The sequence below is a fragment of the Tubulanus polymorphus genome, chromosome 7, assembly GCF_964204645.1.
Source record: "Tubulanus polymorphus chromosome 7, tnTubPoly1.2, whole genome shotgun sequence".
NCBI lineage: Eukaryota > Metazoa > Nemertea > Palaeonemertea > Tubulaniformes > Tubulanidae > Tubulanus > Tubulanus polymorphus.
The window spans coordinates 3,175,448-3,236,395 of record NC_134031.1 but is presented as its reverse complement, the minus strand read 5'-3'; the positions used below and the strand labels follow the sequence as shown (position 1 = coordinate 3,236,395).

General features: G+C 39.9%; 4 protein-coding genes across 5 annotated transcripts in view; 2 read left to right on the top strand and 2 right to left on the bottom strand.

Moving 5' to 3' along the window:
• Window positions 1-476: 476 nt before the first annotated feature.
• LOC141909065 (protocadherin-like wing polarity protein stan) lies at window positions 477-8,815 on the bottom strand. The gene is made up of 12 exons (XM_074799403.1): window positions 8,642-8,815; window positions 7,862-8,035; window positions 7,015-7,250; window positions 6,265-6,394; window positions 5,647-5,870; window positions 5,063-5,285; window positions 3,978-4,535; window positions 3,484-3,646; window positions 2,872-3,057; window positions 2,326-2,503; window positions 1,623-1,834; window positions 477-1,532 (listed from the first exon to the last, which is right to left on the bottom strand). Exons 1-12 carry the CDS (start codon window positions 8,721-8,723, stop codon window positions 1,412-1,414), a joined length of 2,487 nt encoding a protein of 828 aa, XP_074655504.1. The 5' UTR covers window positions 8,724-8,815; the 3' UTR covers window positions 477-1,411.
• A 9,301-nt stretch (window positions 8,816-18,116) lies between these two features.
• LOC141908366 (FMRFamide receptor-like) lies at window positions 18,117-45,852 on the top strand. Of its 2 annotated transcripts, none has more exons than XR_012619605.1 (3): window positions 18,117-18,335; window positions 39,386-44,584; window positions 45,666-45,694. XR_012619605.1 is itself a non-coding variant. In XM_074798391.1 (3 exons), the coding sequence occupies exons 2-3, from the start codon at window positions 39,729-39,731 to the stop codon at window positions 45,785-45,787; spliced, it is 1,110 nt and encodes a 369-aa protein (XP_074654492.1). In that variant the 5' UTR covers window positions 18,117-18,335; window positions 39,386-39,728; the 3' UTR covers window positions 45,788-45,852. The 2 variants fall into 2 exon arrangements, 1 of the variants encoding a protein (XP_074654492.1); XM_074798391.1 differs by having other exon boundaries at window positions 39,386-40,716; window positions 45,666-45,852.
• Window positions 35,043-36,128, bottom strand: LOC141908499 (galanin receptor type 1-like). The gene has a single exon (XM_074798585.1). It carries the CDS (start codon window positions 36,126-36,128, stop codon window positions 35,043-35,045), a length of 1,086 nt encoding a protein of 361 aa, XP_074654686.1.
• Window positions 45,853-57,845: 11,993 nt separating the features above from the next.
• LOC141908211 (glutamate receptor ionotropic, kainate 2-like) overlaps window positions 57,846-60,948 on the top strand; it is an 11,989-nt gene continuing 8,886 nt past the window's right edge. The window contains exon 1 of the mRNA XM_074798129.1: window positions 57,846-58,113. Coding sequence (XP_074654230.1) covers window positions 58,050-58,113 — 64 coding nt within the window. The 5' untranslated portion in view covers window positions 57,846-58,049. The remainder of the gene's footprint in view (window positions 58,114-60,948) is intronic.

The following is a 60,948-nucleotide window of genomic DNA, read 5'->3' as shown; positions in this document are numbered from 1 at the left end:
AAAACAGCGCTCTGCCACGCCGGCAATAATACAATATTCATATCATCCAGAACAGACCTAGGTTAATATACTGCATTTATCTGCCTTTGTGTCGACGGTTAATGGCTTGCGACGGTATGCGTATTGATTGTTCTACCGGCGAGAGACCGTACAAAGTTGTCAGTGTCTTTACGTTTGATGTCATCTATCGTCGATTCGAAAACGCAACAAGCTTCCGAAACGATTTCTCACGTTTCACCTGAGATATTTTAATTTTCATTTCAATATAGCTCTATCGTACGGGTCATCCGTTTAGTACGTGACTATTTACGAGTATCAACTTAAGAAATTTGATACATTCTTTGAAGATATCGTCGTATAGGATCTTTGTCGTGTATTCTATCTCTTCAACGGCCAATATCTGTACGAAGCAACCATTCGTCATTATAATATGCAGCCAAGACAGTGCTGAAAGGATTTTTAAAGATTTTATTCGCAAATTAAATGGTTTTATTCGTATAAATAGAACATTGCAGAATCCTCAGACGGATTTAAAAATCTATTTTGTCGATTGCAACATTTTCAGGTTTTCACGTGATCATATTGAAAAACATACGTGCACGTGAATCAAAACGGTAGCTCATTTTTGTCGAGGAAAAATCCAAGTGTATATTTTACTCTCGCTTTTTACGCGGTTGGTTGATTACGGCTTTACAGAAGTTTACGTAGATTGCGCCGTTTACTTTACGGTTGTCAGCGCGCCTTTCTCCTGCGGACACGTTCTATTGTCATATTTCATGGCGAATTTCCCACAGACCCGGACAAATTTATGACGCACGTGGGAATCAATTAGATGTATCATTATGCGAGTGTAGCATTCTGACGTACTAAACGTCCATCATAAAATACATACTGCGTAGACCGAATTATCGTCGCACAAAACAGTTTATTCTAAAGGGCCTTTTGCAGATTTACGGAATTTGAAAATAAATTTATTTATTTCTATAACGGTCGGAAGTCGACCTATATTGTAAACACCGTATGCATTTACAAGGAAAGCCTAAATATAATCCTTATTCTAGCATTCTTCGTCAGGTGAATGGTGTTGAAAATTGAACCTAAAAATTTATACAAACATCTATAATGAAGGTGGTAATCGTTCATCAAGCCAGTCCATACTTTCTAGACATTCTGTAGTACTGTAAGAGCCGATGTTACAAGTCATAGTTTAACACATCATATGTACATTTATCATTTACAAAAAAGAAAGACACTACTTTTCACATATTTTTCAAAGGTTTAATATCAATTTTCTTCTTGGGTCCCTCCGCAAATTGAAGCTTCGTTTGGTATATATTCTATTAGCAATAAGCGGTTTTTTTCGATCGAATTATTCAACACCAAAGTTTTCACGGCTCTCTGATTTTATAAATCACGCCGTAGTCGGTTTGAGCACGGTAGGTGGCACTAGTGGCGCGTCTTTATAGCGGAAGTCCATTACGTTGACGTCCCCGTCTGGATGCGCGATCTTTTTCGGAGGTGGTGAAGCAGGTCTGAAAAAGACGAAATGTCGAATGCACTGATTACTTTTCTAATGGTCTTCACCGCCGAGCGAAAACATCTAAGAAACACGAATGACTGACCTTTTGCAACAATCACAATTTAGTTTCGGGCAATTGCATTTGGCGCAGTTGATTTCCTTGCACAGTGGTATTAACCACTTCAGCAGGTAGACCAGAGCAGTAAGTAATAAGGCCAGGGCGATCAGACTCAACAGCGTGATTATGAATCTACCGCCGTGCGTGTTCAGTAACCATTCCGAAGCGGTCATATCTGGTCCGGCTTGCGGTTTCACCTGTGTGGGTAAATAATGTACACTTTTAGATTAGGGCTTTTAGAAATAAAAAAAGTTTCCAATTTACCAGGCGCAATTTTGAGGCGGTCCCGCGGTTCCCGCATTGTTGGACAGATTTTAACATTTTTTAAACTAAAACCTCTAGAGCGATTAAATATCGTCCATCCCTCTTTTGGCACAAAATTTACACCTATGAATCTTTAGAAAGGTGGCGATTTCTTTTATCATTAGACTCAAGAGGAGATTCGTAGAGTAGCCGAGTTAACCGGGTTTAGGATTTCTATATTGATTAACTATTTATTTGACGCACGAGCTTTTGCTACATGTACGGTAGGTACGTATATAGTACTACTCGTCTCGTTATTGACTCCAGAGTTATCTCATTGAAAATGAACTTATTCATATAATTCATATTATTCGTAGTTAATAGTGAGCAACTGGATACTGAATTGTAGACCGAGATAGTTTTTGCACAGTCTATCGATACTAACCGAAATCACGGGGAATTTATGGAACGTCGTCAGGGCGACTGCAGTTGAAGGTTGACCTTCGGAATTGACGCTGAATATTTCGAGCATTTCCGGTCGACTGAGATAGTATTTCGGCTGATCGATGTTGGCGTACGATTCGGTCGTGGCGTCTTTCAGAGCGTAAACCGACACGACCGTCCTGCAAAACATGTAAGGATAGATAAAATGATACCTGGTCTTTCTTAATCGGCCTGGTCATTTTGTAAACCACGATATAATTTGTTGTAATCAGTTCACTTGCATAGGTGCCGGATCTCTTATGGCTAGCTTGATTGAAAAAAAGTAATGAGCAGGGTAGACAGGCCGCCGGCCGGGTCAGCTTTCAAGTTCAGCAGAAAGGAGGAACAAGGTATCAATTTTTTTTAACCCCTGTGAAGCTGGCTCCCGGAACCTGGAGCCAGCTTCCAATAGAAATACGCTTTAAGCTGTGTCTGACAGGTAAATCCTAATACGGCCCTTTGGCAATGATGAAATTTTTCTAGAACACTAGTTCAGTACTATACTCACGCCGAAGGATCGCTGGCGTCTACTCGCGTGCTGGAAACACGCCCGACGCATGGAGGACACGCCGATGTGATAGCGGCTTCAAATTCTTCGATGATCGTCTCGTTGAAATAACTCAACGGCTGTGCCACAACGAAGTCCACCATATACGGCGCAGGGTTAAACGTGTCTATACGAATACCTATATGCCTGGAAATATACACGCGAATAATTCGAAAATGAATTTGAAAACGAAATTCTAAATTAAGATGTCTAGTTTTGTAGACTATAGTATCTAAGGCCTTTCAATTACTTGGAGCTTGGATTTAAGTAAAATGGGAGGGCGAAGGGATAAGTTTTCTTGAAATAAGTTTTTTTTAACCAAATAAAACCTAGGATAAACTGCAGAAAAAAAACATTTGAAAAGGGGATGAATTTTTTGATGTGTTTGATTTTGAATGATGGAAGAAATGAAAGAATAACTTTTTTGCAAATCACTAAATGAACATAACTTTTACAAGTTATTAGAATGAAAATCAAGACGGGCAAAACAAAAAAATCATGATTGGTAGAAAAGATTTCTATAAAAAGATTTGCACGAAACCGATTCAAATGCATTAATTAAACAGTCTTTACTCGCTGTATTTCGCTGGAAAGTCGTTATCCTTGGCGTGCGCGTGATAAATGTACGTTTTCGAGGTTTCCAGTTTTTTCAAAGTGAAAATGATACCTTCGTGGGCGGCCATCTTGAATAACGTATTCTTCGAAACCCAGTGATAACTGAGTAACGCCGCAGTACCTAAAAACGTAACGTAGAAATCAACTTTTATATCCTTACCATCTGAATATTGCTTCGTTTTCGTGACATTTCGCCCCAAACCAAGTCAGTATGCAAGCATGCCCAATCGATGCTCAAATTTTCTTTGAGTCGGATCAGGGCGGACCTTCGGCGATGAGGGGGATACAGAAGCCCTCCCAAATATTAGCTTGATAAAATGTTTTAATGTTAGCTCTAAGACTTTAAGTTAAACTTAAGCTAATAGCCAAGTTCCGTCAGTCCTTGCGAAAAAATGAATCTATTTCACTTTTGAGATCTGATTTCAATTCGTCTTATTCATTTTCGATCCTACCTGTATCATCGTCACTTGCCGACACGCGACCGACTGATGTCCCCACATCAGCGTCATATCGAATCTCGAAATTGTAAAATTGTTTCTTGAAAACTGGCTTCTTGTCGTTAATCGGAGTTATGTGTATCCGAACCGTGACGTTGGTCCACGTTCGATTCGGGTACAGCCCCTGGTAAGCGTACACGTAAAACAACACCGACCTAGCCTTCTCATAATCTGCCGGGCCTTTCGTCTTGAGGATACCCTCCGGGTTCTGGCTGTCCACCCAGAAGTATTTCACAGCCAATTCGCTACCGTTGACGGTGTAGGCAATTTGTTTATCGTAGTCGATATCTGTACAAGAGATGGTCAGAATACTGGTATCGACGGGCGTGTTCTCGGCGATGGTCGCTTCGTAATAGGTCGGCGCACATTCGGGAAGGTTATCGTTTATGTCGTATACCTGAACTTTAACCTCTAACCAACTCGCTTTGTCTACATCATTGTTCTGATAACCAGGAGTGCCATCTTTATCCGTGTCCAGTGTCCGGAATAGTCGCTTATCGTAAGCTGATACGACTGGAAATATTTTCAGAAATTCACTTTATCTACTTTTATGGAAATTATGATGAATCAGTAAACAGACGAATAGAAGTACATGAAGATTATCTGCATTTTATCAAAAGTAAGAGCTTTCGCTACTAGAGTATGGTAGCTTTATCAGTTCATCCAATGAAGCTACCATACAACAGTATTGAAAGCTCGTACTTCTAATAAAATCAAGTTAACCATCTAAGTACTATTTTTCTTTACACTGATTCAACGCCAGGTTAACGTGGCTGATCCACTAGTATCCTCTTATCTCAAAATCATTACAAAACGGTTGTTGTTTCCTGATTGAAAATTGCATTCATTATTTACCTGCAATCAATGCAAGTATTTGGGTACGCTTTTTATTAAGTAGGTTATAGAGATTTATCCCAGTATATCTGTTTTAGAAAATGATTAAAACCACGGTTTTTAAGGGGAATGAGCGTGCGGATCAATCGATCGCACCGAACTATATATTTTTGAACTAGAAACTCGTGTTTTAGTAATCGACTTACTTAGTGTTATTGTCCACGAAGATGTCTGAACGAATGGAGTGGTAAGGCGTGGATCCCGAGATTCAAAATCAATACGCTTCTTCACGAAAATGTGCGCACTCCCGTTTATCGATCTGACCTCGAAGAACCAGTGATCCCGACCTTCGAGTTGATAGGTCAACACGTCGTTGAAGTCCTCGTCGTAGGCTGTGATTGGTGGAATGGGAAGCTGCATGCCTATAGGCTAGAAATATCGAATGAAAACATTTCGAATTAACGGTCGGGTCGAGAGTCCTTTCGTAATCTTTCGACATTTACTGTTTGCATCGATTAAGCAATCGTTTTGGCGATCCAAATTTTTTTCAGTGGCGACAAATACGATTCTACGATTCAGATGGTTCGTTTAGCACCAAAAAAGAGTTTCAATATCTTATTCAACGTGACTGTTAGACTAACGTGACGTACTCTACTTTTCGAAACTGATTTTCTTTTCTCTGATGGTGAGATTTTCTACACGTTCGAACATTGAATTCGCTGCAGGTTTGTTTATCATTTTGATATTTTTCAGCTTTTCTTTTTTGTAAATACCGTTATGGATCACGTACCGATTCTTCGAATATCTCGCACGAGTAAGTTTCGGCGCCGTGGTACATGCTAAAGTAAGGCGCCGAGGACACGTTGAACCACGGCGATTCGTTAACGTTAGCTATGTCTAGATTCAATCCGTGTCGACTGCTCGACAAACCTGCACCGTCCGTGCACCAGAATATGAAATGGTATCGGTCGTAGACCTCGTGGTTCGGCGATTTTTTCATCCGCAATATTCCAGCTTTGAAAATATAATAATTTCTTAACAGGGATTTTTTTATTTTTTAGATTTTGAGGTGTTTGGTGGATACTGCTGGTAAATAATTCACTTTTCTAAATCTTTGCATTATTGTGTAATAAAAAAAAAAAAAAAAAAAAAATAATGTATTTGGAACTTCATCAAGTTATAGATATACATAAGCAAAATAAAAAGGGTGTCTTCACTCCCTGTGGGGGCGGACATGCTCGATTCACTCTTGTTGGCCAGTTCAAAAAGTCATAAGTCATAAGTTGTTCGTTAAAAGTCCATAACCGTTTTAACTATGGGACCGGCTAAAAGTTTATGCCACGTACTGCTAGATATATTAGATTACGGTGATAGGTTTCGGGTCAAAATTCAAATTGAATATACTCACTCGCCGGTTCTAACAGGAATACGTCATCGTAAGGATTACTGCGACGTTTAGGTATAACCGTGTCCATGTGATAAGTAAAAGTCTTCCATGTGTTGTCAGTTGCTGTCGTGTCCGGATCCGAACATTTCACCTGTTTGTATTTTGGACGAAAATGATTCCTTCACTCATTCAATGTTTATTAAAGAAAAACATCCTTTATGTTCATTGAACGTAAAATTTTTCGTTCTCTTAAATTTGGACGCCGTAAAAACCGTTACAATAATGTCTATATACATTGATACCTAGCATGCGTTATTTATGGGTTCTGTGTGAGACGATGTGCACTACGTCATCAATATAGGTGTTTCAAAATAACAAATGAATAATGTAACATAAATAATGTGAATTTTGGCGTTTATTTTGTAATTAGATACATTTCATAGCTTTCCTTTCATCAATATATCGGGTCTAGACTGGTTGTCGGTCAATTCATTCAATGATAGATGTTCAAATCCAAAATAACTTTATTGATCTTTAATATTGTATTATTTATCTTATATTATTTATTGTCGACAGTAATAAGCAATATGTGTGTTATTTTTCAAGGTATCAATAAACTTTCAAGTTAATTTTCTTGTTATTTCAGCTAGCCGCTTGCATGGCGACCTATGTGACGTACTGAAATCATGTAAATAAATAACCTTAGGCTACAATGATGTCATTCGCTAAACCGAAGACTCAAGAATAGATTTAATGATAAAAAATTCCTACCGTATAAATGATTCTGAACTCAGGGCCATTATCGATGGGGAAGTTTTCATAGAACATGATCGTAGCGGGAACATTGTCCAATGTCGGAGGTTCATTGACGTCATTGATAGAGACGGTTACTGTTGTGGAACCGCTATTGTCTTTCAACCCGTCGGCGCCGTAAACGATTATTTCATATTCAGTCGTTCTCTCGTAGTTGAAATCGTCGTTCGCTCCGACGGTCGATAGAATCCCGTCTGAAAATAAAGCGGGGGCAGATCGTAGAAGTTTCTAAATCCCGTTGATACGGACGATCTCTGGGGTTTCTACATCCCCACATAATCCCGCCCGAGAGCTTGTTCATGTAAAGCATGCGATTTTTTAGACATACGTAACGAAGCAAAGAAGATAAGTGATTTACAAGATGGGTCCCATTTTACTTCTCAAACCCGATCATTAGTTATGTTTGATTACACGACGATCCCAGCAGTTTCTAATTCCCCTTGATACAAAACACTCGAACGTTTCTACATCCCCATATCTAGGCTATTCAAATATTCAAATGATAGGTTCCACTAGTTTCTATATTCCTATGTGCAAATATTGAGATGATTTACCCATAAGTTTTTACATCCCTATGTTTATAGTAATTTTGGGCGACCGAACCATGTCGTTTACTTAGCGCATTGAAAATATAGCTCTAATTGTATTAAAGAATAAGATTTAAAATCTAGTAGTCGATCTAGAAATGGCTTGATGGTTTTTGCTGTTATCATGTCCCGTAATTGCCCAACAATGGCGCCACGTGTATGCCCCTTAAATGGACGACGTTCTCGTATTTGAAAATAGCGAGAAATGAATAACTTACCCTCAAATGTGAATTGGAAGTTGCCATCTGCCGGATTCACTGTGCAGTAGTACATCAAAGGTTCACCGGCGGTAACCGCGGTGCTGAAGTTGTAAAGTTCCACTACGGCTTTACTGTTTTCGTCGATTTTAGCCAACCCGGGTGTGATCGTATTACCGGTTGTGAACTCAATTTCTTCCCAAAAAAAAAAAACAAAACATCAATGAATAAAAACGAGAAAGGCCAATAATTTAGTATCATATGTCAATAACTGATTAATTATCTAACTTAATTCGAAATACATGACCATTTTCCACCCAATTTATTTCCTAATTCCAAAGATCTGTCTACGTTTTCAAATCCAAATGGGCAAAATTTCTTTTTATCAAAACCTTTGGTTATAAAAATTTATGTATATTGATTTACGTGTATTATTTCACGGGTTCTGTGTGAGTCGAAGTCATCAATATTGGTGTTTCAATATTGTTATCAATATTGGGGTTAGACTGATCAATTGTCGATATATCCAAAATCAAAATAATTTGAGTATATATTATTCATATATATTCATAGACAATGTCTAGAAATACATTCGTGTTACTTTTCAAGCCGTCAACAAACTTTTAAACGAGTTTTTTGTTACAATATGGTTTTTAGTTTAAAGGGTTAAGCTTTTGTAACCACGGTATATTAGAAACTGTATTATTTAGTAGCAATGTTATCGATAAATGCTACTTTATGGTAACTATTGTTAAAGAATTAATCTTTGCTTTCGATCCGATTCGATCGATTAAATCTTACTTGGTCTCTTATACTGTGTAAGTACGGATGGGAAAATCCCGCAAAACAATAGTAAGATTATTCCAAACTCGGCCGAATACATCTGGACACGAGACTTTTTCCTGACACGAAAACTTCAAAGTTTCCCAAGTCCGAGAACGCGTCGGTATCATAGAACGGTAGCTTCTTATATACTTCGACGATCGAAAACAAGTTATGAGCTTTCTCGAGGCGGCCTCATAACTATTCAACCCTTAATAAAAATATTCCCTTTATCTCTCGTCGTGGAAAACGATAAATTATTCAAACATTTCACACGAATATATATTTCAAAGCCCGATACTTAATGTTATTGCGGGGACAGAATTTTGATATACTGCCTAGACTAGAGATTTAATTCAATTGAAATTTTCTAGATTTATATTTTCGAGATCGCTGCAATGAGGTTGATAATTCTGCTAGATTTATATAAATCGACTTTCGGATGATGATTTCACCGCTGCACTCGAGGTCCGTACTAAAAGTAGTTTTAACTGAATATGGGATGATAAAGAATAATATACGCGTTGGATATAAGTTTTGGTTTAGATTTACGAGTATGTCTGCGGGGCAGGATATTAAAAGCCAAATGGATTAGATTTTTCCGCTGTCGATTACCGCTCAGAAGAGTAGATAGGTAGCGCATACGGCGAGATAACCTTCTGTTATGTCTGAAATTGAACGAGGGAAATTTCTAAAAGAAATAACATCGAAAATCGAAAAATTCTTTTGATACATCAATTAATATTATCAATTAACTTCATTTTACTGTACTAGGTGTTTTTATAAATTATATATATATATATATATATATATATATATATATATATATATATATATATATATATATATATATATATATATATATATATATATATATATATATATATATATATATATATATATATATATATATATATATATATATATATATATATATATATCATTCATACAATGTTAAAGCTTATTCTCTTTCTTTGTGCAAATATAGCGCTTAAAATATCACATCTATTTCATAAAGGCTGCTACAATCATTTCGGCGTTTAGGCCCCTTGAAAAAAAGGTTTATGATAGATGATAATAACAATAAGTGGCAATAATAATGATGATGATTATTAATGATAAAAATAATAATGATTATAATGAGATATGAGGAAAAATGTTTGAAACTACCACTGTAAAAAGTAAGAAAATATTTTGAACACTCCTTAGAACATTTTCATTTGAGTAGACTTTTGGAATTCTTAAATCATAGAACGCATGTGGGAACATTGAAAGAACACCTTTTGGGAACATACTTCTGGAACTCCGGAACAATATGTCGGAACATTGCCAGAACACCTTTGGGGAACATCGAACTTTGGGGAACTACTGGCGTCAACTATGGTATAAAGGACTTGTTTTAACGTTGATAATCAAATCGATGTATGTTTATTTCTCTCGATAATTTCGTTTCGGCAGACGAATATTACACAGGAAACGATCCCCGCGAGTCCAGATTTGAATTACGTATCTCGGTAATGACTTCAGACAGATTACTGCACGCATCGCCGCATAGAACTTTTTAGAAATGTGTCGCGAACCAGTCGGAGGATTAGTTACATCGAAAACAATCTCACGTGTATATATAACATACGTGTCTGGTTTAGGATCGACGGGGTACAATGAGCGCGAGAAGGAAAACCAGACGAATCCGCGCGCCGCCCAATGACTTAAAAGGATCGATTATGAAATGCGAAATGACATGAAATTCGTGTGTGACAGCTTAGCTGTTTTATATATATTTACACGGGGAGATGGAATGGAAGACACCGAATGCAATTAGACGGGGAAGTCAGACGGTCCTAGATTGTGTTAGAGATTATTCAATCCGTATAAGGAATTCGTTTTTTGCAGACTGGTCACGGCGTGTAGATCTCATCTCTTGCAGATTCGGACGTGCAATCGCAGAACGACGCAGGGATTCAGAAAAGATGTTTTAGTTCAAGAGATAAAACCTCGTTTTTTTGGCTGAACCTCGTTTTTTAAAAATCTAGTCAGTTTTTTGCTGTTTCTAATAGATTTTGGGGTGCTGGATCCAAATCTGATGAGCACCAAACTGGCACACTTGGGCGTTTTCATCAAAACCCCAAAATCCGAGATAACCGCAGCCCTTGTGGGAAAATATTGAAAAATATATTGATGTCCGATTTTCACGATTTTGGTATCGAGTCACTTGTTCTTTGGTATTCTAAAACTGATTATGACGTTTAAAGTTTCGAAATTTCGAATAGAATGCAAATGCTTTAATAATCGATAATGATAGGCGTATTGGTTAAAAGCACTTTTTACTATACTGTTCCACACGGGTGTTATTTCGTTGCTGTTTGTTATGCTTGTTACTAAATGAAAGAAATAAAGAAAAAAAATTGTTATTCGTTAACGAAGGCTATGCGTCGGGGCGTGACTTGTGCGACAACAACCAGGCCGACATAACATCCGGGGTATTCTATCACTTCCAGATTCCGGAACAAGAGGTTTGCTTTAAACAAAATACAACCGACCATCAAAAAGGAGATGAGAAAAGGCGGCGGCGTCCGGTCATCAAAGAAAAATCGCGAAATCTAGTGTTAAAAACCGTCTCGTTTACCAAAAAACATAATATCATCTTTAGTTTATCGATTCACCTCCAGAGGGCGATGCGAGGCACCTACGTCATTTGCTGACGTCACTATCAGAGCCGCAGCGCAGTAAACAATCCGGTAAAAATCAGGTATATTTTCCGTGAAATAAGCCATTAATTTACGAGACGCATACCCATTAGGCAGAGTTTTTGTGTGCGTGCAGTGACTATGCAGTTATTCGCGTATCATTTTTTCCCTAATGTTCATAATCGGAAAGAATCTATCTGCCAATTTCAGAAGCCCAGCAGCCTACTATCGTGCAAAATGAAATGCAATTGCGCGGAAACCATTATGACAGCTTAGAAAACAGCCTTCTGCATCTACAAAATATTATCTATTAGTCTAACACCTCCGCTTTACACGCGGCGATAAATAGCTGGCTTGGTTGCTAGTTTACACCATTGATTTAAGGCTTAGCTTGTCCGATGCGACGGTCTCGTAACGTGCTATAGACTATTATCGCTCCGTAGGGTCTACTTCGGCGTAATATGATTTGGTTAAGACGGTGTTAGGGTCACAGATTTCAATTCCCAGACGACCGGTGTTTTTAAGATGAACTCGTTAATCCCATCGTGAGCGAGAAAGCGCGATAAGGCCGTAAAATAGGGAAGTAATAGCGAGAGGGATACTAGCTTTCTGACCCGTTCATGGTATTTACTGAAATCTAAAGAAGGCAGCGTTGTCTGTTATTGAACTACGAAGTGCTATTCGCGGTGAAGCAACGATTTGCTTATTTTTGTCCAACGTGTTTTAAAAAGCTTTTACGAAGTATTCCAGACGAATTACACCCGCAATGGCTAAGCTGCAGGCAGCAGTGGAACCCCCGCCGATCCAAGGTATCAATTCTAATTAGTCTTGTAACACGTTTCTTAGTTGCTGAAATTTCAAGCTATTGCTATAAACGAGGTTTTTGTATATGCGTTTTTCACGAAAGGTGAACGTTATTACGTAGGACGCCGAGAATCGTCTCCGATAGATTTTCCATGAATTCTGACATGTGAGAAAACAAGAATTAATGTTCCTCGTCGAGGGGACGAACAAAAATGAATCATCCGGTTGACAGTTGGGTTTCAGTTCCATTGAGAATACATATAGCAACAAAAGCGACCGAAGCGAAATGCGAATATGGGGACCTATTAGCTGAAACGAAGTGATTGAGTCCGTGGGATTGGACAGGTGGCGACTTTCAACCGCGCTGTACCACTAAGAAAATAACGCGCTTCTCGTCTTCGTGTATAAGGTCAGTATACTCTAAACGCTAGCGGTTTATCGTAAGGTATGCGGCGCTGATTATGAATTCGAGATGAAAGCAACTCGCTGAAAGTTTATATCGATATGCAATTATATTTCAAACACCAGCTGTTTGAACGCGGTGCGGGCGTACGAACAACTTCAAAGCCGTATAGGAAATCCCCCCGGCCGTGTATTACATAAACCAACTAACACTCTTGTAGAGTGTTGTTACCGTGAAAGAAGTTGTTCGGCCAATAAAACAACGAGCGTTTTCCCGTTTTTCCCCCCGAGTGCCGTGTAAAAATTCGAACGGGAAAAAATCTAGAAAAATAGGTCGAACCTTGAGATCTGAGAAGTTAATAACAATGAAACAACAATGGGAGCAGTCGGGACGCGAATTCATCTCCGGGTTCCGCGTTTCCCTCCCTGCGTCGTGTGCGTAAGGTCGCAAAGGAATCTTTATCCCCCACAAATCTGCTGAAATGTGGATTTTTAGTTACGCATTTTTTTCGGTACATGCCGTAACAAGTTCGCAACTCGGAATTACTTGTTTTCTCGGTTACAAGTGATTTTTCAATTTTTCAAATCACTTTCCATTAAGAAAACTAGTATATTCCAAGTTACAATTTCGGCATACACCTCCATAAAATTACTTTTCCCTATAAAAATAGTAATTTTTTTTCCGAAACTAGGCCTGCAATCACCTTTAACTAAAAATAACTAGTTAATTCTGAGTTACGAACTCGGAATTAACCTAAAAGATCCTTTTTATAGATATGTCACCAGGTGCCGGTTGCATAGTCATGGCTGAGACTTAAGACTAAGTCTAAGACCAAATTAGTTCTATAGACAATCTAACAACTTAAGACCACTCTAAAGATTTACGACCACTTTTGGACTTAAGTCACGACTGTGCAACTGGCCCCAGGACGCTCTGTTCCTGGCTATAAGCAGTGATATTACTTTAACCTGGTTCGTTACAGATTTATAACGAACTTATTGAAAAATAGTGAATCCAATTTCTTCGTGCAATATCGCCCAGTGAATTAATCATTCGAATGTATTACGTGAAGATAGGGGTAATTTCCGTTTGATGGGAACGCTTCTTTCAGAGGCTTCTTCCGATCCATCGTATAGTCATCGACGCACGGCGGAACTCAGTATACACATTAGTTTTAACGAAGTTTCATTTTCGTTCACGAGTCGTTCTTACAACTGAAATCCATGCATCTTCGAAAGTCTGAACCATCTCGAAAATAGAATGAACACTTTATAAATCAGGTTGCCGGTAAATCGCTGCGCTGTAGCTATTTACCGAGGTTTTACGCCGTATTTTTATCGGTTATCTCACGAAAGCTATTCGAGATTCTTCCGATTGTTTTTTTATCATATCGAAAAAAATAGCCCGCTTCTCGCTCACCGACAGCCTGATGAGCGCGGGTTTACTACTCATTTCAACAACGGCGAAACCCCACGATCTTCCTATTCTCGCTAGCGGCACAGATTCGGTACGGTAATTCTAATCAGCAGCGAGAAAGGTCTATACCGCGGTGATTAACCTTTCCGAACCCAGCCCTATCCGTGAGATTTTTTCGAACGCCTCGTTATTCTCAACTTGGATTGGCGGCATCGTGTGAGAGAGCACGGAGGTGCCACCTCGCTTCATCTCCCTGGTCACGGGCAGTTTGAAGACCCGCTAATAGAATTCGAAGACGCGCCAACGGGCGATAATTTGTCCGATAATTGGAAGGACTTCGGAGAATCATCATTCTGTCTGAGCGGCGCAACGAGACTCCCATTACTGATGACGCAATCGTGGTAAAAAAATGACGGCTGCTGCTGGTTACTTTTCGCGTCTCAAAAAACCCGTCGTAGATTCGGAGATTTTCCATCCGTCAGTATAGCTGAAACCCTACCTATTTATTCAGCGGCAATCTAGTAGCAATTTAGTGGCAATCTGTATTCCAAAAAGAAAAGTGAAAGACTGATCGACCTGTTTAGAGTTTAGATAGACCATCGGGATTTGATGAGAAAGGCCTAAGTAACGGCAGCGCATACAGGCGCAGCTTTCTTAAATCTTACCATCAACCGAGACGCTGCCAACGAAATGCACCGTGTTTAGGGGGAGGGCGTGGGGTGGATGGGGGGAGGGAAATAAATCATTTTGTGCGTAAACAGTATTTTATCAACAGTGAAGATAAGAAACCCGTCGGTCGTAAATTGTTATATCCCCGCTAAACAGAAAAACAGATATAAGTTTTAGAACTCAACATATATAAAGAGCGGTTTATTTCTTCATATAAAAATATGAATCCCACCTGTGCGTTGAGGAGATAGCGAGCGGAATCGGTAACAAGTGGTACTCAAACCATTCAACAAACTTTTTCGATGAACTGCGTTTGTGCGTACAGCGTTTGTCTTGAATTAAATATGAAAATACTAAAAAACCCCGCTCGTTCAACTAGTACTATCAAATATTAGAAAAAAAACAGATATCTTAATCCTCCCTCAGCGGGGATTCGAACCGAATGACATCACCAGACTCTGCCACGGAACGACCCTCTGGGAGAACTTCGGTTATCGGAGTTAGTCGACTATTTACGAACTAAATGACACCGATTGATTCAGCACAGTTGCTGTTGTTCGGACATTTTCCAAGATGGCCGCCATTGTGAAATGCGAAAATCGTTATCTTTTTATCTTGAAATAGGGATTATCGTTATTAGCCAATCAGAAATCACGTTGTATTTTAGCCCCGGTTATTTAATCTCTGTCCGCGAATTTGCCTCGTGATTATACAACAGGCAATCTGATTGGAGCGACTAACCTGCGCACTAATCAGGCAGAGGTGCAACATATAATCGAAAAACGAAGAGAACTCAAAGTTTTTTTTAACGTTAGGAAAACCTTCGCCACATCTGCCAGTCCGTTATATCAGGTATGATACCCGATATGCGTTTCAGAATCACTCGAAAAAATGTTACGCGTTACAAGTGAAAGGATGCTATAAGCGTATTACTCCGATTCGTTGCGCTCCGTCGTTTTCGGATGAGTGGGTCGTTACTAGACCGATAATTCGCATACGCTACAAACACGTTCATTATCGGTAACAAACGCTCTGTTTCTGTTCAGATAATGAAACATCGGGGCGAAAAAATCAGGCAGCAACCATTTCCGTTTCTGTCACAGATTTCGATTCCCGCAGACGAACCCATGTTTTAGACAAATGATGATCTGTATTTATGCGTTTATTTGATTGAACGATGAACTACGAACTGTAGGATTTACTACAACACGGACTGTAGGACCCGACCGTAGAACGTGACATAATAAACATTATAGTGAGTGATTTGATGTTATACCAGCCACATGGTCCACTCTTTGGCATCCTTTAAGAGCTGGCCGATCAAGTAGCCACCATTCTTTCGTGCCGTCATAGATGATATGTCGCGACAGTGTGACGTATAGAAGCAGATTTTAGTAAGCCACGGGCCAAATTTGTTGACCGGAGTTTGGTTTAATTCGGGCCAAAATGATCGCGGCTATTATGACATTTCGAGTACGTACGCATTGTAGCTTACAAATCACATCGCAATCGTCTTTCCGTTGTTCTTCTCGTCGACGCGTCGGCTTCATGCGTTGACAAGGCAATCTGAACTTTTTTCTTCCTAGTCCAAACACGATATCCAAGCAATCGTCTCACTTTTTGTTTTTCAATTATTTGAGCCCGCGTTTTGTTTCTTGTAACAGCGGCATCGTCGTCGAAACATAAATGAACGGCAGCTCAGAAGAAGCGACCGTCGAAATCTCAGAGGACGGTGCGGCTTTGGTCGAACGAGTAAGTTAGCATTCAGAGAAACTTTTCCAGTTTTTGAACTATTCCGCAATATCGAATTCATGATCGGCCAAAGGATATTTGTCACATACTATTTACTCATATGGATGGTGTTTAAGGCAAATTCGACTAAATCGATCTATTTGTCGTTGACTGCGCTACAAGCCATTCGACAAGATGGTATTCATTTGTGACAAAACTATGTCGATACCCCCGAGGCACAGACGTCTGTCGGGTGCGGGACCGTAAGAAACTCAAGGCTAACGCGTGTACCGTCTGCAAATATAAAGGTCACGTGGACCATCTATTTCTTGACCAATAAGTCAAAGATCCTCTCGTTTAGAACGAGACATTTTCAAATTTTTTCATCAGAAAGTTTCTGTCGACTAAGGTAAGATAAGATAATCTTATTCATCCTGACTTATTTTTCTATAAGGATATACAAATACAAACATATATAACTCAATATGGGTTCTTTTTTTCAAAATCAGAATTCTTATTGATCAGTCGTTATTATATAGAGTATTTTTGGTTGTCATTTCTTCTCGCTACTGTTGTACAACACTTTCATCTCAACGATAAATATTTACTGGATTAGATTGCATTCAAAACTGGTGCCATCTGGTGACGGTTTTGCACCCAGTGACGCGAGTGCATCTTAAATGAAGATCGAATGAGGCTATTACTGCTTGTCACTGTCGTTTGGAACGGATTCCTGGGCGTGGTGTTTACTGCACGATTATCACTTGTTAAACACCTATCAGAATAACCGATGCAATTCGAATTCTCACGTTTTACTGGGTGTGGTGCATACACCGGAATGTCCCAACAAGAAACCCGAATTTATTAGATATATTCACAGAATAACCTTTAAAGTCCAAACCGAAATGTGTAAATATCCTAAGAGATCGGTCGCAAAAAACGAGTCTTCGTGAATTTAGACTTTCTGTACAACAGTTGGAATACAAATGGTATTCAATCAATGGTATCATGCCGTATGATTCATTCATAAAAGTCAACATTACCGTGTGAATGGGAGGCAAATTTGAGATAGAAATGGAATTGATCAAATCAAATCAGCATCTTTCCCATAGTCAGTCACGGGCGATATTGACGAATTGAAAATAAACTCACGTAGGCAGAAAAGCGTGACGACGCATGGAAATCTGAGAAATATTTTTTTCCCGAAATATTGACTTGATCGCTTGATTGCTCGTTTGGCTCGCGGGACCGGATGGAAGTAAATCCTGGCAGTTCGTTGTTTTTAGTTCACGGTCGCACCGCGCGCGAGTTGTTGCTCGGCGGATGATGATGAGATCCGATTGAATTTTACATCGCCGCGGATAAAAGAGCTCGGAACGAACGCGGTAACGAACACAGAGACTGAAGAGCCGACCGACTCCTTATGCGCTCCGTGGGCGAGGGACGGACAGAAATTAGTCAAACTCTACGGTTAACGACTGGCATGATTAACATAGTTAATTCGAACCGCGCGAATAATTAGTAAAGACAAGGTTACCGCGAGGACAGAAGCTAGTTTGGACAGGTCATCGTTTGGCCAAAAAGTGATTTTGTACAAGCCGAAAACTTATCGTTACAAGTACTGCGAATACTTTGATACACCCGCTCACCGTCTGAAGTAGTTCAGTTCATTTCAAGTAGCTAATCTTCAGCGAGAAATTTACTTTCTGACTAAAAGTAAAGCTGCTTGGTACGGAAGGAGCTTTTCGAATTTGGTAAAAACATTATTTTTCTTAAGAGAAAATATCTCCGTGCGAATGGCGAGGATTGTTGCGTAAGTTGGCGAAGGAACATCACACGCGAAGGATTAGACCCGGTCTATCAATAGACTCATCTTAGCGGATCAGCTATCTCATTAGTTCCGAACTAGCAGACGCGCGTGGAGTTTCCAAACTATCGAATCTAGCTGTAGCTCGTTATTCAAGTAAGTACCGAGGCCATTTTTTCTAACTTATCGCATTCAGGTGTTTTGAATTTCGAATCGTTCGGTTGAACGCATGTTGTAAACAACACAGCTAATGTGTGCGCGTCTGCCATCCCGGTGAAATTAATTTCAATCGGAAATAGAACTTACAAGCGAGTTCTTTCCTTTTTACATCGAATTTCGGATCTCGTAGATCAGAAGCCTAATTGAAAAGACAAACCTTCCCCTTGTAGAATGAGCCGTGAAACTTACCTGAAACTAATTAGCTGAGTTCTTTCTTTATTTAACTTTATTCGACAAACTCTTGGTCGGACTCATTTACGAAAGACAATTCGAGTGTTACAGCATATACATAGAATAATGATATTGTCATGTAGTACAAAGATGAATGTAGTTGAATATCGGTACACAACATATGAACAAGATTAATACGAAACTGTGTACCAGCTACTGTCGCTGCGGATGGAAAATCGGCCAAACGGTAGCACCAAAAATCTCAGCCAATCAGAGAGCGGAATTTCAATATGCGCTATACACGCCATTACAATGGCCCTGTATTCAATAGTTCCTGGTATTATCCGCGGGTACAGTCTCCGCGGGTATCGGCATTTACCACATAATTTCTAAATGGTCCGACTAGATTCCATGGCCAATAAATCGAAAAGTCTGAGGATCCGGGCCAAAAACAGCAGTGGTTTCTACGCGTTATATATACAGTGGTTAAGTTCTAACACGAACGCATTTTCCGCTAGTGATGAGGCCTAAACCCGTCTAGTCTAATTTCATAGCGTAACAAATGAAAACTGATTACGTCGCGCCAATAATTCCTATTGCATAGAAAAAACGATGTTTAGTTAGCTAGCAAATCAATCATAGATATATGATTTTATTTCGATTGTTTTCATTACGAGTGTACATGTAAACACCAGGCGGATTTTTTTGTTATTCTGCTTTAGTTTTCTACAAAAATATGGTCTGATTTGATTGCAGTTGGATAAAAGAACCAAAAGCATGCACTTAGCAATACCGTGCAATTCAACAGTTTGTTTTATTTCCGTCATTTTGTTTTGCTGACTGGTGGCTTGCATTTACCGGGATTTCTTTCCGTACACGATTGATCAATCAAAAGCGGACATTCGACAAGCGCCGTCCCAACGATATATGGTCTGAAGCTGTGGTAATACAGCAACTCCAACACTTTACAATACCGAATCCTGAAAACAGAAATACGAAGGTTACAATACCTTCAGATTTCTTAGAGATGGCTATAAGAAATTTAGAGGAGAAACGTTGCGTAAACTTTTGCCTTGCCCATGGAATACGGTATTCTTGAAGTTGACTGTTAGGATGTACCGGTAGTTGATAATGAATACAATATTCCTAAAGATGTATATAAGGATATAAGACGAAACGTTGTATAAACCATTAGCTCAATGAGACCTTTTCGCCGACCTTTTTTTCATGATAAGTGTGGGATTTTCCTTCACAACACGGACAGTGTTTCATCAGCATGGTTGTAATTCAAGTTTACGAATATCATTCTTGATATCAAAATCTGGCTGAATTCACTAGCTTTATAATATACATCCACTCTTGTATCCAATAGGGTTAGATGTGAAAAAAATTGAAAATGAAAACGTGAGCATGCGACGTTTCTGTTAAGGGTTTGGCGATGGATGCTCTTGTATTTATTTTACACAGTTGCCGATGGGTTTCAATCGGGGAAAAGCAACTTCACCCACGAATTCACTATAATTATGCCCTACCGAGGATTTCTTTGTGTCCAATCGAAATCTACATGAATTCATAACGCGTTCACTCTCCTCCGATCACTCACACGCGGTGCGTATTCATCCAGTGATTTTGAAGCGCACCAGAATCAATCACTCGCTATCGATATCAACCCAACATCCATCATCATTCATCGGATTGCGGTGCTCGGAATTGTTGTGGTCGCTTCGAGTAATCTTTGAATAATGATAGCGATTCGGGTTTTGATCGGCTGCGATACAACGGGCGATCATTATTATTGCTTTAGATGACCGTTTGATTGAGATGGCGTTTGACATAGCCGGACGGCTATTACAGGGCAGTCGATACAATTACCTAAACCCGTAACCCATATATATATAGCTAGATTTTACCAGAGCTTTATACAATTCCTTTGGAGGACCTCGTTAACTGTACGTAATCTAAATAATTTCCTCCGCAATCGGATGGAACTGATCATCGAGGGCGAACTTCGGATATCCAGTTAGTCGACTATTCGCGAACTAAGCGAAACCGAGTGTCAGTTAGTCGGAATTGTATTCCGGAAACGGTCGAACACGGGATTAAGCGCGGTCGCTGTAGTTCGGACCAAGTTTCAAGATGGCCGAAAACTGGAATGCGTCAAGACCGAACTATAGTGCCTTCTATCATTAGTCCTGACCACAAGTAGTAGCAACCAATGACAAAATCATAACGCAATATGAATTCATAATTCAATTCAATATATCTTTATCCACCTTTGAGTAATATAATATACAAGTCATAAGAATATGATAAATTCATGAAGAGCAGAATCTCAGCAAGTGTTGCAAGACATTCCCTAAGCGGTATTTACCCCTTGTCCCAATTATGTCAGCTAAGTAACTTTCAATCCCTGGATAGAGACACAAGAGGAGTGGTCGTCGGTAAAGCCCCGGTGGCGGTAGAGTCGAAACGCTTTCCTCAATGAGGGAAAAGAAGCCGTTAACTTGTTAATTAGTAATGCTCTAACTGAGTTTGGCGTTCAATAGATTTATGGATAAGTTTATCTAAAAATGACTGATTTTTGTGTTGACGATATGCTGTCCAACAATATCGGCGACGTCTCAGAGAAATGATTGACCTTCTCAAGGTAGTTGATTCAATTTAGACCTTCTTAAGGTAGTTGATTATTTCGCTCGGATATTTTTATGTTTCGTGCCGCCTCCTCGAGACGCGATGCTCTATTTCCACCACGGTTACACGGCACGCAGACACGGCAAGCAAAAAACAAATGATTTGTTTCTATAATTTAATCGTTTCTCTCCCCGTCCCTCGGGTATGCGGCGCGTCTGAACCCGTTCTCCCTAAGTATTGGAAATTCCGTTCGCTGGAAATTTACGGCCGGTGAACGAACGGGGAAAAACGTTTGATCAATTATGAAACGAATGCCATATCGGTTTTACGAGGCTGCGAGTTATCACATTTTACTCGTGTCGTTTCCTTTGACTTGTCAAGAAAAATAAAATATCTAAAGCTTCAACTTCCAACTAAAACCAAACCCAAAGTCAAAATCGTATATTTTTTTGGATAAGGATCGATTCGATGCCTCAAAATGTGCTTAGATTGCATCTCAAAGCCAAAGTTCATTCCAAATTTCAGATTCCGTGCTATGATATAGGTATGTTCGTTGAGCAGTACTCAGAAACCTAGGCTGGATCCACCTCTAATTCTTCCAATTCCTCTAAAATGATCAGAATTTTTGGTCCGCCGTTCAAAATCTGTTCTTTGATTCAGAATGCTGATTTCCGCATTTCTCTGATCGTCAGAGTCGAATAGCTCCCGCGTTTCGATAATGATAAATTCAACAAGCTATACATAGCGACCTTTCAACTATTTTGATATCACTAGTCACTAGGGTCGAATCAATTGGATTTTCCAATTAAATTTCTCCGTACTGAGATATCGCATATGTCGTCGTCTCAAGACGTTTTAGTCTGACCTGGCTGATACATCAACAAACCGTGGGCGTCTCAAAATGTACGAATGTTAAGAATATTTAAATATAAAATGTTTAGATAGAATGTAAATAATATGCCATGAAAAATTCGCAGAAGATAATCACCTGGGAAAATATGCTCCAGGGAGAAATATCCAAATTTTGATATGTTTTGAGAAAAAGGTCGGGAAATTTTCCTACTTAGAAAATTGGGATATTTTCGTCCCGGGACTTAGTACTCCTTGGAGATTCATTTTTGGCTGGCACATTATTTCTGTATACCGTTTAAATCGAATCGGCATTTTTCATAATCTCAACGAACAACCCTAAAGCAAACAATGACCTATCGCGTATGCTTTGCAATTTTTCTCGTTATCGAACGGATCCTTTTCCTTCTCTTTGCTTAAAAATTGTTTCCTCGAAAATAGAGACAAAAAATATCCCGTAATTAGAGATCGGGTAACTAGCTCTTTCTGCGACGATAACTTCAGTAGATGAAATTACAGCTACGAGTAAACCCCTATAATTTGGCTTCATCGATACTTCTTTTCGGTTGAGATTCGTCGGCAAAAAATCGAATATTCAAAACTGCCTTTCGTTATAAATGCTAAACTGCGTCAACGCAACCGCAAATGAATCTGAGAGATATAATTTTTTTCGATTCGAATTATCGAAGGCTGATAAATTTCTTACAGTCGGCAGTTTGTTCGTCTATGGCGGGTGTGCTAATTAATGGGCGTTGACGCGTCCCGCTGATTAATGCGACGCGACCTCGTTTGCTCTCGTGAAGTCTCGCGACCCGACGAAAAACGCGATATTAAATGCTCCGAGTAAACAAGAACAACAAATTCGTCGACGCTAAATCGATTTCATTCGCAGGCGATAGCTATACGTGACCTTCACCTTAGAATATTTCGAATTTCGATTTAGCCACAGTAGAGGGCTGAGGCTGGGAACTTGAGCGTACATTAGTCGAAGTACGTATAATTCCTGACATCCCAAGTATGGGATAAGTATAGGCTTGATACTACGTAACGGGACGAAGAAATGACAATATGTCTGTGTCGCCCTGTCAAAGGCCGTAGTAAAAATACGTTAAGATGCCATCAACACAAATTACATTCTAAGAAAAGCTGCTATTACGTTGTAAATGTAATCCCCGCTAATCCGTTGTATAAAGCTTCTTATTTCTAACAACAGTAACGGAGATTAACGTTATACGAGCCTGATGAACTAACTAGGTACAGTTAGTGAGGCCTTTACCTTGACATTTATGTGATTGTTTCGCAATAAAGTTTCATCGGCTTCGTATTTCCACTTGCGTCATTCGTTCGGTGTCACATGAAGTGATTATATTTAGCCGAGAAATTTAGCCCCGTAAGTAATGAGATCGGTCTTTCGAACTTAAAACACCCCATCGGCGCATCTCAAGTTCCAGAAGTTGTCGGGTCATATTTGACCATTTGAGCTCGGTCATGCTACCGGACCTAAGTCACAAGTAGATTTGATTCTTTATATAATTGAAATAAGAGGAACGTTTCTTTCGGAAGTTCTGAAGCGCAAATGTTAAACATTATTCTGGAAACCAACGTATCATTTTCCTCTCCTTTTCTTTCTTTTATTTCGTTGGCTTGACGCGGAATTCGATGATTGGAGTTTACATTACGCGATGGAACTTCCTGTCGTTTGGAAAATCACATCCGCCTGACAAACGAATTGTCGCGGTGTAACATGCATCCCTTCCGTCACGTCGGCGAGCAAAAACAACAACGCAATCCAGTTTGAAATCAGTCTGATATTTTCAATCTCTTTCTCCAGATCGGTGCAGAACACGAGGCTGCTACGTACCTGACTCGCGTTGTATTCATTTCCTTGAAAGTTATACAAGAAAATGTTAAGTGACAAAAAAAAACTAAAAGGTTCATGCGTACATTAAGTGGAATTAGACGCTATAATTCGTGTCGACGGTAGATGAATGAAGAAGTTCTCGATGAATTCTATTTTGGTACTTTTCTATTCATCTTGTAAATAAGTACATGTAACTAATGGCAAGTGACGCATACAGTTGGAAAAGAAAAAAGAGCAAGTCAACACGAAGATATACATGAAAATCCTTGTAATCTTAAGACTTCAAGAAAATTTTAGCTGAAGCGATGCGAGGCCTACTGTAATGTATGTACGGATATCAGAGGGTTGCGAGGCCGGGCCTTTACATCGAGATACGTAGCTTTAATTCCTCAAACTTCCAATTTGGAAGATGTATAATCGTCGTCTTAGTCCGTGCATGCTTTGGCGGTTAATTTCGCTCGTTATGACGTCGACGGATTGCCAAACAAGGACGTGACAGTCCGTACTTCATGCGACTGTCCACTTCGCCGAAGCGAGGGCTGAACTAACCCCTTCTTCGTTCTAAATGATATTCGATCAATCTCGTCACCGATATAGGAAGTGATTATACGTGTATGTATTATGGCACGGATGTATGACGCCGGCACGGCTGTCCTGGTTGACCGATACATTAACCCCCATAATTTAAACCTTAGCGACACACGCGGAATCCGATAATTCTGGTAAAAGGTTTCGAAAAACGTTGTTCCGATTGATAATTGTCCGACGACAGCAATGATTTATCGCGGACGTCTTAGCGAGCCGGATATGAGCACGTCTTAGAAAACCGTTCGGAACCATAACAGCAGCGCAGAATGGATACACGAAATAATCCCTGGGATTTGCGTCGAATGTCAATAATCTTAAAACGATTCGTTATCGTTACTCAACGTGCACGATTCAAGTATGCAAATTAGTTCATTCAAAGTATTAGACGAAGCGGCGCCTGATTTTCTAGTTGTTTTGTTCAGTTTTTTTTTCAATTTCTTACTCGATTTCTTTCCGTTGCGTTGAGCGATACGTGCGACAGATCTGATTCTTCTGAAGCAGTCGACAGCAATATCTGGTTTAACTTGATCCGGTCGATTGATCGGGGAAGCTCTAAGAAACTCGAACAGGTGCCCGTCATCATAGAAAAGTTATAGAAAAGGAATTTGGATTCATTAAATTGAATTAATTCGTAGTTTATTTCATCTATTCAAACCTGACGTTATTAGATGTGGAGTTACGAACATGACTTTAGCCAAAAGTATATGATTTAGACCTAGCAGTGCGCCCTGCATGCTTCAACACCAAAAGGTGCATCAAATTTCAATAAGCAAGTATACTTTTCTTAAACGAAACGAACTTTATATGCCTTAATTTGGCGGCAATGTTTCTCATGATCACAGAGCTTGCGCATTCATGTTTGAAGTCCAGATGTGTTTACTGGTAAGTCAGATTGGTAATAGAACTATGATGGTCTTAAAAAACATTGACTGTGCCACTGGGTTTCCGGGTCTTCATATATATATATATATATATATATATATATATATATATATATATATATATATATATATATATATATATATATATATATATATATATATATATATATATATATATATATATATATATATATATATATATATATATATATATATATATATATATATATATATATATATATATATATATATATATATATATATATATATATATATATATATATATATATATATATATATATATATATATATATACACAAACAAGCCACACGTGCGATCACATTACCCATTATCAATAGACATCTTAGTTCTTGAGACGGAATGTACATCGAAAGTAGTTGCCTTACGGATTATCTACATTCACATTATCGGTGGAAATCTGAATCGCGCGATGCGACGATTCAAAAATGATTTCAGTGGAGCCGAAACGGAAATATGAAACCGCCCAGGTGAGACTGATTAAGTAATCTGAAGCGCCGGTCGAGTCTTTGGGGAAAAATACCGAAATCAGTGCAAAGGTCTATGACCAGATTCAGATCCAGATTCAGATTTTTTGCTCGAAAACGAAAGATGTGCGTATGTCCATCAGCATCTTTGCTGCGACAGAGAATGACATTATTCTGCCAGCGGGTGGTATAGCTCCAGCCGGTGGCGCCACCCCAGCCTACAAGTCAGCCAGCCAATAAAATCTAAGCAAACACGTCCGTATCAGATCCAGAACTTAGGCGTTATGTCAGCAAAGATGACAATTACAGTAAGATATCTTAAAGAATTCCAAACCGTTTCTTATATATGGTTCTAAGTTCATGCGAGTTTTTCCTGTGGAGTTCGACAGTTAAAAAGGTTTTAGATAATTCGGTCTTATTCTGTAATAAAGTTTTACGAGCGCGCGTATGTACGCAACAGGGCGAATTTACAGGAAATGATATCCGTCTCCTGTTAAGCACTTCTGGCGATCTAACAGATAAAGGCTACTCTTATTTACACCTCTCAGAAGATTCTCTCTCCCATCCCTGGTTCAACTTCTCCATCGTTCATCTATTCTATTGTTTATTCTAGTCTCACATTGTTAATGGGGTTCGGTTACTTTTTGTTGGTTTAATTGTGGCGATTTTTCGAACCGATCGAAATAATGGTCGGTTTTTCGGCAGATTCGCGGTGTTGATCAAGCGCGTCCCGCTGTGTAAATCATCTGCAGAAAACCGTGATTACATCAGACTGCGCACGGAAAGTCAATATCGCCTGCAGACGACTATTTGATTAAAATCTACCGACACGAAATGAACTTTAATGAAATCTAATCCCGGGTCGTGTATAGAGCACGGCCTCGAGCGGTTCCGTGGCAGACGTTTTCGGGAGCCGGTTTTAGAGACCTATTCAAGCTTAAAAATCATGAGTTAACCTCATGGGCTGGTTTGATAGATCGATAATTGACTAACAACTACTCAATTGTGTAAACCCGCTGGTTGAAAAAAGACAAAAATGTAGATTATTCATGGATACCTTTAACCCGTTTGAAAACCTAGTAAAGAATGGATCTTAAAACGATGAGGAATTTGAAACGAGCCCCGATGTTTACCATAATTCGATAACGCATAAATCATTGGAGCTTATTGTTAAATTCCTTCTTTCTTTACGCCGAATATCTTCAACGGTGTCGTGAGACGCTTTCAATATCAATACACTATTGAGATTAAATTGATGTATTGCGAGACGCTCTATCTTAGTACAGTCCTTTCCTTCGTCTTTTCACATGAAGCAATTATTTTGACAAATGGTCAGTTTATGCAAAGGCAATTTCATTAATGGATTTATCGCCGAGCCGTCCGAGGATTTTTTTCGACGACTCAAACTTAATGAATTAATTCCAGACGCAGATTGTGCAGTTTTAGTACAAACACGACGTATATGATTATATGGTAATATTGACCGGCAACCAGTCTATCCCCAATATTGATGACGTAGAACACGCAATATTCTAATTCATCATCCAAATTGCATGAAAATTCATTGAATAGAAAATGCGAATCATGAAATTTAATTAATCACAGAAAACGCCAATCTTCATTTGTTATTGATGATTCACTCACTTACCTTTGATTATCAATTTGAAAGAGAAAAATTGCACCTGTTTTTTTTTACGGCGTCAGAAAATGCCGTTTAAAAGTAAGTGCGCCCGAATAACGAGTCGAAGCAGTGAAACATGACATTTAGCTGCGGTATCGCATGCGGTCGCTGCGTTTAAATTCCAGATATCGACGCTAAACGGCGATGATCGCATTTTAAAATCGTCGCAATCAGCCGAAATATCGAATAACGAATTGCAACGCAAATTGTGTGAAATGGCGAGTAACAACGGATAGAATGGTGATGGATGGCGCGTTATCGTGAGAATCCATCAACGGCGATACGTCGCACGCAAAACCGTAGAAAATATAACCAAGATAAATTTTCTATTGAAGACTTGAAAGTACATTTTAGGTCACGATTGAGGCGGAGTGTGCTAACATCGGGCGTAAATCCACCTGATGATTTCGGGATTTATCTCAAATACAATAAAAACTGACCAGTGGTCAGGCGGCTTAAGTTGTCGGTCGTCTATCGGTCCGTCTATAAGACCAAGAGTTTGTCGAATAGAGTCGAGCAAAGTTGACAATAACATGACTGGTAAACGGATTTAATATCAAATATATTTTTTCTCGTTTTTCTGACGATGATGTTTAGTTACAACCTCGAAACGTTAGAGGAATAAATCCATTAAAAATCATCAAGTGCAGGTTCACTTGACAATCGCAATCTGTTGCTCGTTTGGCATTTCACAAACTGCAACCATGGACGTATAAACTAGTTTTACTTAAGACGTCTATGCTCTGACTGACTATCAACTCCTCTGCGAATACAAACATGGGACAATCATTATATATATATACGGTACTCTATATTTATAATATACTTTCGATGTTTTCAACTCATGGGATTTACCCTTCAGTACGTGTGTTCAACGATATTAACGTCGCCGATAAATCGCTAGACGCGCCATACGTCACGGCAAATTAGACTATCTTATTATTCGTCACTGACGCGTTATCCCCGACCAGCTCTGGATGTCGCCAATTTGTATCGCACTCGATCATGATCATCCGCACTTTCTATGAACAACTATAAAATATTAACGCACAATATAAACCCCATTAGGACGGAAGTTTTTTCGTTGATAATACGATATACGCGAGGCCGAGGGATCAGCGAGTACATGACAAGCCTTTAAGGTAAACAAGCTACTCTTGATCCCACGATTTACGATCCATTTCGTCACCTAAAGCGCGCTCACAGTTGTTTTATGTGGCATTGATCGCGAAAACCATCCTTATCTGCGGTTTACACTTCCTCATCAAGGTTGCGTGCTTCCTCGAAACCGCGGTCGGTCAAACTTTGCAAGTTCAATCGAATATTATACAGATTTTTTTCGTTCCAGCGAACATGCAGCGAACATGCGGGTGCATGGATACGTGTTCGATTTAGTTGGAACTGAACAGGGATCTGAGTTTTAAAGTGAAGCTCTGATATGGCATCTTCACCCGTCAAGGGATTCGAACCCACTACGCTAAAGCTGTTCGCCGAACCCCTTGACCTCACGAGTCGTTGTAGTCGTTACTAACCGACCAGAATCCGGTCGTACCAATCACAGCGCTTGTAACAAACGACTTTAGGCTTCTATTGGTTTTCCCCTTTAATGGATCAATCAGCGAACGTTTTACTGAACAAGGAAGTATTTTGCAAATCGATATATGACGTCATGCGCAACAGCGCCAGTAATGAAATCACGCTTCGTGAGGCCAGGGGGCTGATGGAAGCGAGTTCGGGAGTGATACCGGACCCCTGGCAAGCGAGGATGTGATATGATGGCCTTTCAGAGCGGTCTTTGTTCAGTTGATATAACGAAGTACAACGTTTCTGCTCAATATTTTCCTCTGAATCAAAAATGAGTGGAACTAATCGTTTAGGGCCTGATGGATTTTCAGGGTGGACAGCAAGTCGTGTAAATGATGAGGAATGATATAACCGCCTCCCATCTCTTCCGCTCTCTCGCCTCTGATCGTAGATTTGCCATCTCTCAATCACGATTTATTCTAAGAGCATTAGTAATTCAAACTCGTCATTCTTTAGAGCTCTGCGCCAACGACTCTTACGTAATCTACCGACAACAAAAGGCCGGATGTCGTAAAAGGCACACTGAGCACGCGTCATCGCAATAAACTGAGCACGTAAAGACTCTCGTGTTCGAATCCCAATAATGCCAGCATTTCCTGCGGTTTGCAATAAAAAGTCATATTTCGACTAATGATAACTTTATTTCCATTCAAAATAATCGTAATCTTATTCTAACTGAGCACGCACACAGCTGAGAAATTCTGAGCTTTCAACACCGAGAAATTAATGTCGGCTCCAAGAATCAAACTTACGATGTATATATAAGTATTATATATAACTAAAAATTAAGATCTGGACCGTCAATCAACACACGGTTTACATCTCAAATCTCTGCAGCATGTGCGGAGTATGGAACATTTTGCTCGACGAAGAAATTCTATCCAGCCTGTGGGCTAAATCGTTCCAGCAGAGTCAGATTACTGACTTTCGGCTCGGGACGACATGAGAATCTAAGCAGACTGAGAGGGGGCTCTCGGGGCCTTCAAACCAGGTATTCGCCACCGCAGAGCACGAAAACACAACCAGTTATAAAAAGAAGAGTCACGCAGCTCTGTGGCTTCATTAGATTCGCCTGTGACGAGGGACGTAGCTTACTCCTTTACCGTCGGTGTACGACTGATTAACTCAATTTTTGCTGCTAGCCAAGCTCGTAGACTCGTTACTCTCTAACCACGCATCCAGTGACCAGCTTGTGCCGAAATCCGCGTTTCGGAATGGAAACTCATATTGTCACATATCGTATCGTAGCAGCTTGGTTCACGAGCTGTTACGTACATTAGGAGTCTCTTGTGACCGGTGAGCCTTAATTATTCAGATTACAATTGTTTAAACAGCGAGTTTAACAGGATTACAGGCTGTCTGGACCTTGCGGAAAGAATACAAAATTGGGTACGTTCCATCGGGTTGTGACGTTTTAACACGTTTCAAAAAACGTCGGCGGAATTCGGAAATGATCACCTCAAACGGGTGTGGATAGTTAAACAGGGATGAGTTGAGTTCGTCCCGGCTTAAGGTTTGATCAACCTTATTCGGTGTTTGATGGTAAACGGACGGTGAAACCAAGTCGAGAAATAAATCTTTTGCTATCTTCTGAGTTCCGGTCGCCGCTAAACGCCAAGACCCAACCAGTAACGTTTCTCTTTTGAGTCCAAGTAAGTTCGTTTTCAAGTAATATCTGAATCGAAGCACGTGAAATACGAAATTCGTATTGGTCAGTTATCTTTCAATCGGGTTTACTGAATGTGGGAATTGCGCAATTTGATCGCTTTAGCGATTGACCGAATCTGCAACTGAAGTCTCAATATTCCTCTCAGTATGGTGCCACGTAGCTCCAGAGGCGAATCCAAGAGGAGGCCGGTGCTGGAGGTGCGCGTCCCCTTTTGAAATATGAAGTTGTCCAGAAATTTTACGGAAAAATGTAAACATGTGTAAGTTTAAATTCTCTCACAGCTTTTCTCTATATTTCCAAAAATTTTGGGGGTGCACCCCTCCCTGAATCAGACCCTAGATCCTACCCTGAGCTCGCCGGTCCACCTACCAGTACCGACGATCATAGGTACCCTGAAGCTCATCCTGTCACATTCGGACCTGATGGCGTCGTGAGACACCTTTGGAAGTCTCGATACCATCAGGCAGGTTCGAATGCTTAAAACATTGGCGGATGCCTAAAGCAATGGAGTATTCCAAGCTGTTACTGATCAAGGACAGGAAGCCAAGCTCATGAGTATTCTAAATACACTTTTTAGTCAGTGATTAACTTATTGTTTGGTCTTAATCGCGTACGAGATAAGTGTTTTAAAACTTAGCACTATAGAATTTCAATTCTTTGTAATTACTTTGCATTTATATTATGAAATAACATGTAACAATGCCATATTGAGCACATATAATCAGAATCACGTAAACACGATATTTACCACGTATGGCAATCGTGTTGTCTAACACGGCATTTTTGGCTCGTAATTGTTTCCGCTTAAAACATTGGTAAATATGCGATGTTATTGATGTCACACGGTGTCGTTGGCCTCGGTTAATTCATTGCGATCTGGCGCCGTTGTTTTTCTCGTCCTAATAACGTATTTGTCGATAATCATTTAGCCAAATGTCGACGTTCCCGCACAACAAAGCCGGCCGCATTTCTCAGGAGAAAAGCCCGTCCATTCCTCGCCGTGCAATTGACTCGAAAAAGTAATTAAACATTGGCCGAAGCCAAATAAAAATGTTTTAGCGAAATGCCGATCGAGGAGTGATTCTATCGATAACACAACGTGATTATTCTTTCGTTGATTAATTTTCATGGTTGAAAAAATCGTTGGCCGCTTCGCTCGAGTTGTCGGTGGTTGAAACTCGTTCGTAATCAGCGTGGATCGATAATGCCAGTTACGTCACGTCATGTCACGTTTTTCAATAACCAAGGAACAGTGGGAATAACTCGACTCAAGACATTTGAATGAAACCCGAGGTTAAAGATTAAGCTAGTTCATAAAACGGTGCAAAAACCAGTTCCATAAAGATTTGAATCCATGGTAGAATTATTAGATATTGAAGATATTAACCCTTTTAACGCTATTCATTATAACATAGAATAACCATATAAAGTAGACTGGATGTTGTATACCTTTTTAGCCGTAATTTGACAAATAAAAAGTGAAGGGCTTTTGCCAGGTTATCGCGGGTGCTAAAACAGTTCCGTCTAAGCAGATGACGGATTCACGCCTGATACGTACCTCCCCTGCGGACAGAACTACCAGCTAATTAACTGTTGCGCACTTTCCATTTCAATTAATTACGCCAGTAATTAACCCAAGGACAAAGTGATTGCGAAAACGCGACGACAGAAATTAACGATCGAGTATTAACGGCGACGGCCAGAAGAGAAATTGATTTTTTCCAAACGAGAAGGGTTACGAGATTGTCTCTACGAAATTGTAATCGCTGATTGTCTGGCAAAGGACGTAACATGTTAACGAATCACTTGATATGTTTAATTCGTTTAGATATCGCGACGTTTATATTCAACGAGCTAGCTTGACCTTCAACTACTCCTGAGGGTGACCGGATACTCCGTATACTCTGTGTACTGAGACGTCTCCTAAACCACCAGGGGTCACCACCGACACTAAGGTTCTCAGAAGCTTAGCCAAGACAATATGTCATCTATCGCTATATATAACTACAAAACTTTTTCCCCTTAAGGCGTCGGATCTCAGTCGCGTAGGCCTCTACCTTTTGATCACCTTTTTGGTGGCGTCACTGTCCTTCTGTGTTATATAAGCAGCTTAGTGTTTTCTAAACGCGCACATCTCAAAACCGGGGTACAATTTCAAAAAGTTTATCAGGATTAGATTTTCTCCTTGTGATCAGTGAAGCAGCTGAGCTTAATTGTATTTTGCGAAATTGGAACCGCGCCGTCGTGTAAAATGGTTGAAGTTTTACAGGAAATGAGTTTAGGGGGAAAGGATGTATGGGACAGACTCGCTGAGTAATTCAGCCGTCTGCGGAATGGATTATTAATGACGTAGTCATTACGCAACGCGTTCGTCTGTTACCGTACGACTTTGATAAAGCTTTGCATCCACCCAACAAACATCGCTAGGTCTTGTCCTATTTCATCTAGAAGGTTAATGAGTAGAAAGCGAACAGCTTATGTAGATTCAAGAAAACTTAGATTTTAGATGACCTAAGCCTGTCCAGCTTCATAGAATGAAGCATAGCTATGTTGAAGTCATATTCAACTAGATGATAACTGTTGCGCTAATGGTTTGATGCCATGATGGGATTAGTATGGAAATACATTTGACAGGTGGTTGGCTAATTACGAGTGGTTAAACCTTTTATTGTCTAATCTGAGGTAGCGGAGCGAGTATAATCCTGGCTAGACCGTAGGAATTGAGCGAAGAGTGAATGAATTTGTTCTATTTAGTATATAGCATTGTGGATAAGCTTTTACTCTATGGGTTTCTCAAATATAAAGCTGCAGTGGAAATTCCGAAAGATGTGAAAAAGAAAAAGTAAGACTATCGGCGTAATTAAGATGTTGATCGGTCACAGGTGAAAATTATCCGTTGATTGTTTGTAGACTGACGTTGTCTCGACTTGAATCTTGAAATAGTCTATAATCGTCTGACAGGTCTGAAAGTGTTAGATTTACTATAGAAACTGTACGGTGGTGTTAGGGTGTCCGAGTCCGGCAGTCAGTGACGGCGGGCGGTACCGTAAATTCTTGTGGGAAAACACACTCCAACTGTTGGAGTGCTCGCAGCTAACTGGGAGTAACCGGTTTTTGTTACCTGGGTACTGAGTACTGGTGCTCAGACGTCACTTCTCCCCGTCACTTATTCATCTAAGGAACATGTAGATTCATGACAAGATATATTTTCCACAATGAATACATGTATAAATTAAATAGATTAAAGCACAAAAGACGAATAATTACGGGAGCGTCCTGGGGTCATATTTTGTAAAAATTTCGAGGTTTAATCCTTTGTTGAGTCCTTTGGAATTCTTTTGTACAAATGTGTCCTCCGGACGCACCCGTGGAATACAGATTCGAAAATACGTTTTACCTAAAAATCAGTTATCAGTGAAGTTGTAGTTGTGCGAAAAATATCAGTCAAAATTGCCGAACATTCACAGAACTTTCATTGACTTATTCAAAATCTTGTATAAAAGAGTTCGGTCAGTTACCTCGATTTTTAAAAGATCGCTGTTCACTCAGAAATTGAAGAGCGACTGTGACATTGATGTCAGTTATTGTTTTACAATAGGGAAGTTTCAATTCTAAAAGCAGTAACACGAAATAAACGTTGAGTTATGGAGTATCTGTATCGATAGAAGTAACGATCAATTGAATATCATTTATATGAGTATATATATATTGTACGGTATCATAAACAAACGACATATTTTACGTAACCACGGAGAAATCTGTGAAACACATAATCATTTGTACTTTTCACAATGGTTCGAATTCAATGGGGTACCGGCGCCGCTACTGTGGCAATCGAGGATTCCACGTTTGGCAGGTGAGGATCCGCCAGGTTGGCTAGTGGTTACTCGGTTACCACGCTTCAATTTCTTCTACATTTCAATAAGATTCGAATCTTTTTTTCGCATCAGTAAATCAATTTCCATTAAAACGAAACCATGGAACGTCAATCTACCTATTTGATGACTTGTTTGACCACATTTTCATTTGGGAGACTTTAAGTCCTGTACAAAGTTCATTGAGAATGATCTAATTTTCAGTACGGATTATAACTTTGTTGTAGCGCATCATGTGTGTGCTGGAACGCCATTCTTATCATCCAGCGTGATAGACAAACAAATTGATGAGTAAATCCATTTGAAAAAGTCTGCCTGAGAACATTTTTGTCCTGATCGAAGATGTGTCTATAAATCCGTTTCCGATGACCGACGTGCACTGATAGCGCTACGCCGATTCAGGTATCTCGCCGATGAATCGTCGTTTCGTCGACAGCAGAAAATTCGCTTCAAACCTTCGCGATACTGTTTGATGTTGTACGTGTAAATTACGTTGTTTATCGAATGATTCACCGCGGCGATGTTCTTCGCCAGGACGCTCAATTCGAACAGATGCGTCAAATGAGACGTGAACCCGGCCGGTATGAAACTCAAATCGCTACTCTGACTTCGCGAGCACGTGTACAAGGTTCCGATGATAGTCTGCGGGCCGAGTAAGATGATAAACGCGCCGTTGACGGCCATCAGATTCAGCAAGCATTTACGATCGCGTTTGATGTTTACAGCGGAAGCCGATCTGAGGTGCCCGTAAGGCGAGCGTATCCGAGCCAGGACTAGGGCCGAGTTAGTACAAATAGCCGCCCACGGAATTGTCGTATGCAGCATGTACTGGAGAATGGAATACAACTGAAACATGCCCGGTGCCAGATTGGAAGGTTTGATCGAACATATCGTTACGTTAATGCCGACAGGCGAATGAACAGCGGCGTAGAGAAACGACGGGAAGCGAGTGAGACACGCAAGACAGATGACAAAAAATACCGCCACGTACCTACGCCGTTTGGTGACCAGGGTAGAAACGTTGAGCGGAAACCAAATGGCTATGCATCGTTCCACGGCAAATATGACCAGAATCCACGCGGAAATCGTCGAGGAAGCGTCGTAGATGTAGAAAAGGTTCTTGCATGCCGCGTCGCTGATTGTGAGGATGTTCAACCTGGGAAAAGTCGACGACGAGTCGCTGTCGTGATCGATGACGGCCGGTAAGTGAATTCCGTACCACTCCGGAATACTCGACGAAAATAGAACGAGCAAGTCGCTGACCGCCAGACAGAGTAAATACGTTACCGTCGCGCTGTGCACTTTGTTACGAATTGTCGGTAGGACGACGAGCGTCAACACGTTTCCGACAACTCCCGAGAATATGATAAACGGATTGACGTAAGCCATGTAATATCTAGCAACGCTGAAAACGGCATTTTCGGTGATAACCATGTTTACACTTCAACTTTCCGATCAGTATTTCACTCCTTGAATCAAGCACTTTTCCTCAACTTCTTAATCCTATCATGCAGATGTGCATTGAATGTTCAAAACTGTTAGGTGACAGCGAAGACTTCTTGCGCAACTGACGGGCCTTCTCAAACTGTTTGCACTGGTCAGAGGAACTGTGAAAGTAACCCGCTGTGTGGACTATGTATATACGTATGCTGCGGGAGAGTTATCACCTTTAATTACACCTGCCAACTTCTACGGTGCGCGCTGTCTGCTAAACCTGACCCCAACTCGGTATTCGTACCGATATCTAATTACGATTTTAAGTTCTAATTAAGACCGTGTAATGTAACCGAATGAACCCCGACTCATTATGGAATATCTGAGCCGACAAATGCGTTGACCTGAATGTCCAACTGATGTTGAAAAATCCATAGAAGCAACAACTAAACAGTACAAATCTAATTTTCTAATAAGTATATAAACTCATTCTAGCAAACATTTTCGGGAGTTACATTTTCCCCTCTTCAGGCATAGCGCAAGTGATTAAACTTTCATATCATACTGGTATCTATGTTAAATAATAAGTAGTAATTAGTAATCGATAATGTTTGTAATTAGCTTTTGTTTTGAATACCTGCTAGAATAGATTTATATACTCATTAGAAAATGCGATTTGAACTGTTGTTGCTACTATGGATTTTCAACTATTTGAACTCTCTACACAAGACCTACTTACATCGGAAAGGCTTACGTTTAACATTCGTTTGTTTACTACAAATTTGTTCAAACATTTCTCGAGTGTAATATTTGATGATCGCAATGGTTATCGCGAGAAAAAGCATTATCATCGTACGGGATGAATATGAAAATGTTTTGAAGCTCGACGAAAGTAGATTTGTTCAGAGCACAAAAACGAAAACAAAGATTACAGAAGTTACAATAATTGATGCTGTTCACATTAATTCACAGACAATTAACAAATATTCTGGATATAGATTCACATTACACACATCGAAAATTTGAAAGCGGTTTTGATGCCGGGTAAGTTGTTGAAGCCATTTCCCTCTAGTTTTCATTAGTTGGGTAAATTTATGCATGCTTGGCCTAGTTCTGAAAGGATGAACGAGGGGAATCGTTAATGCGGATAAACACGAGAATGATTATTATTGCTCTCAGGGACCGATCGGTCTCGTGAGTACTTCTACAAAAAGTCTATGTTGGTTGTGAGGGAAAAGATGAGACGTCAACAGAAAGTTCGAACAAAAAATAGTTCCGATTGATTTTTCGTCATTGTTTGTCAACGCAATCTGAGAAGCAAACATATTTTCTTGGCATTGGAGAGAGCTCATCGGGGAGTTACGTCGCTCGAATTTCGAACACGTTATGCATATTTGCTTGGAACCGATGCCTACAAGGATTCTAAAAAAACGCCCGATTTCAGAGAGAATTTGAAAAGATGCTGGTTTCAGAAACTACGTATAAAACTCACTTAACTTCGAAGGTTGCGGAAACCAAATAACCAAGAGAACATGCAAGCTTGGTGACTATCAATCTTGTTTCGGTTCGCTGAGGCCGAGATGGGTCAATCAAGACTAGACTAGATCGAATCAGTGAAGTGTCAGCTGTGACACTAGATACATATCGGATAATACATTCAATAATTTGGTTACGATCAAGATGTGACACAGCTTTAACGGTAGTCAGTGGTAGTTGTTGCCAATCTCGTATCGGTGTTTTAGCCGTTTTAGTTTTAGCGTTAGTTATGTCTGAACGTTGCGATAAAACCAGGAAAGCACTAGCGCGATTAATGCCCGGATTGATTAATTAGTGTGGTTTTTTACCGGGGTTCGAACCACCACGCGCACAGGGAGACGTACATGTTCATATGAAAATAGACTGGTCGCCGGCAACCAATCTAATATGAAGACTGTCCTCCGTACGGGATATGCGTCCTGTGAAAAAGAACGAAGATCGCGCACGTGCGCCGTCATAGTTTGTTTGAGCTTCTGGGCTCGGGGCACTAACGCAATTCGTCTTTAAGAGTCCATACTTTTACCAGAGAGAGAATTTTGTATGTTCGGCAGTCAGCTGTTTTTGATTTCATGTTGGAGTATTTCAGGCGATCACTCACAAGATTCCGGGAACGCTGCCACCAACCGGCAAGGCTAATTACGTAATGCGGTAATGCGCGTTTACGTTGCATTCGGTACTCTCCGTCGACACTCGGCAATTTCCGGCGGAATTCGGCCCCGATACCCCGTTTTTTTCATCTTAAAATAGGTATTGACCCTGTTAATCATCGATCGGTGAAATAACGTTTGATTCTTATGATTTGGTGTCCTTACAAACCCTCCCCACCTGTCGAGAGCGAAACGGGGGTTTAATTCTGAAATCGGAAATCGAAATACATCGATAGTTGTTTGATTGGCGGTCGAATGTTTTTCAGAATTTTTTTTTTAAATCGAAGTGCATAATTGAAAATTTCGGTTCCAGCTCATTCAAACAATATTCCAACCAGTCTGAACCGGCATAGGACTTTACCGATAATAACAAAGGAATATCTATAAACTTCTTCATAACTGTTTTCGATGTGAAATATCCGTATCTCAGTTCAAAACATGGAAATAATGGACGAGTTTTGTGCGGACAAACCCAGAATGTAACGATTATATTATTGGCGTCTGTTTGAGAATATAACCGTCTGTTTAAAAAGTTGCCGTTGTTTAGCTAGGATTTTACATCGATTTTGTTTCCCGGTCTGATATAATGGTTGATTCAAAGAAAAGATGCAATAATACACGCGTTATCAACCAATTCTTTTTTTAACTTGACACGAAATTGTCACCTGAAAAAGAAGAACTGGGTTTAAACGCGGTGCTTCGTAGTACCGGTATTTAGAAAACAATTGGTGGAGATCGAGTCATGTTTTCTTTTGATTTGGTCCGAATCGTCACCATCACCAATATGATCACAAATTTTATCAGTTCTTACTTGCTATTTTTGAGGAATATCATTTGAAGGTTTTCTGAAAGGTAAACTGCAGTAGATTCCATCTTGGGTTTGGCCGGAGACCAAATGAGAATCAGGGAGGGGATATTTACATGTAAATCTAATCAAAATTTGCCGGTTAGAGCGGTTTGCTGGTTTGACCAGTTACCAATAAGGCATAGACTACTGTAAAAACTTCTGGTCAGTGCCGCAGGAACATTGTCGATATATTTATTAATCTTTCGAGCTTCGCTTTATCTTTTCAGGCATCGGAAATAAGCCTCATTTGGCGCGGCTGGAAATACGGCGGACAATGAAATAACAAGATCAATGCAACAAAAAGTTATACGCGCTTCAATATGGAATAATTTGTTCGCAAATTCGAAAAATACAAAACAAAAAACGAAAAAACGATCCATCGTCGCGATTAGCCTGATTTACTGTTGAACAATATACCAATTACAAGAATGATGACCCAGTATCATGTTATATACGTATTGAGATATATCGCCGTTATTTTGTGTCGGTAACGTACGACTTAAACGCATACACGCGCTATAGGAGCTGGAGCTTTCATATTCCGACGACGTAGCGCTGAACGAACAGACCATGAATAACTCGACGCAAAATAACGACACGGAGTGTATTTACGATAGTAAAATGAAGGATATTCACGTGCACATGGCTCATTTCGTCTTACACGTGCCCGTGCTCGTCGTCATCGTTTTTGCCGGACTGATCACTAACGCCCTGGCGTTCGTCATACTCGGTAAAGAAGGCCGCACGAAAAAGACGAGTCCCGTCTTCATCCTGCGTATCATATCGATCACCGATAGTTTCGTGTTGTTGATGAACTTAGTGAAATACGCGTTGCCGGAAATATTTCAATTCACCGGACGACTGGGGAGCTACTTCGAATTCTCGATGCTCGCCTCGAACGCGATTTGGTTCTCGTTCGCCACGTCCAAAGTGTTCTCGATTTATCTAGTGATTTTGATGACGACCGACAGGTGGTTAGCGTGCTGTCGGCCGTTGCACGCGCGCTCGTGGTGCACGAGGAAGAACGCCGCTATCGCCACCGTGCTTATTCTCATATTCAGCATCGTGTTCAGTCTGCCGAAACTGTGGACCTACGAGGTCAAGTACGTTTTCGACAAATGCACGAATAGGCTCCGCCCGAAATCGAACTTGTCGACGACTTTCTTCCACCCGATCTATCTGAATTTGTACGTGATAACGGGCTATTTCCTGGTCTATTTTCTAGTGCCGATGCTGTCGATAATCATCATGAACTATATGATAGTACGCGCGGTGCGGCGCTCGGCGGGTATGCGCACTTGCGGCAATACAAACTCGCAACAGGACATCGAAACTATAGTGACCAAGAGGGCCGTTCTAGTCGCCCTCGCCTTCTTCGTCCTCGAAGGACCGTCTATTCTATTCCATATTGTCACGATGTTCTACAAGAAGAAAGGATTACTGATCACGTGGCTGCCCATATTGTACGACTTGTCGGCCATCAACAATTGCGTTAACTTTTTCTTGTACTGCCTAGTAGGGAAGAAATTCCGCAGTCAGCTGAAAGATCTATGCTATGGTAGGAGTCGCCAGCGTCGTCGAGTGTTGAATAGCAATAGTAGTAGTAGCAATTACGGCGGCGAAATGACAGAAGTGTCGCTTATTAAAAACGGCTGATTCTCTCGTTCGGCATCTTAGTTGAAGCATATTTCATTGCATGCGATATGATACACTCTGTATGTATTGTACGTACGTGTATATGTAAACGTTTACTGTTGAATGTAAACTTAATCGGCGTTCAAATCACGTTCTATCGTGCTTAATTTATCATTGTAAAACTTCGTCATTTGAATGCCTCGTTTATCAATAAGGCATGGCTTGTTTTTACGAACTTAAATATTCAACATTCGGTTAATGCACTGACTTCATTTTTTCAATTCAAGAGACAAATTCATAAATTTATACACTGCCGACTTAGCGTACTCAGGGGACTCATGCATCAACAGATTAATGTGTATTCCTTCGGGATCCGTGGGTCTCTTCAGCGGGTTTTAACATTCTCCATATTTTTCAGCAGTCCCGTGTCTAAGAATGTATAAATAAGAGTCCGTCCCAGCTGCGAGTCGTGTCACATCGTTAGAAATGAGTTGATTTTGACTGTGAAGTTAGAACATACTCACAGACTGAAACTGGTTCCAGATTACCTTACCTTAAACACCCTAAATCTAAAACACCTTAACCATACTCGGGGAGCCCACCTTCTTGCCCTATAGGCGTTTCGCGTGCGTCACATTGGCCGTCAAACAGACGTCAACCGTTTTACACCAGATAGCTTGCGCTTGATGGATATTTCGACACGTTGTGACGTCACGCGAATTGGTCTATACCAAATGCTACCTAGTATGCATAGTGATGGTGAAACTGAATCGAAGATTGCTCGTAGCATGCTGTTCAGTACTTCAATATTGTCACATTCATTCCTATACTGATCACTTGCTTCAGCCTTTCATACAAAAATATCTCGATCATGCATTGTACAAGCTTAATACTTTCTTGATTTCCCGTCTCTTTTTCTTGTTGTCGACTGTTTATAGACGTTCCCTTTAGAATGCGTAAACTTGTTGATCGCCTGCTTGTATTTGTAACGGTTTTTCCCGTTTAAAAACGAACGCGTCGGAATAATTCAATCAAACAAACTATGAGAATATAGGGTGTATTCGAGCATCTGTAAAGGCTTATCGGAGCTTGAGAGGTTGCGAAACTAATGGCTCCTCTATTCGAAAAATGCCACTTAAGCCACTTAATTAATGAAACGAAGGGTTTTAGAAACCAATCGAGTAGGTAAGTGGAAGGGAACCGAATGACTACGATCGAAATAGAAATAGAAGGCTTAGCGAGTTTGTTCGGTATCGTGAGTTTCTGATTTATAACGATAAGCGCTTTTAGGTCGATAGTGTCCTCAAATAAACCACGCCAGCAAATTCTAACGATTAGAAAGGACGTGTAGCTGTATTTTCTGCAACGTGACGACGCCATATTGACACAAAGTTCATGCTTTATTGCTTTATTCGCCGTTCGGAAAATCTTCGAACGATAATAAGATTTTGCGTATCGTATTAAAGCAAATTTATGAAGGCTTTTTAGTGAATTATTCGCCGTTTTATTTGATACGAAATTGAAATCGTTCTTCTCTAGACTATCATTGTCTCAGTACATCAGACATAGATTGTGACAAATTTGAAATTGATGAAATATAAATGACGCCTACGAAACGATACGGTTCTATTTTAAACCTAAATCATACTTCGAATGTAATCCAGTTTTCCATTTGGACGCAAATCCGTCGCGAAGATCTATCGTTTCCCGAACCTGAATTGAATACTGCTAGTCGTACAGTATACCACGGGCACGACATTCGCGACGCTAAAATGTTTTCGTTGTCCCCAAAAACTCGGCCACGAATCGTCGACGCGATATTGGATTTTTGACGTAAACCCCGCGTTGTCCGTTTACGCGTCAATCATATTGACGAATAGAGATCAAACGATGGCAGATTACTGTGCGACGTTACGTTCAGGGCTGGCAGAATTCTGACGAGAGAACATATATTTTCCATTATTATTACGATCGATTATTTTATCCCCTATCGTTATCTGACGGTCATCTTCGGTGTACGAATAACACACGGTTGTCGCATCGTAATAGTCAATTGATAGTCGTTTTATATTGTATAAAGGTTATAAAGGTTATCTTGCATCTTACTATAAGCGTGGAAAAAGTTAACTAGCGTTATTAATTCTTTATCCAATTTCCGTCGGGGGAAATGCGAAACATCGCTTTAATGGGTAATTTCCTCTGGGTTCCGACAATAAACCGCATCTCCGTCCTTCATAAAGTGCGCCGTCGGTGGTCAACGGATGATATAATAGGTCTCGTCGCATTAGTATGGCCGTCGGGTCCCGCGTGGTCGGCATGAGGAACAAAAACCGCCACATTAGGATAATTCTCTGGAAACTATGCGTAAATAGCGCTCGCTTCGTCTGTATCTCCTTTTTGCGTATACGCTATTCCCGATTGTGCAATCATCATTGCGTATCTCCGCCAGCGCCGGCTTTCTCGAATTTGTCGGCGCAACATCTTCTAAAGATTAAGAAACTACTCTTGACGATCGGATCGGGAACCACGTCGGTGTATAGCTAATTAACTTAGTAGTTTTTCAATAATGGATGCGAACGCAGAATTATAGTTCGCAAGATAAATTAAGTATCAAACAAAGAGCACGACGTTAGAACGTTGTCAGAATTAAGTCGTTATATCGTTGTTTCCGTTTATGGATATGCATTGTAGAACAGTATATATCAGAAGTATCATTGATCATCAACTACACACAGATCAGTTCTACAGTTGTCATGAGTTAACTCATAGTGCTTTATTTTGAATGAATTCGACACTTACGTCATGCGAGTTACATACGACTGCAGTGAGACTATATATGGATCAAACATTATGATTTTGTGAATCATACGGTGGTGGTAACTATTACTATTCTGACCTATACTTTCTAGTCTTCTATTCTTTAGATTGTTTCAGAATTGGTATAATTCTTCAAGAGATAACTCAATTGATGGTAATCGTGATATGAAAACTTTAAAAAAAAATGATTGTTTTGTCGACGAGTTCGGTTTGAATCTTGTTTTGAAAGAAGTTCCTATTTTCTCCAATCTCTTTCTCTGCTCATGAATAAATCTGATCAAATTGTGGTCGTTTCTGCACCTTGTTTCGAATGGCATGGACATTTTTTTTCTGTCACGATCTTGATCGAAAACTAATCCGCAAATAAATTCGTTATGTTCGTATACAACAAACCGCTTGCTTGTCGATTTAGTTGCTGTCGCTTACTAAAAGTACGAGATGAAATTCTCGAGGTCACCAGAACTGCTCGTAAAAGAGCTCAAAGCTCTTTCCCCTCGGTCAGTTCTTCCTAATAGAAGTTTTTCACGAATAAAATTACCTAAACCAGAGCTTATAGAGGCTGTGCACATGACGTCATGGTTAGTTTACCCGTCACTTGCCATTCACAACACCAGAAGATACATCTTCAACAGCACATTTCATCGGGGATCAGTCAGTGTAGGATATCGGGGCTGGTCGACTATTCGCGAACTAAAGGTAACCGAATGTCAGCTAGTCCGAACTATAGTCCGGAAATAGCCGGCGAACCACGCAACTGAGCACGGTCGCTCTAGTTCGGACCTAGTTCCAAGATGGCCGCCAAGATGTTAAATGCGTACGTAAGACCGTACTAGAGTACTGACTAGTCGACTAGTTATGAAATCCAAACATTGCCTATGAATCGATTATTGTATATGACCGCCAATATGGCGTCCTCACGTGAAAAAAGTACACGGCTGTACGAACTGAATATCAGTAAAGCATTAAGATTTGTGGTAGGTACATTGTATTGTACATAATATTTCCTATGCGAATAAAGTTTATTGAATTGTGCTGTATCGTATAGCGCGTGGTGCAATCGTTTGCTTTGGCCGGTGGATGACAAACCGCAGGGATTTAGAAACTGCTAGAATGTATCAATAATGTCTCGTCACGTGCACAGTCTTTATAAGATAACTAATTTCCGTTTTCTGGCCACAAGCGTCAAAACACATTTGCACTTCAAGCGCGACAATCGGAGATAAGGTTTTTTTTAGACCGCCATATTAAATCTCTGCGGAACAAAAACCGAACATCGAGCATCATGATACTGAGAATGGTGACGTGCGTCACCAACACGCGAATATGCGGTCGACGCAGTATTATTAGCCGCGATCACACGTGCATTTTTGGCCCGGGCCAAATTTGGCCCGACCAAAAACGTCGGACCAGGCCCGAGCCTAATTTTAGCACCAGACAAATGATCGCGTTTGAATTGCAACTAGCACCGGAAATGATCCACTTCGCTTTGTTTGAGCATTGTTTAGTATCGAGTGAATAGTTTGAGTGTGACTGCGCTCTCTAATTAGGCACGGGCCAAATTTGGCCCATGCCTGATCGGTGCCAAGTTGGCCCGGGCCAAATCGTCTCCGTGTGATCGCGGCTATTATCAAGACGTGTACTTGTAGACTCAATCGAAAACCACAACCCTAGCGTGTAATGTTACTAAAAGCCATAAAGCCTCGAAATGTCATTTATTTTGAACTACCGATGCTGCGGTGCTCAGTACTGCACTCGAGACTCCTATCAGAACCCTGCATAAAACATTAGCAATGCAAATAATGTTTAAAATGGAAATCTGATATGGAAATAACTTCTTACCCGGATACTCTATAATATCTCGGGAAATGTTCATGATCGAAGATACATTTCTAAGCCCAGTAAGCGCGAGAAAATGTCACCGCGTTAAGATCATTCATTGCGGGATTTCCACCCGTTAGTCAATAGATAGGCTGGCTCCGATAGGAGCAAAGTCAGCGGTGGGTGCCTTCCTTTATTAGTAGAAGTGTCGTAGATATACGAATTTTCTTATTTCAGCACCGGTTAAAAAGATGAAAAAGAAAATCAACCGCGACAGACGAAAAAGACAGCAAACGAAACGGAATGGTCATCACGTGAAGAAATCTAACTGCGAGTCAACGTGTATAAGCCGAATATAGACATTTCAATATAGAGTTACACACGGAGATTCTTACGAAATCATCGAAGTTCATTTGTTTTACTTTTCTCAGGAAATACGTATAAAACAGAAATAGATAATGATGAAATGAATAAATTATCTATGTCTTACGATTAACACTGTTGCTAAGCGTATTCTCTTAACGTTTTTTTTCGCCAAGTGTAATTTCTTTTCACTCCTTTAAATCACTGCGGATATGAGGTATTTCTATGAACAGAAAAGAACCCTTGAACAAGAAACTCTTCTTCAAACAGGATACGAACCATTTATGCCATGCGGGGCGAGACCGTTAGTTACTCGTGCCGTTGCTCCCATTCAAAGCGAAGACTTTCGATTATTTATCAATTCTTGTCATTCGCAGGACAAGGGGACTAATAACCGAGAGAATCAACAATAGGGTTTTCTGCCGAACGGGTAGAAAAACCCTTCCATGTATAATCGTCCTTGGCGGGTCATGGGGACTGTTTCGCAGTTTAGCGTCATTTCGTCATTATTCCAACACCAAAACAAGCGTCAAAAACGTGTTTCGAAGACTTACTCATCCATTGACAAAAAATACACCCGACTGGAAAAAAGTTGGCCATTATAAATCCACGTCTAAGCGCTTTTCTCGACGCAGATTTTACGCCTTTGATGATTTATGGCTTTCCCGGTTGCGTCGCCGTCCTGTCATAAAATTGGATAAGTGGTCAGCGAAGTGTAATGCCAGGAGATAAAGCGTTCGTGTGTTATCACTCATTGGCCGATTAAGCGTGTACGGTTATAACGGTGGTCGGACGGTTGGCTATCCTCGCTGACAAATAGCTCTACACGATCAATCACCGGTGAGGATTGTTCCGCGTCTACCCTCGGGTCCTGAGAAGAACTGCGGAACCGTTGTTTTTCAAACACGCTTAAGACAAGTGCAATTAACGAGAAAATTTTCCTGACCATGTCGATGAATACCGCAAGAGTCCTCGGGATGTGCTTCACAGTCTTTCGGTTTTCACCACGTTTCTTAATTACGCCAATTTCTTCTCGCCTGCCATAGGCTAGAGAAACCTACATGTAGTGGGCGGTATAACGGTGTTTCTAGACAACAAGACACGTTTTCTATTTGAAGGTTAACTTAGTAATTATAATCATTTCGGGCGAAAACGATTTCGAGCGAGCCGCCTGGGACTCGATATACTCGCGATCGAAAATGACTGATCGTTTCCTTAACGATCTGATGAACGTGACAGAATTGAAAATGAGCCAGTCCGCGAAACTGCGAAAAAGAATTCTAATTCATTTCGACCGTCAGCCATTTGAGAAAATAAGAAAATCGGAAATTGGGTTATTGAAGAAGGAATCCCTGCTCGCCGTTGATATAGGCCCCTTCCAGCGATGAAACGGATACGTGTTGCAGTTACTAAATGCATCTTGGTCGTCTGTTACGCAAGGAACTTTTTCTTAATGCATCGATCAGACTACTCAAATACAGCGGCGCTAGGGTGTACTTAAGCCGAGTTGGTGATGCAACCAGAGATGAATAGTTTCCCAAACTTCGCTTCGGAATGTTCGAATTATATGAGCAGAAAATCTTAAACATTTTAACCTAACGCACACGACGCAGGGAAACACGTTTCCGAGCGTTTCCCTGTGTCACGTGCGCTGGGCTTTAGGTTTCGATTGGGAATAGTAATTCCGGATTAAAAACTCTCTACCGGCGGCTTCTGTCAGGTTTACAGATAACGCTATTCCGGAATTAGGTAGAGCGTATTCTTGTTGAAATGAATTGCCAGAAGAGTTTTCCCTGAATCGGTAGAGATCAATGGAAACCCGCCTTAGATATCGTAACGAAGAAATCGAACATCTCGGGGAAAATGAATTGATTCATTTCACACTGAGTTTTTTCTAATTATCGGTTATAGCGGACATGTCTGTATCACAACGCACGCCTCTATCATTATGTGTATGCATGTAAAAGCTTTTTACACGAATATACGTAACGGCATAATTTCCAAAATGATTTACCGGGTTACTCAATCGTTACTTAAGATCCACTTACAACGGTTACTTACTTAACAACGTTTTGAACACCGTCAATCAACGACGCAAACATGCATCGATGATTCGATGAAAGTTTATCACACATTCCCCGGGGTATTTCGATCAAACCAAATCTAGTCGGAATAAAACACAAAAAACATTCAATTTACCAGATTCCGTCGCTATTGAACATTCCCGGCGGAAAGTGCACGCAATAGTGCGTTTTAAGTGCTTGTTTTAGTGCTCGGAATTTATTCCGCCAGCTATCTGCAATGGATCACTCGAAATGCTGGTATATCATACGTCACTCACCGAATCAAGTATTCCCCCTTCTAACTATTGAAACTTACCCCCCCCCCCCCGTAGCGCACTTCAAACACAGACTGTAAACTGACTTGATATTGTACGACATGTAGAATTCTCGATGCGAACGACTTAAAAATAAACGATAAAAATCGACGAAAATACGTACGTTCTATTTCAATGATTCCAATATTTTGGCCTAAATAACGTTATCATTATTAAGACATCCCGGATGACCACTTATCATGCTCAATGAGGCTAGACGGCAAGTTTACAGATCGATATCTATCCTGAATCAAGTTTACCTGACTTTCAATGGCCTCGGTATCAAATCCTGCTTCACGGGAAAAAGGGATAACAGTTTGAGAACCGAGCCCGGGAGAGGCCTCGCCACCCACTGCTCTACTAACTCAAGCGATTACATGATGATAACGGCGTACGATTAGTAGAACCATTAATGTTGAATACATCGGATTGGAAGCCGCCATCTTGTTGTTCATATGGGACATTTTCCATTCGATTCTTAACTTGTTTGGACATGTTTAAACGATCGCTAGCGTGTTGAATTTCTAACCTGATCATTCTCTGCGATATATCGGTTTGTTCAGTCCGAAAAAGTTTTCAAAACAAAAGCAATTTCTCGAAGAATGTCGACGTTTTCAGTTCCCATTAGTAACTAATTGTTCCGTCGGATTTGAGTGTTAATACAAGAACGAGTAAATGTCAACACCGTCTAATAAGCTGACACCTATACCACTGTAAAATTGGAATTGAGTGTAAATACCAATAATCTGACTCGTGTCCTTCATGAAGAAAAGAAAAAAAAGAATAGAATGTATGATACCCTCGTATATAGCTTAGGAAAGCAAATCCTAATCTTTTTTTAACCCAAAATATGTTCTGAATATTCTATGAAATACCGTAAATTGGTCATTTCGAAGTTAATTCGAGTTAATCTTGGTTTATTGTAAAGAAGAAGGTCGAGAAAAACAACAAACTGATGTACATTTCACCGCTTAAACAGTTGATTAACGAGTAGTAAAAGTAGAATAGACCAAAGCCCCGAAATAAACACAATTTCCATCTTTCCTCCGTCTGAGAACGGCGCCTCTCTATAGTTAATCGCCGATAGATCAGTCATCTTTGTTGAATACCAGTATTACAAAAGCGGAGATCGAGTCTTCTTCGCCGCGGGATTTATTTATCATAGAATATTCCGTTATCTAAATCACATTTCGGGTTCTACTCCGATCGAGAAAAAAGTCTCGGTTATTCGTGCAAGATTGCGGCGGAGTATCGCAACATCTTGATAAAACCGGTCGAATTGAGCGCGATAGTCGCGTTCGATTGTCCCCCCCCCCCCCGAATAAAAACGACTTCGCGCTCTCTTCTCCGAACTGATCAATTCCAGCTAAATCAATCACTCCCGGGACCCAGTGTCGTTTCTAGAGCTGCTATTCGTATGTCGTATAAGCTTAATCTAACTCGCGAGCGCGGAATCTTGAAGGTAAACATTTCGTTCGCGAAGACGGGTTAAGGGCCTCGGATAAGCTAATCTATTCCCAGTGTAGAATTACTGTTTTTCTGAAGACAAGAATTAGTTACATCTCGAAACTGTCAGAAACTTGAAATTTTAACAATCGTGGGATCGTTCATCGCGGTAAAAAAGGTATACTTAACTTGTTTTGTACTTCACCAAAAGACTATAATAAATTTGTAACAATGACACATCAACAGTTTAGTTTATTTTATTTCTCAAAAAGACAATTGCTTAGAGCACAGAAATAATGTATAATATATTGTACAAAATTACGGAAGCGTCCTGGGGACATGGTTTGTCTTCCCGTTAAAAAATTAAACAGAAAATGATCTAATTCCGTGGAAAAGTCGGAATTAAATTGGAAAAAAAACACAGAATTAGATACAAAGTAGAATTTTAGTTTAATTTTATGACTTTTCAATCGGCAAAAAATAGAGAAATAATCATATCTCTTTAGTACATAATGGTTAGCTTCCGTAGTAGATGCATGGATATGAGTAAGTCGGACAATGATCAATTTTACATTGCCATATAGATATATTCATGAATGACACTATGAATTTAATTATCTTAACAGTTTTGCCTTTTCAGCACAACTAGTACAATGATAGCGTGATGTTTACTTATAAGAAAAGAGGGCTTGCCTTTTCCGTCAAACAAACAAGAAAACATAAATACACAACGCTTGAGAAGATTTCTAATTTCTTCAGAACGCAGTTTGGAATATTCTAGAAAGAAGAAGTTTTCGGCGATGATCTGAAACATGAAATATTTACTCTTCGGAAAAGTTTCTAAATTGGATAATGTGTGCGGTCGTGACCAGAAAACGTTTTCCTATTGAACAACGTGTAGCCGGGTACGATCGATCATAAAACTGCGAACGTGACAAATTTACGAACGGATAAAAATGAGGGTGATTTTTCAACTTTCGATTTACAGATGTTGTTGTGTGTTTGTCCCGCGTAATTGCTGACAATCAGCTCAACCACCGACGACGCAGCGCATCATGCCATATCTACTTTTTTCACGTTGAAATAAATGCGTAATGTTCGTTCAACGTATGTCGGTTCCTAACGTATGTCGGTTTGATTCTCAAAATGATTGAGTAGAACAGGAAAAATTCAGAAATGAACACCGATTTCAAGCCTTTCCTTATTGAAAAAAAAAATTACGAACGATTGCAGAAACGGTTGATGTTAAAAAGAATTCCAGATTCCGAATCATATTCATAGGCAAAGTTAAAAGTTAAAAGGTCTATTGCTCCATATTTCACAAACAGTTGAGCATATATGATACTAGACATTTCTGCCATCAGCTTACCTGACAGATTGCCTAAGCCAAACATTTGCAAATTATAGATGCATTCGTCGATGTTGATGTAAGAAATACAATTAGAATTTAAAGAAATACGTGTATTACATCGACAGGATTGGAATATACTAAATGTCACAGATCATAAACGATACATGATTAAATAAACTTCTATTTCTACAAGAAATTCTCAAAACTCAGATATTTCAAGCATATATAATTAACTAAGAGACTAAATGTCACGAAACGTAAATGTGATGTGCTCATGTAACCTTTTAGTTTTCAATGATTATTCGAAGCTCTTCAAATACACGATAAAATCATATAATTGGAGCTGAGCAGCAGTTTTAATTACATAACAACACGTACACAGTGATCGAATTACCTGCTAATTTTAATACATTTTCTAATTGTTGAAAAAGGATGGAAATTAATTTGCACGAAACGATACGTATATTCGACTGATCAATTTTTTTTCTGGATATTCAGGAAAACGTTTCATTTTTCATATTTCACATTTAGAACGCTAGACATTAACACGATTCCGAAGAAAGAAACGCGTCATTCATTAAAAACAAACCCTTTCAGTCAAGACCGAGTTTGCATTTTTGCCTCTTCGTTGTTACGACAAACGTGAGTGAAACTGTTTTTCGACGTGCTCGACTAATTGACATTTCACTCGGTGAGCTTTTCCGCGAATAACCAAAATTAGAAATGGCAAGTTGATTAGTTGGAGCATCACAAAGTAGGACTCTTTCAATTCAATTTCGGATAAATGTCATTTTCGTAGATGATATGTTGTCGGCCGATGCCTGAATTGGGCTTTTCTTTTGCATTTCGTGCGATCAAGGTTGAAGTGGCGCGTGCCATTCAATCGCCTTATTTGTCGCTAAATCCAACTTCGAAATAAACTTCTTTTTTCTATTTCACAAATAGTAATTTAATCCACCCAGAGAATAATAAATGAGACTTTTTGCAGTCTGGCTAATTGTATATGAAGTACATGTGTCTCATTACCCATCGGGATGATAATGTTTTAGTATTGATACATCATCCATGTCTACACTCGGAATATTATCTAATCAATTTATTTTACGTACATTTTGTTAAAGTTTTGAATGAAAATAAGATCATATGATATCATAAAACCTGCGTCGTAATCTCCAGGGCCCGGTTTCATAGACTTGTATTAACCCGGGGGCTATTAACTGAATTCATTTTTAATTTGTAAAACCCCCGAGTTACTCAGTCAATACCCGTTTATAAAACTGGGCTATGCAGGGTACAGACCAAATGAGTTGTTTTAAGGAAAGGTAAAAAAGAACCCAGTTATATTTTCTAATCTCTTCTCCGAAAAAGCCGTCGTATACTTAAGATTCTCCAAGATCTATTGCTAACGAGATATCGAGATTTGAATGAGCGTAAAAAGTATCCTTTATTCGTATGTACCGATCTAAAAACACGAAACATAAACTGCAGTTAAATCAAGGACTCGAACCTGGTTTTCTACGTAATTATCGCATGATTGGACGAGGCGTGTTTACTAACGACTGAAATGAATTACGTCTTTTGAATTCTTTTTTTAATAACCGTAATTGCTTTCATTTTCAATTTGTAAGGCGGCGAACGCAAATCGAATTTGAGATAATTTACGACGGCGTTCGTCGTAGATTTTGAGCTGCCGACCGACAGAAAGGGGCCATTTAATTAGATACGTCTATGAAAAAATCGCTTTGGAAATCGGATAGATTTAGCCGATTAAAGTGATAGATTTCAAACCCGTATAATATAACGGTTATTGAAAAAGATCGACCGAGCGATGTCTGAAATCAGAAGATAGCGTATTTTATGTCGATAAATCCTCTAATGAAATTAAGACCGTTAAAAGGATGAATTGATTTTCAAAGATCGCGTCGTATGAAAAAGATACGCCACAGAAAGTACCGATTACAACTTTTTTTAATCACGACTCTTAAAAGGCCAATGTTAACAAGGAAAATTACTTGAAAGTTTATTGACACGTTTATTGAAGAAAACATCTACTGCTCAATATCGTCTACAATAAGTATAAATTATTCAATATTAAGGATCAATTAAGTTATTTTTTGCATATAAGTTATTTTATAGTTATTTATAGTTATTTTTCTGCATATATCGATGATTGAATTAAATTGGCCGGCAACCAGTCTAGCTCCGATGTATTGACGATGCAGTGCACATCCTCTGAAAATAATAAGATAAGAACTATGAAATATATCTAATCAGCCTACAGAATAAACGCCAAAATTCACAATTACAACTGTCATTTTGAAATGCCAGTATTGATGACGTAGTGCACATTGACTCACACAGAACCCCTTGCGCGTACTAGGTATCAATGTATATAAACATTATTGTCACGGTTATAACGGCGTCAAATTTTAAAAACGTGATCAAAACAGTTAACGGAGAAAAGTTACATGCTCAACCAACGGCCGGATTGGAAATCATGCGAAATGGCAAGACTGGGGCCGGCCACTGAAAGACTTAAGCCAGCCATCTAGAATCATTGCTGTATTGCACATATTTTCCGTGGCTCTGTGAGCAAAATGTCGCTGAAATTCTTCGAGTCTGACAAAGTTTTTGTTAATGAAATTACAGAACACAGAGAAAGAAATCATTGTGTGAAGCGTCGATTGTGTTTCGGTAAATGTCACCGGGATAGAATTCCAACGATTACACGTTAAAATGTCATCGCCACCAGGCATCGGCGTTTTACGAAATTATCAAGCATCCGGTTGAATAAATTATCCAGCGACGCAAAGCAATTAAAGCTATTACTCGATTTGATTTGATTTTTTAATGCATCGACAGCTTAAGTTCCTTTGATCTGCAGACAATACGACTAACACCTGCAGTGGGTATATATGATCGACAAAATAGTCTTATTCTTTTTGGTTTATAAAATTCAATATAGCAATAAACACGACGCATTTGGTTCACGCTCAATTTTCTTTTAAAAGCGAAAACTGTTTTACAGATTAGATCGGGATTTCGTTAGTTTGCAATCATTCGGTCATTTCAAACAAATTTCTATTCATCTAGCTTGGATGGCACCGATTATGAAAAAGAAACGGATACTTTGTAATCGAAATCGTTACGGCCTTTCTGCACCAAGGATTCGATAGATAAAACCCCTGTTGCTATGTAAACCGACGTATGAATTAGCAATTGGATACTGACGGGTTTTCTGACAAATTGAGAGAGCGCCTATACTGAATAGAAGCAGTTCAGACCAGCTAAAGATGGCCAATTATTTCCTGTAGAATCAGTAAAACGTTGTCAATTACAATTCTCATTAGGGAAAACGCGTGGACCTTGATCGAATTCTCTACTTACTAGGAATCCAAGTAAAATGGCCGACGGTAAACAAACGTTGTCACATACTTGTGTGTAAATTTCATGTTTAACTGTAAGTTTATTTCACCGGGAAAACAAAATAGATTCACAACGACAGAAACGAACGATAAACAATTGAATTTACAAATCGTTTTCGACAAGCACAGTTACACGTGTACAAGATAGAGATAACGAAAAGAAGCTTTCCTGTGTGTGGGCCAAGGGAAGCCTTAGGCTGCTGTCGCAAGCAAGCAGTAGGATAGACGTGAAACAAAAAGAAAACTAGGAAGAAAAGAAACGAGAATTGAAGACTGTTCGTTGAATAGAATACTATAAACCAGAAAGTATCGACACGTATCGGCGAACCATGTATTATTGCAATCCTGTTGCGATAAAACGTTTCGTAGATTAGGCTCGCAAAGAAACGACTGTTACACTTTCGTATGACTAGCGATGCCATTCTTCCCTTACATATACAAGAAAACTAACTTGACAGTTTAATGACGCCTTGAAAAATAACACATATATCGCTTGACACTGTCGACAATAAAGTATGATATTAAAGATCAATAAAGTTATTTTGGATTTTAATGCATTGATAATTCATTTGAATTCACCGGCAACCAGTCTAGACCCGATATATTGATTACGCACATCCTCTCAAACATTATGGTTAAAGATTATTAAGAATGGAATAAGAGTGAAATATATTTGATTACAAAATAAGGGCCAAAATTTACAATTGTTATTGTCATTTTAAAACGCCAATATTGATGACGTAGCGCACATCGACTTACACAGAACCCCTCAAATAACGCGTTTTGGGTATCAATGTATATAAACATCATTGCAACGGTTTTTTACGGCGTCAAAAAATCAAAATGCCACTCATCTGTATCTAGTGTACGATGTATTCATTCTAGATGAAAATTAAGGCGTTCATCATTATCAATATCAAAAAGAAGTGTGTTTATGCATGTAGGTCATTTATCAATATGAGAGCTCTAACAGGACATGAAACTGAACCGAAAGCTAACAATAAAACGCTAGATAAATATTGTCGAATTTCATAATCAAAGCCAAAGGGTATTTACCTATTTACCAGTAAATGTGTCATCGGAATATAAAGTCAGTGTTAACCAGCATGACGCATGGTTGACACATTTTACTACAACCACTCAATAGCTATAGACCTTCAACAAACATTTATTAAAAAATTGAATCTGGTTCACTATAAGGGAATGGCTTTTATATCTAGTTCATCTCATACAAACTCGCAATGCACGAACAAGGCTTGGATTCTATGCAATTTCTTTGTCATCGTAGAATTCTGAAGATTCGATTGTGCTATTGGCGAGTTACGATTTGAATTTTGGGTCAAGTAATCGGTTATGAAACGATTTTGAATCTGTGTACCGGAGTTTTCGCACCCACGTGACTTTTTCAGCTGATTTTCAACCATATTGAACTGAGAGTACAAGCCCAACACATACGACGCAGGGAAACATGGAAACATGTTTCCGAGCGTTTCCCTGTGTCGCGTGCGTTAACGAGATACCAGAAACATGAAATATAGTGTCCGAGATAAAACATGTTTGTTTTCGTGTTTCTGTGCAGGCTGTTTCCTGTTTCTCTGCTTTAGATATTGCGAACTGACTTCGTTGCCTCCCATATTCCGTCACTCGGTCCTTCTCTTCCTAAACTAGCCGAAGTATTTTTGCACGGCTAAAGCGACCGCGCGTGGAGCTGTGTTCCGAGTGAACGCGCAACCAGCAAACTGTTGCCACGACAACTAAAGTACGGCGCGTTAATGAAAAGAGAATGATGTGTCATCCACCTCCATAAAACATGAAAAGCCGTTAGAAATGATTTACCAGAGATAAACAGATTCAAAAAGCGGTTAATGACGAGTAGGACATGCGCAAAACCCCCAGGGATCGTTATCACGTCACGCTGTATCGCAGTATTAGGGCTGTACAGCAATTTCATTTAGTCTTTTCGCTGAAAACTGCTGTTTTTCTAACGCACAGTCTAAACAGTTCTGTACATACGTTCAATCTATACCTGAGCTCAATTCCACGGTTTTGAATATGAACGAATTGAAATAAAACAAATACGTATGCATTGGGCTTTGATTGAGACCACACGGCACATGTCGTCCCGGGCATGAACAAAGGGCGTTATCGATGTCGGGATTGAAAATAGGATTCAACGATGAAATGGAAAGCACCTGGGACCCAATGTGGCTGTGGTTTCCTCAGTTGTGAGAGAGGGGGATCGAACATCAGTGTACTCAGCACACATTGACTTACATTTCAACTTAACCCGCGTCTGCCAGGACCCAGTTCTACAGTTAGGGTTATATTTTGAGTGTAGAGTTACATTCTCGAAGAAATGAATCTTGCGGGTAAAGTTCCCGAGAATAGGTATCTGGCCTGAGCCTGGGCGAACTTCGGTTTTTTCGTAGTTGTCGACTAGTGGTCGGAACTAATAACCGAACGCACTTATAGTTCGGTCGTAACGGCGTATTTCACAGTGGCGGCCATCTTGAACATAGGTCCATCTTGGGTCCGAACCGACCGTGCTCATTTTCGGGCCATATAGTTCCGACTAACTGACATTCGGTTTCACTTAGTTTGCTATAGTCGACTAATTCCGATAACCGACGTTCGCCCAGGTAGCCAACCCTGTTTCTATTTCTGTATCTGTATCTACGCCCATGCATTATACGGCCATATAATAAACTGCACTATATCAATAAAGCCTCTTAAAAAACGATTAATTATGATTAATCATATTTGCGCAGAAATCATCGTGTGTCACATATTATATCCAGCACGTACTTTTTTCATTCACGACACGATCGCAATTATACATGTATATATGACCTAATAATGACTTTTTGTTGGCTTTCTCCGTTTGACATTTGTATGATAATAAATAATATCAAACAGGTCGTTATGTAATATCTTCACTATTCACATCCCCCAGCACGGTATAAACGAAAGTAGGCTTGAGCGTCACATATTATTTGAGGTGTAATTCTTTCAGAATAAATTGCCGATCATTTTGCTTTTAACCCCAATTCTCGATATCTTCTCGGGACGCACGTTCGACCCTGCCGAACTCCACAAACACTCACGAGTCGCTGTAAAGCCATTGTCCTCTCTCCACCGTCAGCAAAGTATACATAGCCTTGTGTATTTACACCATTTTCATGAAAATCGCGACCTGGATATCAAAACCCGACGGCGGACGCGGAGAAAACAAATCTTAAAAAACGATCATCATTTTAGATCACCTCACGGCATTATTTCATAAATGATAAAATGGGTTTTACCGCCTTCGATCAACAACACCCTACCCTGAAAATCAAGCAAATTCGTGTACGTAACCGTCTGAACTACATCGCTGCTTTTTTCGAACAATTCTTTTTGTTTGCATATCATAGCTGCGACTACTATTATGCGCGGCATAATTGCATTAGCGACATCAACACGCAGCGCGGCCCCGCCGTCTGTTGTGTTACGAGCTGTTGAGAGTTCGTGTTGTGGCGTGGTTGTTTTGCATTGCACGGCGCAGACGCAGCGGGAAAGAACGAAGAGCGCAGATAGCTGTTGTAGAAGTAGAGGCGGCACGAGAATCAATTTTCAAAAGGAGCGATCTGAAATATTTTCGGATTTAGAATCGAAACGAGATGGTTAGAAAGGCGTATTCAGTCGTTTTGGTCGTTGCATTGTCGCTTATCGGACTTGCAGTAGGTAAGTGCAAAACGAAAACTGGGAAATAACTTGAAAATACGGGGGGCGTTGTTCATTTCTTTTTTGGTCCGGTGTTGGAGTTGCAGGCCCTACAAAATGTATTCTGATATTTCACCATTTCTATGCATCCGGAGAAGGAAGAACCGATGATTCGGCGGTATCCTGTACCACCCTCCGAGCTTGCCTATGATTCAAATTTCATTTCGTTAACAAAAGGCGTCGTTGAAAATTCTCGAGAAAACGCATTGCTAGACTATTACCTAAGCTGGATTTTTTAACGAAAGACGAATGTCGTAATACCCGTTTCGACGTTCAAAAAGCCAATGCAAACCGGATTTCAAACCGGAGTAAACAAGAATGAATTGTTCGTCTAGTCATATTCATGTATTCTGTATTTACGTAATCGTAAAGCTAAAGAACACGATAAATTCAAAGCTACCTGTACGAGCGTTTTTGAATAGAAAAAAAATGGAAGTCTAATTTTATTCATGGATCGATATCTTCGTCGGTCGATTATCCAAGATGTCCGACCCTGGATAAGAAGCCAGTGACGCCAGCTGCGATGTTTATAAGAGCACGCTAGCCGCGCGTCGAGGGTTTCAGTTCGTCAAGCATCGTCGTTGATCTACATAGTTTTTATTTTCAAATGTTAATAATACGACGATTGTCGGGTGCGAAATCTCGCGGTACCTAACAGATTTCTAATCGATGACTAGAAAGAGAGTTTGTTTTACAGCGAGAAAACCTCAGCGGCAGGTTGGCGGCGGTATGGCGAATCGCGTGTTATTTTGTTTTTGTAAAATGCTTTAATCGATGCCTTCAAATGATGGCGACTTGCGGAAACGAGCCGCGAGTTCAACTAAAGCGAAATCTTCGTACGGTGTGTAACAAAATGCAAGCATCCGGCAAAACTGGGGATATTGTGGAATGTCAAATCGAACGAATTCCTTTTTTTCGGAAATGTTATCGGGACCGGTTTTATAGAATGTTTTATAGAATAATGTATAACTCGGGGGCTAACTCAAATCATTTTCAATTGAGTTAACCCCCGGTTTAAAGCGGTTACCAGTCTATCAAACCCGCCCCGATATACTGAGGGAGAACTTTGAAAAGCCGATTTTCATCGAGTTTCAGAATTCCTTTATTTATGTTCGTTGTCGAATATTGGAAGCACTCTCCCAGATTCATCGTCGCGACGCGCTGAATCGTGATATTATTTCACTCCTAAATTCTAAATTGGAATTCATGTGCATTGGAGTGACAATTAGTTGATTGCTCCAGAAAAAATACATTTGCGTGGAGCACAAAAACAGGTTCATACATACACGCGTTCATGCATTTACAGATTTCCATATACAGCTTAAAGAAAAAAGAGATGCACAAATACTTATACAATATGTAAATCAATTAACCATGGTTCATATAGGCGGGCATGGATAGAAACGATAAATATTTAGTATAAATTAAAGGAACTTTACAAAAGCTGTTCGCCCTTAGAACTGTATGAATCTGTATGCACCTGGGTCTTATTCCAAAATATGGACAAGCATCAGGGACCAAGGACTTCCTCTACTGTAATCCACGCTTTCTCTAATAACCAATCTAAAGACGAACTCGAATAATAAGTTGTGTCCGCAGATATCGACCGGTACGAGTGTGACCTTATTCCGTGTCAACGTCGAGTAACATCGAACATGGACGCTCGATGATACAAGATTGCAGCATGGTCGTAAACACAGCGTATAACGACGCGCATCATAACGCGACCTTGAGAAAATGCGCCAACGATGTTTCTCTTTCATCGAATGACTCACTCGCCAGGGATCATCATCTCGCGGATTAATAAAAACCTCGCGCCGAGGACACGTCGTCAATCATCGATACTAACTGATTTTGTTTTGTGCCATCCGGTAATGCTGGATGCCTGATACGGTAAAAACCTACGAAACAAAAAGCAAAGATCCGAAAGGTTTCCTCGAGCTATTTTGACATTCGACAATATCCCCAGTTTTGCCGGATGCTTGCATTTATTTTGGTTACACCGTACGAAGATTTCGCTTTAGTTGGACTCGCGGCTCGTTTCCGCAAGCCGCCATCATTTGAAGGCCTCGATTAAGCCATTTTACAAAAACAAAATAACACGCGATTCGCCATACACATATCATATACAGCTGTCGTGGTCTGGAGAAACGCGCACGAGTCTCTCAAATAAACGTCCGCGTGTCAATCGATATAAAACACGCTCAATATTCAATGTATACAGATGTTCAATACCCAGCGAGAAGTGCTCGTAGTATTTCAAATAAAGCGAACGAATTGTTTTCAAATATCAAAACATATTAACGTGTGTGATACGATAGAGAGACCTTGAGAAAATACTGAAATCAAAAATTGCCATCTCGGCGTACGTTTCGTAATCAAATCATCATGATCATGCTTATTTTCACTACATCTCTATGTAAGCAATTTTAAACTGTATGAACGATGGAGGAGCAATTTCGATCCTAACTTTGTGGATGGGTTGAAATGGTTCTTTTATTAGCGGTATAAGGGAAAATCGTATCGTTACGTCGACGCAACCGATAACGAAGGCCGTTCAGACCTACATGACGGGCTACCTCGTTGTTTCACAAATAATGTAACATTTCGACGATATCGTCGCATCAGCATTTTCAACCTAACTACCTGCAAAATTAGCAGTAGCTGCGTAACTCGGTATGAAACCCAGTCATATTGCTCATTTTACTTCCTCGTCAATATCGCAAAATCACATTGCGCGCGCGCGCAGTGCTGGTTTCTATTCAGTTCCCACGTTACATGGGTTGACAGCAATGA

Excerpts from the sequence above, each read along its gene's own strand:
- LOC141909065 (XM_074799403.1), bottom strand. The coding sequence starts at position 8,723 with ATGTATTCGGCCGAGTTTGGAATAATCTTACTATTGTTTTGCGGGATT. Across the intron at positions 6,395-7,014 it reads AGTTCAGAATCATTTATACG|GTGAAATGTTCGGATCCGGA; the intron begins GTAGGAATTTTT and ends AAATACAAACAG. Across the intron at positions 1,835-2,325 it reads ATAAATTCCCCGTGATTTCG|GTGAAACCGCAAGCCGGACC; the intron begins GTTAGTATCGAT and ends TTACCCACACAG.
- LOC141908499 (XM_074798585.1), bottom strand. The coding sequence starts at position 36,128 with ATGGTTATCACCGAAAATGCCGTTTTCAGCGTTGCTAGATATTACATG.
- LOC141908366 (XM_074798391.1), top strand. The coding sequence starts at position 39,729 with ATGAATAACTCGACGCAAAATAACGACACGGAGTGTATTTACGATAGT. Across the intron at positions 40,717-45,665 it reads GCTGAAAGATCTATGCTATG|CACCGGTTAAAAAGATGAAA; the intron begins GTAGGAGTCGCC and ends TTCTTATTTCAG.